At 41.2% G+C, this 61,443-nt stretch overlaps 2 protein-coding genes across 4 annotated transcripts in view; one reads left to right on the forward strand and one right to left on the reverse strand.

Annotated features, from left to right (window-relative positions):
* The window catches only part of wdr53 (WD repeat domain 53), a 13,243-nt gene extending 9,319 nt beyond the window's left edge, over positions 1-3,924 (reverse strand). Inside the window, exons 1-2 of one of the 3 annotated variants that reach the window (XM_020517888.2) lie at positions 3,804-3,924; positions 782-1,266 (exon numbers count right to left, since the gene is read on the reverse strand). In XM_020517888.2, coding sequence (XP_020373477.1) covers positions 782-1,261 — 480 coding nt within the window. In that variant the 5' untranslated portion in view covers positions 1,262-1,266; positions 3,804-3,924. Of the gene's footprint in view, positions 1-781; positions 1,267-1,445; positions 2,838-2,862; positions 3,125-3,803 lie in introns of those variants that run through there. The other 2 variants (XM_048604784.1, XM_020517887.2) reach the window with 2 other exon arrangements.
* A 16,667-nt stretch (positions 3,925-20,591) lies between these two features.
* Positions 20,592-59,558, forward strand: tfa (transferrin-a). Its single transcript, XM_048604299.1, has 17 exons — positions 20,592-20,697; positions 27,250-27,410; positions 31,359-31,461; positions 33,994-34,176; positions 36,249-36,393; positions 38,149-38,204; positions 39,754-39,926; positions 42,166-42,343; positions 46,201-46,331; positions 48,599-48,695; positions 49,487-49,528; positions 50,234-50,398; positions 52,080-52,236; positions 53,480-53,544; positions 54,502-54,686; positions 58,014-58,206; positions 59,314-59,558. The coding sequence occupies exons 1-17, from the start codon at positions 20,658-20,660 to the stop codon at positions 59,346-59,348; spliced, it is 2,109 nt and encodes a 702-aa protein (XP_048460256.1). The 5' UTR covers positions 20,592-20,657; the 3' UTR covers positions 59,349-59,558.
* Positions 59,559-61,443: the final 1,885 nt, after the last annotated feature.

Raw genomic sequence — 61,443 nt, forward strand, 5'->3', positions numbered from 1 at the left:
TGTGTGGGGGGGGGTGTGCGTGCGTATGTGAGAAGGGCGGCAGACAGAGAGTGTGTGTGTGAGTATGCTTGAGAGACTGTGTGTATATTAGAGAGCATCTGTGTCTGTGTGTATGTTTGTGTGTGGTGTGTGTTTGTGAGTGAGACAGAGCGTGTATAGTGTCGTGGGGTCACCTGCAGTGCAACATGAGCCCAAGTTCCCGGTTCAGGCTGTCCTCATGAGTGCTGAGCTTGGCTATCAGCCTCTGAGCTAAAATGTTACATTGGTAAAACCTTTAGTTCTCTCAGGGCAGTGACTTGAAAGAAATTTGGGGATTTACATACACAAAACATTGTGTATCAATTAAATCAATCAATTAAAACCTTCTAACTGATTAAAGATTTAACAGCATTTTAGGTTTGTTTAATACATCCTCATCAGTTGTGTGACCCTTTGACCTTTTACTTATAAATTCTGTGTGCTTCTTTCTCACTTCATCTGACAAGGGGGGCTACGCTCAGAAAGCTTGTGATTTCAAATAAACCTGTCAGACTATAACCTGATGTCGTGTGATTTCAGACCTTACCAGCTAGAATCACAGAGTTATCCTCCTGGACACAGAATCCACTATTTTCAACCTCTGCCATGCCAAAGAAAATTGCTTAAACCAACTGGGGAAATAATTTCTGATCCTGTTTTATGAGAACACGCTTGAAAATGACATGCTAAATGTCCAGCCAGTTCCCTTTCAAACTCCAGTTATGTGACCACACAAGCAAAAAGTTTAAGATACTATATATACCTGCATATCTAATCCACAGGAGAGTAAACTCTGTGGCCTTTGAGGTCGGAAGGTCACACAGGAACAAATATTTGAATGTCTCCGTAAAGAGCGGCTGACCTTCTTGCTTGTCAACTCTATGACTTTTATTGATCCAGAATCATCTGCAGCTGCAAGATGGCTGCCTGTTTCATTAACAGACAAGCAGTTTATCTCATCCTCGTTCACATGGAAGCAATCAGCGGGTTCCTCAAAAGCCCGAATGTCTAATACACTGACTGTTTTACTGTGAGATGCGTACAGAATGTTAGAACGATTGTGAGAGAATGACACACACGTGACATCGTCACCATCTCCTAGGTTCAAGTGGCTGATTACAGCACCTTGGCTGTTCCAGATTGTAAGGGCTCCTTTCTCTGCCCCTGATGCCACAAGGCCTTCACTGTTAACGTCCAGGCACAGCACTGGAGATAAATCCCCTGCAGTCCACTTGGTTGCCATAATTCCTAAAAGAAAAAGTGGAAACTACATGAAAAGGGCCAACATTTCCCCTTACTTTAATGTTTTTAAATTAAATATTCAGATATTTGAACATTTTTCCTTTTTCTTTTCTCAATATTAGGACACTAAGCAGCACAAGGGTCAATCTGTTGCTATTAATTAGTAACGTGCATCTGTTTCTCACCTCATCAGATCCAGCTATCTTCTAGTTATCTTCTCTCCTCAATGTGGCCCACTTCAATTCCCAGATCAAGTGCTGCCTCTACCCCCATCTACTTCCACAAACTATTCCCCTTTACTAATGCCCATTTCTAACCTTACCCATTCACTTACGATCCCTTCCTGTCCCCTGCACATGCCTCATACTCTCCGTCCAAATGAAGAGGAAAAGGCCATTCAGCCTTGAACCTGTTCCACCATTCAATTAGATCATGGTTGATCAAGATTTGAATGTAAGATCCCCAGGGTATTATCCTGCTGATCTGGATTACTAGTTTGGTGACATTCTTCTATTCCTCCCGAGGATCAGGAGAGACAGTAGAATATTTGGAGGGATGGCGTGGGCTTGTTGGGCCGAATGGTCTGTTTCCACATTGTAGGGATTCTATGATCTACGATCTACCTCAATGTCATTTTCCTGCGCACTCTCTATATATCTTGATTAGTTTCCAGAAATTTTCAAAGACTGAGTGTCCTCAGCACTTGGGGTACAGAAATAAAAAGATTTACTGCCCCGAGTTATGAAATGCCAGTCTTAAATGACCTACCCCTTATTCTGAGATGATGTCCCCTGGTTCTATCCCCACCCACCAGCCAGAAGAAAAGTCTCACCTATCTTGTCACCTACCTTGAAAGAATTTGTAAGCTTCAATGACTAAACTCTCATTCTTCAAAAGTCCAGAATACAAGCCCAGTTTCCTCAATCTCTACACGTAAAAGAACCTCACCATAACAGGGATTAAACTAGGGAAACTCCGTTGCACTCCCTGTACACTAGAATATCCTCTCTTAGATCAGGATACCAAAACTGTATGCAATAATCCAGCAGCAGTCTAAGGCTTTAAACAATTACCGCAAAACTTCTTTATTCAAATCACCTCGTGATTAAGAACAGCACACCATTTGCCTTCCTCATTGATTGTTGCACCTACATGCTACTTGTTAGTGACTCATCAGAAAGGAAGCCTAGGTTCTTTTGGGACATCAACAATTCCCAATCTCTCACCATTGACAAATACTTTGTTTTTCTGTTTTTTTTCCCCCTACCGAAATGGATAACAATACTTATTCACATATTCCATCTGCAACATTCTTGTCCATTCACTTAACCTGTCCAAGTCCACCAAGCCTCCTTTTAACTTTCTCACAGTTTAAGTTCTCACATTGTTTTGTGTCTTCAGCAAATATGGAAATATTACAAGTTCTAACCAATTCTCAGTTGATGCTAGTGTATACCCTGAATCTCTAATTTTGTTTACTAGCTTCCTGCAGGGGACCCTATCAAAAACCTTCTGAAACACATGTACACTTCCAAGGCCTTCGAACATGGAACTCCCTGCCTCTGAACTCCTGACCCCTGCGCAGACTCGACCAGGTCTCACCTCAGCCTGCCCGAGTGGCGTGGCTTTCTGGTCTCAAGGTGATTCCGGAGTGATATCCCAGCCTCGTGAACCCTGAGGTGAAGCCCAGCGCAGTCTTGAGTCAGGACGCAGTGCAGATTGGGGGGTGGGGTGTGAAGGGTGAAGGAGCTAGGTGCCAGCATGGATTGGGTTGGAAGACGTTATACTGAACTTTTTACTTCTCTGTTGTTCTAAAAACTGTAACTGAAGAAGCCGTACCACTGTATATGGTGACTTATACACATTACTCCTTTGAGTACACGTGACAATAAAGGTAATTCTAATTATTTATCTGTGCTACAAGTAAAGTCTTCAAAAATCTGCAACATGTTTGTTAAATATAACGTCCCCTTTATAAATCCATGTCTGCCCAAGCTGCAAATCTGGTTGCCTGGCATTTCTGGGAGATTTTCTATGTCCTTTTTCCATGAAGACAGGCACAAGTGGTTATTAAGCTTCTCTGCCATTTTCCTGTTCTCCGTGTTAAATTCTTCTCATTCGTAATGGGCCCACATTTGTTCACATTAATGTCTTCCTTTTCATATTCCTAAAGGAGCTTTAAAAACGCACCCTTCTGTTTTTTTTTTGGCAGCCTGTGTTCGTATTTTGTTTTAAAAATCAGTTTCTTGGTCATCCTTTGCTGGGTTCTAAGTTGCTCCCCTCACTTCCCGCTCACTCCCCTCTGCCTGTCTCATGTCCTATCCCCCCCCGTCCTCGTCCCCCATTCTTTGTTCTTCTTTTACACAAAGGCTTACCCTCTGTCCCACCCCCTTCATTGACCAACCCATACTCCGTTTTTTGTCGCCCAGACCCCGATACTACCCTACACCATCCCCCACACTCACTCCCGATAAACCCCCACCGCGACCACCACCCACCCTTATTATTCATCCTCTCCCTCGCGCGCGCGCACACACACACACTTGCTCGCTCCCCGCAGTCAGGCGCGCGCCCGTCTCGCGGCGATCACCAACGGCCCACACGCGGCCCACTAGAATCCAGACATGCGCACGCCACACGGCCCCGCTCTCCCCACCGTCCCACCTCCTGGCTCATCTCCGCGCCTTTCCCCACCCACCTACCTCCCACTTCACTCCTCCCCCCACCGCTTCACCCCTCCCCCCCACCCATCTCTCCCCTCCCCCCACCGCTTCACCCCTCTCCTCACCCATCCCTCCCCTCCCACCACTCCATCCCTCCCCTATCCCCACCAATCCATCCCTCCCCTACCCACCTCTTCCCTTCTCATGTGGTTGACTCTTAACTGTCCTCAGGACACTTATGGATGAGCAATGCGTTGTGGAGATGATTGCTTTATCACATTTTTACTCCTAAGCTGGAAGAACACAGCAGGACAGGCAGCATCTGCAGGAAAGGAGCTGTCAACATTTTGGGTATTATCCTTCTTCAGGACAGGACATGGGGGTAGGGGGAGCTGCAGAAAAAGAGAGGGGTTGAAGGGTAGAGGCAGAATGGTAGCGATAGGTGGCCATTGGTAGTAGGTACGACCTGGTTGGTCGATGGGAGGAATGAATCTGGTTGGTGGCTAGAAGGGCCGGTCAGAAGGTTGAATGGAAAGGAGGAGGTGGGGCTGGAAAGGGAACCAGGGGATGGTGGGAAGATTATTTGAAATTTGAGAACTCAATGTTTCGTCTTCTGGGCTGTAGTGTGCCCACACGGAAGATAAGGTGTTGTTCCTCAAATTTACGTTCCGAATTGCTGCGACACTGGAGGAGGCCGAGGACGGACATGTTGGAGAGTAGTGGGATGGGGAATTGAAATGGGTGGTGACTGGGAGGTTAGGTTGGCTGTTCCGGTCCAGGCGAAGATGCTCGGCGAAACGGTCACCTAGTCTACGTTTGGTCTCACCAACATAAAAAAGGTCACATTGGGAGCAGTAGATGCAATAGACTAGGTCGGAAGAGATGCAGGTGAAGCTCTGTCTCACTTGGAAGGACTATTTGGGTCCTAGGTGGAGGTGAGGGAGGTCTTGTGTGGGCAGATGTTGCATCTTTTACAGTTACAGGGGAAGGTACCAGGTGGGTTGGAGTGGTTGGTGGGGAGTGGGGCGTGAAGGCAATTGTCCTTGTGGAAGGCAGAGAGGAGTGGGGAGTGGAAGATGTTCTGGGTGGTGGGGTCTGATTGGAGTTGGCAGAAGTGTTTGAGGATGATACGTTGAATGTGGAGGCTGGTGAGTTGGAAAGTAAGGACAATGGGGACCCTATCTTTATTATATTTGGAGGGAGGGGTTGTTTAAAGCTGTGGAGTGGGGAATGGAGGAGGCGTGGTGGAGGGCTGTTTGGATGACATAGGGGGAGAAACAGCATTATTTGAAAAAGGCGGATATCCAGGATTCTTGGGAGTGGAACATCTCCTCGTTAGAGCAGATGAGATGGAGGAATTGGGAAGAAGGGATGGAGATTTTGCAGGATACAGGGTGGGAAGAGGTACAGTCTAGGTAGCTACAGAGAGGTCAAGAAAGGGGAGGGAGATGTCTGAGATAGACCAAGTGAATTTGAGGGCGGGGTGTAAGTTGTTAGCAAAGTTGATGAACTGCTCCAGTTCAGCCTGGGTGCAGGATGCAACACCAATGCTGTCATCGAAAATGGTGGAAGAGTTGAGGAACAGTACCGGTGTACGTGCTGAAGAGGGACTGTTCCAACATAACTGACAAACAGGTAGGCATAGCTGGGGCCCATGAGAGTGCCCAAGACAAACCCCTGGATTTGGAGAAAGTGGGAAGAATTGAAAGAAAGATTATTGAGGGTGAGGACTAGTTCAGAGAGGTGGAGGAGGGTATTGGTGGGGGTGACTGGATGGGTCTGTTGGAGAGGAAAATACTGAAGGCCTGTAGGCCGTCCTTGTTGGGTATGGATGTATATAGGGATTGAATGTCCACAGTAAAGATGAAGTGCTGGGGGCCAGGGAACTGTAAGTTCTTTTGCAGTTGGTTCCCCTTTGCTACATAAGAGCCTTAGCTTGAAGGATGGGTGGCAACCTAACTGTCAAACTCTGCTGATTTACTTCCCAAACTGACCACTAGTGTATGTTCAACAGTAAGTGCTGCTTACTTTCTGCCTTCAGGTTTGCTTCTGCAGATGCATATAATTTCTGGTTTACTTATCAATATCTGCACCTGTGCAGTTGAACTTGACACTGACCTCATCAAAAATAAGGCCACAAAATGCATTTCACCACTGTATTAAATGCCGTAGTGCTCTGAAATACTTGTGCCCTGCCCTCTTTAAATCTCTGCCAAGGATTGTTCTGTAATTTACATTACTATGCACTTTGCCATTTTTTTATTATTAGTCAAATAGTCCAGCTAGTTTGTCAATAGCTTTGTTATCAAACAGCAAATATTCTGTAATTGGACAGAGGGTCATTGCCACTGAGGTACGAAAAGATCATTTTGGTTACCTGCAACTAATTGTGTTTTCGGTGACATTTCTCCAGTGGGTTAGTTGTATACTTGATTTAAGTTCTCACTTCTCATGTTTCATAATGAGGTAATGTTTAGTTGTGGCAGAGATGATTTGGAAAATCATCAGTTCTATGTAACTCCAGGGAATCACATTGGAAGGAGTATGATTTACAAATTTGCTGATACCATCTTATAGGCCTAACTTTGAGCCAAGCTCTTCTTGAGTTTCGTTTGCTGGTGATAGCAGGGGAGAGCTGATTTTATCCTGACAAACCAGAGCCTAAATGATAATTTCCAAAAAGTAGGAATTGGGAGTCCAAAGTTAAAAGGTATTGTTGTTTGGCGAAAACTCTGATAATGACAGCTAATGTGTCTCTCCAAAGGCAGAAGGTGCTTGGTTAGTTTGTTGATTAGGTGTTAACTTTCGAATTCAGTGTCACTGAAGAAGATTTCCCCCATCATCATAAATTTTCTGAAGAAGGGTCTAGGCCCGAAATGTCCTGCTCCTCTGATGCTGCTTGGCCTGCTGTGTTCATCCAGCTCTACACCTTGTTATCTCTTATCATAAATTCTTGTTGTGATTAAGGAGCTTGGCTTATGTGGACTCTTCAAAAGAAAATATAGGGAAATCAACAAGAGCCATAATTACAAATTCCCTGTCCAGGCCAGTAATATAGATACTTGTAGGTACTAGATGGTCTCCCAATATTTGAAAATGGACTCTTTGGTACATGCGCACATTTTGAGGAAAGTGCACCTGCTGTTACTGTGGTAAGAAATTTGTGCTAATGCATCCAATAGGTGCCATCAGCATGGAGAGCAGGCAGTTAATAATCAGTTAATAAACGTCAGTCAGTGTGCAATGATCATTTGATGCCACCATTGCCATTTTCCAACTTCAGACTCCAGAATTACTCTGTGTGAAGAGCAAACACACCAGCACTAATTGAAGGAATCAGGAACTGCTTTGTAGATTAGTTGTTATTTCTTTTGACAGTTGGTGTAATTGTTTGTGGTTTTTGGAGATTTACTATACTCGTCTTAAATTTAAATAATCTTCTACACACAGTGGTCAGACTGGTGCTGAAATACCTTTTAGTTAATTTAGAAGATTGTGCTGAAACAAGTTACTTCCAAGGATAGTTGGCCTTTAGTACTCCCTCTGGGAATTGAGCACGAATGAAAGATAACTACATAGAAGAAGGTAAGATGCTAGAAAGGGGAGGATGATGGCTGTCTAAAGGGGTGCATTTCTGCTGAGTGTCTTATGGAGCAATGCTCTTTGCATTAGTGAGGACTAGTGCTTGAGTCATTTTGGCTTCAGAAAAGGGTCGTGACTGAAGTTTGCTAACTGCTGCAACAGGGACTATGAAAACTTATGTAGCACCTTTAGCATACTAAAGTGTCTCATGTTGCTTCATAGAAGCATTATAAAACAAAATATGGTGTTGAGCCACATAAGGAGATATTGCATAAGGTAACCAAAATCTAGGCCAAAGTCGTAGTTTTTAAGGAGTGTCTAAGAAGCAAAGTAAAATAGATATGTATAGGGAGCAAATCCTAAAATTTAAGGTCCAGGCCTTTGAAGGCTTAAAATCGGTGATTTTCAAGAGGCTAAAATTAGATGAGTGCTGATACTTCTAAGGGTTGTCGCACCAATGGAGATTATAGACGTAGCAAGCGACATATCCATGAAGTCACTTGGGAACACAAGTGAGAATTTTAGAAACAAGAGCTAATGAACTGAGCGAGCACAAGGATGATATGTGAATGGAACATTATATAATAGATATCTAAGTTTGGGTGCTCAAGTTTAGGGAGGGTAGAGTTTGGAAGTCCAGTCAGCAGTGCATTGAAAGTCTAGAGGTAATAGATGCATGTAAGAGGATTTCAGCAGCAACTGAACTGAGATAGACAAAGTTGTGCAGTATCAGCAATAATATGAACGTAGAAATTGCCAGTCTTAGTGAGGATGCAAATATGTGGTTGCAAGCTCAACTTGGGATCAAATACGACAGCAGAGTTTAAACAGACTGGTTTAATCTCAAACTTGTGCGAGGAAGAAAGATAGAACCTGTAACATGGGAACAGACTTTGCAGTGGGGATTGAATGGCTTGAGACTTCACAATTTGGAGGAGTTAGAAGAGGAACTATTGCAAACCCTGGTTACAATTAAGATAAGGAAGTTGGGACAAGTTTGTCAAGAAAGGTAGGATAAGAATATCATTACCCAACAACAAGAGTACATGAACACCAACTGGCTACAAAAAGACACGAACAGTACTCACTCATCTCAATCCACATGGACAAGGAGAACCACCATTTCCACTGGGACACCGAAATCCTGGGACAAGCTAGGCAGAGACAGGCACGAGAATTCCTAGAAACCTGGCACTCCACGAAGCATGCTATTAATAAACATATTGAACTCGACCCCATATACATTCCACTACGAAGGAAAACCGGAAGTGAGGCAATCTATCTCAATGGACCCCAGAGTTTAAAAACCAGGCAGGAGAACATACAGATACTTCATCAGAGGCTGCACTGAGGATGTTACCCAGCATGGTAATGAAACATCTGCGAAACAAGAAACCAGCTCGGTGAGCCAACCAACCTCAACATTACCCATGATTGTCAGGGTGACAGCAGTTCTTAACCTTTATACTTCTGGCTCTTCCCAGTCTACTGCTTGAAATATAAGCAGTTATTTGCTGTTTGTAGTACAGAAATCATTGAGCCTTTTTGTGCACAGAGAAACAGCTTTATCACGTTTCATCTTGCTAGAGCCATGCAGGAAGAACAAATGAGGTCTTGCACAGGTTGCAGACATCTAAATAGTGAAGGGTGCTGCTGACTACATGCACATTACTTTTTTATGCAAATTGGTCATTTTCATAACCTGAAAGTGCTTCCGCACTCGCAGTGCACAGCAGGAGTACAAGCCCAGGCAGCTCAGACATTGAATGCTGATAATCCTGGCAATAATCACATTTATCCTATGCAGTCCTTTATTCCACCTATACTGATCTACAATGACAAATAAAGGACTTGAATCAAGATTCCTCGAAAATTTTTAAGGAAGTGTAGATAGACACTTGTTAAGCAAGGGGTTGAAAGGCCATGTGCAGTCGGTATGAATGTGGATTTGAAATTACAATCAGATCAGGCATGATCTTATTCAATGATGGAACAAGCTTGAGGGACTAACTGGCCTACTGCTGCTCGTTATTCATATGTTTGTACGGCTCCGTCCTATTTAATTTTGTGTCTTGATTCCATATTAATATTACATTAACATAAAGTAGTTTCCCACTTTATTGTAGTCATTTTTCAGTGGTAGCATTCACGCTATTGAATAGGAAATAGGCTCAAATCTCCTTCCAGAGATTTGGGCTCAAACTAGACTAGTATGTTAGTGAATTACTGAGAATGCTGCCTATTTGGAGGTGCCATGTTTCAAATGAAATGGTAAGCTCACCCTCTGAGTTGGACATAAAATATTTTATAAAATTTTTGGAGGAAGAGCAGAGGAATGCTCCTCAGTGACCTGGCCAATACTGATCCCCAGTATCTCTAAAACAGATTATCTGGTTATTATTTTACAGTGGGACCTTTCTATGAGCAAATTGGTCACTATCTTTCCTACATTATAAAGGTCAAGGAAGTCAAAAACACTTTATTGGTTTTATAATGCTTTGGAAAGTGCTGAAGTATACAAGATGCTATATAAATACAAGTCTGTCTTCTTGCATAATTCCATGATACCCCAGCCATTTCTGTAACTGAGTTAAGATTCACATGTTCCCTGTTGCAATATGTGGTCTTTCCTCTATTCTGACAACCCAGTGACAGCTTTTTTTGTGTTGGCGGGCTTATGTGATACCACAGAAATGGATCCATCTCTGTGAATGTACTATGGTGCACATTTATTTTGGGACCTCACTTGACACATTAAATGAGGAACTTCTATGAAAACCATTGCTTTATACAAAACTTACGCTTTGTTGACACACAAAGCCCACAATATAGCATCATGATCATCATTGTTGTGAACTCAGGCCTATCCGCTGCTTCAGACTATGTGACCTACGCATCAACAGCTTTGAACTGATGTATCAAGTGCAGTGAAAAACACAAGGATGCTATGTCTTGCGGAATTGTAGCTAACTTCACACAGTGATGACTTTGAAGTTATATCAATACAGCACAAGAAATACCCCGTATCACATGCTTTCAAAAATTGGTTTGAGTTTGGAGATACTGATCTAATATGACAGATCTTTTCTCTTCTGCTGTCATTTCAGAACATGAAAACATTTCAAAACTGAATGTTCAAGGATCTTTCTTAAAACAGAAACCAACACTGCTGTGGCAAGTCCGAAGCTGTTCGATAAAAGATCAGTATTAAGTAGGAGTAGGTTGATAATCACAGACTGACTAAAGCATTCAACATATGATTGTTCAGTGCACTATTATCTAATTATGGTGATAAGATGCTAGGCAGACTGCAGACAAATCCAAGGTGTACGTTTTTCAGTAATGAGCCAAAAACATTATATATAGCATTAAAAGTGACAGGTTACACCTATCACACAGGTCACAAAGAGCATGTTTTAATATTTTCTCCTTGCTTTGATATCCTCATGTGTTTCATCTGATCCACTTATTCACATAACTAAGAGGCTAACCAAGCTGCATCTCCTGGTAGTTATTGGCAAGCACATAAGGGATTGGGCACAAAGTTGTAGCTAAGAGGCACCTTTTACAGTGTAAACCCTGGGCAGATAATCTTGAGATAACAAGATGTAGAGCTGGATGAACACAGCAGGCCAGGCAGCATCGGAGGAGCAGGAAAGCTGACGTTTTGGGTCCCTTCTCGACCCGAAATGTCAGCTTTCCTGCTCCTCTGATGCTGCTTGGCCTGCTGTGTTCATCCAGCTCTACACCTTGTTATCTCAGATAATCTTGGGATTAATTTGTAGAGCACTGTTTAATTGTAACAGGATTAGACAGGGTGAATGCAGGAAGGATATTCCTGATGACTGGTTAGTCCAAAATCAGGCTTTAAAGTCTAAGGATATAGGGTTTAGGACTTAGATGAGGAGAAATTTCTTCACCCAGAGAGTGGTGAGTCTGTGGAATTCACTGACTTAGAAATCTGTTGAAGCCAAAACATTGAATGTTTTCAAGAAAAAGATAGATATCGTTCTTAGGACTAAAGAGATCAAAGAGTATGGGACAAAAGTGAGAACAGGGTATGGGGTCAGATAATCTGCTATGATCATATTGAATGGTTAACTCCTGCTCTTATTTTTTATCATCATAGAAATTGGCAATAGTAATCAGGAGTAAAACTATTGATTCTCCTGTGTAATTCCAGAATTTTCTCTTCAGAGGCTAAGTGGGATGGGAAATCCAAAGAGCGGAAGGACTGGTAGTGTGAGCAGGTCAGGTTTTTCTGATCAAGTACATTCTTCTTAGCTCCTTTTATATGCATCTGTCGGATGAAGTGTCTAAGTATATAGCAGGATGATCTACCCCCACCTTGTGCCAGGATATTCTGGACTCCAACTTCTGGGCGTCATATTAAAAGACACTTGGACAGCATGTCACTCTCTGCAATGCAGGAGCATCACTCAACTTTTTCTCATCGCCCTCACCCATCCCTGAAGAAATCCGAGATCAGGCAAAAAACAGCTTCATACTTTAGCGATGCTTCCATAGAGGTTCTTCTGAAGGTTGTCCATGAGAGAAGGAGAGTGCTTTTCCCTATGGATAGCAAAAAAGGCCAACCTGACTGATAAAAACAGCCTGGACAGAGGTGGCTGCAGAGGTCAGCACCAATGAGCATCTCAAGAGAACCTGGTTGCAACGCCACAAGGGAGTGAAAGACCTGCTGCACTCTGCCAGATTATGTACCAACTCCTAGAATTAGAGTTCGATTTTATTGTCACACACTCGAGGATAGGAATACATGAGTGCAGTGAAAAGTGTATGCGAAGTCACCATTCACCGTGGTCCTGACCCGAAATGTCAATTTTCCTGCTCCTTGGATGCTGTCTGACCTGCTGTGCTCCTCCAGCTCCACATTCTATTGACTCTGACTTCCAGCATCTGCAGTCCTTGCTATCTCCCATTCTCTGGTGCCATCTTGGTTACTAAACCAGAATTTAAAAAAAGAAGAAATGAAAGAAAGCCAAATGGTAAGAAAAATGTCCAGATCTTAAAGTCTAAGTCCAATCTCCATGAAGATGTTTGGATCCACTAATGCAGGCACCCGGGCCTAGCTATAGCCTGGAGTTGCGATCAGCTTGTGGGTCTCGCATTGATCGCCAGGAGGAGCCACATTCTTGCTGTTGCTGCTGGCTGTAATTGCTGGAGGAGTTTTACTGCCACTGTGAGCCCCAAATGCTAGAAGGAGCTGCGTTCTTGTTGCCACTGCCGCTGTCACTTCCAATTGCTAGGAGGAACTGCAGTCACTGCCACGTACTCAATGCTTCATGCTCCTATGAGTATGAGTTAGCATTGTAATGTTGCCATTGCAGAGGACTGTCACACAGGAAGTTAGATGCCAGGCATCTCCATCACATGCAATCAACGTGAATTTATTTCCAATGTGGCACTACTGGCACCATGTTGATGCTGTCTCTTACACATCTTCTTTGACCTGTTCCCAAAGCTGTGGTCTTCATAGCACACTAATTCACACACTAGCACATTAGGCCACTAACATGCTCAGATCAGGGTTGGAATTTGCTTTTAACCCCAGCCCCTTCTTGAAAAGGGAAATACAAATATGTCTGTCAGCCAGGCTGTTGTCTTTTCTAAACATTGTGTTCACAATCTGAGATACTCATTGGGGATTACGGTTCAGTTTGTAATACATTTCTTCCCTTTTAAATCTATTCTTTTGCAGCTTCCTTGACAACTGATCAGGCTTGACATTTCAGGGTTTGTGCCTCCAGACCGCTATTGATTTTTACATCCACACACATTTTATTGGCTGCAGCAATCCTCTTTTAAAATGTTGGAAAGACAAATTTGATATGTTCATAGGTGATCCTTACGTGGATGCCACTAACGTCAATAAGAACCCTCCTTGAGCAGACCACTGAAGCCTTGAAGAAATGATTCAGATGCTGGACAGGTCTGGCAGTTAGCTGAAATACTGTCCAGAGACAGTATTGCATATAATGTAGTTTGTTATATGGTGTGTTCTACAATTTTAGGCTGCATTGGGCAGGCACAATTCTACAAAGATATTCCTCATGGTAAACAGAAATGCACCTGGCAGAGAAGATGGGGGAGATCCATCAGTTACTTGTAGTCAGAGCTGTTTGACAGCAATTTGCTGAAGGAAAGTTCCAAAAGCAACATTAACTGTATAGTAACAGGCAACGCTTTCTGTGACTTTTGAGTGCAAACAGAATACTCATCATCGATAAACTAAAATTATCTCCATTATTTGTGGAAGAAGATTGATATTGAAAATTATTTGGAATACATTTTGAACCATATATTTGCTGACACCAATAATCTGACAATTGCACATACTGCCAATTATTTCCCACTGCGCATGCACATAAGCACGTGCAACATAAAGGCCGTTTTGTAAAATTAAAACAGAAGTCATATTTTGTAAAACACTTTTTCTTACACAATTTTTTTTTTCATTTTTAGGTATTTGTTAGTTATTACCCATTGCATTGATATATTTATGGGATATCATTGCCACTGCATATGCTCCTTGGTATCTAGGTGCTAATTAAATTCTGCATAGTCAGATCATAGTGTGTTTATGGAACTTTGATGATCACAATTTGCTAACTCTCTATCAAAACCATGCTATCTGTGACTTGAAAATACTTGATGAGATAGTGTAAAGGAGACTTTACTCTTTACCTAACCAGTGCCATATTGATTGGTAGTGTTTTGTGCAACATTGGAACCATGTACCGTAGTGAAATAGACAAACTTTAGATAAAACTGCATGTACTCAGTCCTCCTGTAATATTCTATTCAGTCATAGGTTGTGGACTTTTTTCTAATAGCTGCATATCTTATCCAATGATTAATTCAGATAGAGCGGGAATTTATCCTGTCTGCCTCGGTTTCACCACTCTTTTATCAGAAGAATTTAGGGCAGGTTAATGTTAGTCCTTGCCTGTAAAATAACTAACGGTTATGACACATGCAAACTCCACAATCCCGTGATTATTGTGAAACTTGAAAAGAAGAGAAGATATAAGCTTCTTTGATTTTCATTCCACAAGCAATAGGAATTAAAAACCCAAAATACTGATTTTGAAACCCAGGCCAGATAAAGTCCAACTCAATGAATGCAAATCATGGAGTTAATGTTGATTCGTAAATTCTCACTGGTACGTAGAAGTTTTATGCCTTTCTAATTTTACAATATTTCAGTGAGACTATATTGACCTTGCAGCAGCTGGGAAGTTGTGAAAATCTGTGATAAAGGTTTCTGGATTTCTCTTTCTGGCTTTTGTAATCTCTTTGGAGGACTTGCTCCAACCACACATTAACCATTTGATTCTTCATTCTTGTGAATATGTTTTATTTGTTTCCTTTCTTTTCATGTGAATAATAGGAAATTTTCAACTTTGAAACTGTGTCAATATCAAGCACTCACAGATTAGGTAATGTTGGATATTGTCTGTGCTCAATTTACATTGCCACATTAAGTATTTGTATGTTGGGCATATCACTAGTTAGTTACAGACCAAAGATTCCCCCTCAAGCACTCGGATATGTTGCTTTGCTGATCGCTCCTAAAATAGTTGTAGCAATGTCTGATGTAAGTTATGTATCAGCATGATCTCAATGTGGTACTACTCTCTGTGTCAGGAGTTTCTGGGTTAAAGTCCCATTCCAGGAATTGAGCACGTACAACACTGCTGATACTCCAATCCCCTAAGAAGTGCTGCATTATTGGAGGAGCTGTCATTTGGATAAAATATTAATCTGAGACATTATCTCTCCTCACAGGTGGATGTGAATATTTCATGTCCCTGTTCTGAAGCATAACAGGGAAGCTATCATAGAATCATACAGCATGGAAACAAACCCTCTGGTGCAACTTGTCCATCCGACCAAGTTTCCCAAACTAAACTAGTTCTATTTGCCTGCATTTGGCCCACAACCCCTTAAATCTTTCCTATGCCTGTATTTACTGTGGAGAAGGATATGGAAGTTAGAGTACTTAGAGAAAGAAGTAGTGATATCTTGAAAGTGTCAATATTACAGAGGAGAAGGTGCTGGACATCTTAAAACACATAAAGGTGGATAAATCCCCAGGACCCGATCAGCTATATCCCAGAACTTTGAGGGAAGCTAGGGAAGTGATTAGTGGGCCCCTTGCTGGGATATTTGTATCATTGGTAACCATGGGTGAAGTGCTGGAAGACTGGAGGGGGGCTAATATGGTGCCATTTTTTAAGAAAAGTGGTGAGAAAAGGCTAGAGAACTATAGACCGGTGAGCCTGATGTCAAAGGAGAGTAGGTTGTTGGATGGGATTTTGAGGGACAGGATTTACATGTATTTGGAAAGGCAAAGACTTCTTAGGGCTAGTCAACATGGTTTTGTGCGTGGGAAATCATGTCTCACTAACTCGATTTTTGAAGAATTGACAAAGAAGATTGATGAAGACAGAGCGGTGAATGTTTCTGTATGTACTTTGGCGAGGTGTTCAACAGGGTTCCTCATGGTAGACTGGTTAGTAAAGTTAGATCACATAGAATCCAGGGAGAGCTAGCCTCTCAGATACAAAATTGGCTTGCAGGTAGGAGTTAGAGGATGGTGGTGGAGGGTAGCTTTTTGAACTGGAGGCCTGTGACCAATGGTATGCCGCAAGGATCAGTGCTGGGTCAACAGCTTTTTGCCATTTATATAAATGATTTGGATGTGACTGTTGGAGGAATGGTTAGTAAGTTTGCAGATGGCACCAAAATGTGTAAGGGACAGTGAAGAAGTATAACGGGACTTTGATCAGATGAGCCAAGGATTGGCAAATGGAGTCCAACCTAGACAAATCGAGGTGCTGCATCCCAGCAAGGCAAATCAGGACAAGGCCTACACACTTAACGGTAGGGTCCTGGGGAGTGCTGCTGAACAAAGAGCCCCCGAGATGCAGGTTCCCAGTTCCTCGAAAGTGGAGTCACACACAGGCAGTTAAGTGAAGAAGGTGCCCAGCACTTTCACCTTCACTGCTCAGTGCACTGATTACAGGAGTAATGTAGAAATGTGCCATTGAGTCCACACTGAACCTCCGAAAAGCATCCCCCCCGGACCCACCCCCTCCACCCTATCCCTGTAATCCTGCCTTTCCCATGAATAACCCATCTAACCTGCACATCTTTGGACGGTTGGAGGAAACTGAAGCACCTGGAGGAAATCCATGCAGACAGCCTGGGTAATAATTTATCCCAAACAGTATAATAGAAAAGATTGTCTTGTCACTGTCACATTATTATTTATGGGAATTAATTGTTTGCAGACTAGATGCCAAGTTTCCTTTATTACAACTGAGACTACACTTCAATAAAGGGGACTGGTTAGCACATTTGGCTGGACAGCTGGTTCACCATGAGGAGTGAGCCCTAAAGAAGGGTCACTGGACCTGAAACGTGAACTCTATTTTCTCTGCACAGATGTTGCCAGATCTGCTGAGATTTTCCAGAAATTTCTGTTTTTGTTTCTGATTTCCAACATCCACAGTTCTTTCGGTTTTTATTTAGAGTAAGATCAATTCCTGTTTGGGGTGAGGTCAATGTGAAGGCCCTGCCTTCTCAACCTTGTCCTTCACCTGAGAAGTGGTGACCGTTAGGTTAAACTCACCACCAGTTATCTCTCTGTAATGAGAGAGTAGACCTGTGGGACTATGGCAACTTTTCCTTTACACCTCAAAGTATTTCATTGGTTGTAAAACACTTTGAGGTGTGTGGTGATCATGCAAAACACTATATAAATGCACTGAAAACTACCAACCCCGGACTATGACCCCACAAACGAACATCAAACCATTGTTATCAGGACTGTCACTGACCCCATTACGTCCAGAGATCTCCCCCACCACCCCTGCCTCCAACCTAGAAGTCTCCCAACCCCAGACAGCCCATTTCTACCTCCTTCCCAAAATCCACAAACCAGACTGTCCCGGTAGGCCCATTGTATCAGCCTGTTCCTGTCTCACTGAGCTCATTTCCTCCTACCTTGACTCCATCCTCTCTCCTCTTGTCCAGACCCCACCCACCTACATCCGCAATTCCCTGATACCCCCCACCATATTGACAATTTCCAGTTCCCTGGCCCTAACTGCCTCCTGTTCAACTATACCTCCATTCCCCACCAGGATAATCTGAGAGCTCTCGGCTTCTTCCTCAATCACAGGCCTGAAAAATCCTCATCCACCACCACTCTCCTCCGCCTCGCTGAACTTGTTCTCTCACTGAACAAATTCTCCCTCATCTCACATCTGCCAAGTCAAATGAGTGGCTTTGTGCACCCGCATGGGTCCCAGTTATGTATGCCCCTTAATGGGGTATGTGGAATGATTCTTGTTCCAGTCCTACTCTGGCCCCCTCCCACAATTCTTTTCATAGTACAACTGCTTTGGCACCGCTTCATGCTCCCACCAGGTGCTTGAAAACTTCATTCATGTTGCCTCCAATTCCACCCCTCCATAACTTTCACATCATCCATTTTTGACACTTCCCTTCCTTTCCTTGACCTATCTGTCTCTATTTCAGGGAATTTCGTCCACTGCCATCCAAGTCAAAGCCACTGACTCCCATAGCTACCTTCACTACAGCTTGTCACACCCCACATCCTGCAAGGACTCCATTCCATTCTCCCAGTTCCTTTGCCTATGACACATTTGTTCAGATGATGCCACCTTCCAAAACAGCGCTGCTGACGTGGCTTCCTTCTTCCCACCCACTGCAGTTGACAAGGCCCTCAACTGCATCTGCCCTGTCACCTGTGGTTCCACCTTTGCCCCTTCCCATCACTCATACCTGCACGATTGGGTCGCCCTTGTCATCACTTTTCATCCCATCAGCCTCCGCATTCAAATGATCATTCTTCACCATTTCAGACTACTCCAGTAGAATGCTACCACCAGACACATCTTCCCCTCACTCCCCCTGCACTTTGCAGGGACTGTAGCCTCCGGGACACACTACTCCATTCCACAACTGACAACACCACCCCCCTTTCCACGGCATCATCCCATGTAACTGGAGAAGGTGTAACACCTGCCCCTTCACCTCCTCCCTGCTCACCATCCAAGGACCTAAACAGTCTTTCCAGGTGAAACAGCATTTCACCTGTACCTCCTCCAATCTTGTGTATTTGTATTCTGTGTAACCAGTGTGAACTACTCTTCATTGGGGAAACCAAATGCAGAATGGGTCACCGCTTTGCAGAACACCTCTGGTCTGTGTGCAAGCATGACCCCAACCTTCCCGTAGCTGGTCATTTTAACACAGCGTCCTGCTCTCATGCCCTCGGCATGCTTTAGCGTTCCAGTGAATCATAGCGCAAACTGGAAGAGCAACGTCTCATTTTCAGACTAGCACTCTACAGCCTTCTGGACTTAATATTGAACGCAACACCTTTAAACTGTGAACCATTTCTTCCCTTCCTTCTAGTTTGTTATCATGTCCTCCCCTTCCCCCATCCCAGTTAATGTCCTTTCAAGTCTGGCAGGTAAACACACCATTATTCTGCCATTCACACGTTCTGACCACTTAATCTGAACTATCAACATCTTTTCTCAACCAGCACCCTATACCCACTAACCCCACACCCTTCCCCCCCCAAAACTAAAGCATAAATGCTGTCCCCTCCACACTTTACTTCAGCTTTGATGAAGAGTCATCCAGACTTGAAATGTTAGCTTGCTCTCTCTCCATGATGCTGTCTGACCGGCTGTAATCTCCGGCATTTGTAGTTTTCAGTTCAGACTCCAACAACTGCAGTGATTGGCTCCTATATAGATCACAGAATCCCTACAGTGTGTAAATGATCGCTTCAGCCCAACAAGTCCATACTGACCCTCGGACCCGTCCCCCTATAACCCACCTAATCTACACATCCCTCAACACTATCGATAATTTAGCATAGCTAATTCACCTTGCTTGCACATCTTTGGACTGTGGGAGGAAACCGGAGCACCCGGAAAAAACCCATGCAAGCACGGGGAGAATGTGCAAACTCCACACAGACAGCCGCTCGAGGGTGGAATTAAACCGGGGTTTCCTGGCACTGTGAGGCAGCAGTGCTAACCACTGAGCCACCGTGCCGCCCAAATGCAAGTCTTTTTCAAAAGCTCTTTTTATGCTGTGCTAATCAGGTTTTCTCATTAGATATGGCACAAATTTGATAAAATCCCTCTCATTTAAGCCAGTGTGATTCCTTAATCCTAGCTGAAAAGGCCTCTTCAATACACCAATGTACAAAACACCAATGTGTTTTCTTCATTTCCAACATCAGCTGATCCACTGGTGAGTGACATTATTAATTTGGTAATAGTTTTGTGCTGTGGGTCAATACCCGGAGCAAGATCGCTCCAGACTTTAATTGGACCAAGACAGCAATAGAGAGAAGAGTGTTTCTTCTCAATTCTAGAGGAGGTGGTTGGAGCCCATGTCTCATATAGGAAAGGACACAACGCTTAATGAATTTTCTTCTGTGAGCACTAGAAGTGAGAGCACAGAAAAGAAAAACAGAGCGATGGAAATGACAAAATGAAGGAAGGAAGAAAATGTGGAAAATGAGAGAGAAATCGTATTGCAACATACTTAAATAATTTTTAAATCCATGATTAAGTGAACTTTGAACTTCACTGATTGAAGACAGACGGAAATTAGTAAACGTAACTAAAATGAGCAATTGAATAAGTTAAACAAAGAAAAGCCTTTAAGAACAAGCAACAAGTTCAGATAAAGGTAAAATCAGCCAAGTTTGAAATACAGAAAATGTGAAAAATGGAAAACAATTTATTTGAACAGTTTTACTTTTAAGGACCATCTGATTTCACTGATCTAAAGAATAGACAAATAAATGCTTGCCAGCCCCCTTCTTTTTCTGCAATCATGTTAGGTTAACAAAGTTTTACTTGAATATATCAGAAGTGGGCCGAGGTTTGGTAAGCCCTCTTGTGAAATAGAGCCCAAAAAAAACCATGTCAGTCTTATCTATCATTCTGCTCACGTAGTCATTTCTGGACATTATAAAGGAGACAGAGAACACAGAAATCCTATCACAAGCCTTCGCTGGTTTGTGACAGAAGTCCCACTCCTCTGTTCTTCAATCCACAGTTTGGCACAATGACTTCTCTGCAGGCTGCTTTACTCTTGGGAATTATTTGTGAGTATTAAACATAACTCGTCTAAGAATTTATCGGAAGTCAGATTTCCTTGCAAGTATCATTTATTTTCAAATACATCTTTTTCAAATTTTGTTCAGAATCAATCTGGGGCAGGTTCTTGTCATAGAAAAAAGATCCATGGTAAATTCTCTGGGGATTTTTAAAGTACCATCAGTTATGAAAAGATTAATCGCAACTGAGAGGTTAAGTTTAAAAATGAATGTTAAATCATTCCTGTTAAAATCAGCAGCAGAAAAGGTATAAAAAGTCTTAATTCTTTACTTATAACTATCTTGACAGTGACTTCCAGTAAATGTATTTAGGAAATAGGCTTTGTAGATTCAGACTGAAATTATGTACAATATAATTAGACTGTAAGCAACCATAATAGAGAACGAAAGTGTTCAAGATCACTTGTAGTTGTTTATTTAGTGCCAATATATTTTCACACTTAGTAAAATGCAACTGAACAAGATATCTGTGCCTTGATCTGTATAAAATATTTATAGAAAGAATGTACTTACTGAGGCATGCAGGTACAGACAGAAATGCAGACTTAGAGGCAGACAGAGATGCAGGGAAAAGAAACAAATGGAGGCTTAGACTTTCCTGCATAACACTGTTGACATAGACACGGACATGCCAAATTTACCAGGGGCATGCCTTTCTAACTTCTAGCTCCTTGCTTCTCTTTAACCTTGTGTCATGAGCTGGTTGTGAAAGTGTGGTATATGCCAATGCATCCATATGACATATTTTTTGCAATTTTTAACCTCCTGATTCTGGCTCCAAGGATTGACTTGCAAGATGTCCACTACTTTCTGATGGTAGTAAAGACCAGATTCTTTTATACTCAATACCTATGGCAATACTTGGGAAATATGTCCTAAAGAGACACTCCATAATTTATAATGGCAGTAATTTATGGCAGGCAGTATTGTTGGGATTTCCAAGCTGAATATGGCCCTCATTTTGGCAGAGTGCTTCAGGCACTGAAGCCAGAAAGCCAGCCGGAGTCATGGGTAAATCTCTATGGTGTGTGAAAGCCATGCATCTTAGAGTTAAAAACAAAGGCCATACATTTTCCACTTCTGCACTCAGCAGCTCCTACCCTTCTCCCCATTACATGATTGCATAATCATAGGTTCCAAAGTGCAGACACACAAGCCTGAGACTCATAGGGTGAAGTTTTCACATCACTGTCCTGTGGTAATAGTAATGTTTCAAGATTAACTGCACATCATAGAAGTTACCCAGCTCTCATTTCTCTGAAATTAAAAAAAAAAAAATTGGGGAATTTCTAGCATGAAAGCTAAATACATATGGTCAGTTTTATGTCTGGGAATCAATTTGTAAATCCAGCCCGTAGATTTAAAAAATGAGATGGAGAAAGTAAAGGAGAGATAATTTTTTAAGGATTGACAGTGTCACATCCATTTTTTCAATTGCTAAATAGATGGACAAATCTTGAATATAGTGGCAGGAAATGTGTTTTATTGGTAGAATCAGAAGAAAAGTATTCAAAGTTCATGCCTGTAACTTTTTTTTGGCCTGAATGTAGATTGCAATAGTTTTTTTTAGATATCTAAAAGGTAAGAGTGGATGTTAGACCACAAGAAAATGAGACTGGAGGAGAAGTAATGGGGAACAAAGAAATGGCAGAGGAACTGAATAGGTACTTTGCATCAGTTTTCACAGTGGAAGGCACCAGAACTTCAAGAGAGTCAGGGACAGAGGAGAGTGTAGTGGTCATCACTAAGGAGAAGGTGCTGTAGAAGCTGAAAAGCCAGAAAGTGGATAAATCACCTGGACCAGACTTCTGATCAATGTTCTGAAGGAAATAGCTAAGGAGATTGTAGAGGCGTTGTAGTGATCTTTCAGGAAACACTGGTGTCAGGGAGGTCACAAAGCACTGGAAAATGGCTGATGTTACACCCCTGTTTAAGAATGGAGTGAGGCAGAAGACAGGAAATTATAGACCAGTTAGCTTGACCTTGGTTGTTGGTAAGATTTTGGAGTCCATTATTAAGGATAAGATTGTGGAGTACTTGAAAATGCAGAGTGAAGTAGGGCCGAATCAGCATGGCTTCATCATGGAGATGTCGTACCTGAAAAATCTGATAGAATTCTTAGAGAAGCTAATGAGCAAGTTAGACAAAGGAGAGCTAGTGGATGTGATCTATTTGGATTTTTCCAGAAGCCTTTGACAAGTTTCCTCACTGGTTGCTGCTAAATAAGATTAGACACTGTGGTGTTAGGGGATAAATACGGGCAGGAATAGAGGATTGGCTGACTGGCAGAAGACAGAGAGTAGGGATAAAGGAATCTTTTTCATGTTGGCAGCTAGTAACTAGTCAAGTTCTGCAGGAGTCGGTGTTGGGACCAGAAATATTCACGTTTTACATTAACAATGTGGACAAAGGAACTGAGGGCATTGTTGCTAAGTTTGCAGATGACACATGGAGAGGTGGAGGGACAGGTAGTGTTGAGAATGAGGGATGCTGCAGACAGACTTGAACAGACTAGAAGAGTGGGCAAGGAAGTGGCAGATGGAATACAATGTGGAAAAGTATGAGGTTGCACATTTTGGTAGGAAGAATAGAGGCATAGATTATTTTCTAAAGGGAGAAAGACTTTGGATGTCTTATGTACAAAGGGACTTAGGAGTTGTAGTTCAGGATTTTCTTAAGGTTAACATGTAGGTTAATTAGGAAAGCAATTGCAATGTTAGCATTCATTTCAAGAGGGCTAGGATACAAAAGCAAAGATGTACTACTGAGGGTGCATGAGGCTGTGGACAGACCATATTTGGAATATCGTGAGCAGTTTTGGATCCCATATCTAAGGAAGGATGTGCTAGTGTTGGAGGGGGTCCAGAGGAGGTTAAGCAGAATGATCCCAGGGATGAATGTTTTGTCATATGAGGAGAGGTTGAGGACTCTGGGTCAGTGCTTGTTGGAGTTTAAAGGGATAAGGGGCATCTGATTGAAACTTACAAAATACTGAGAGGCCTGGATAGAGTGGATGTGAAGAAGATGTCTCCACTAGTAAGAGACACTAGGACCTGAAGGCATGGTTTCAAAGTGAAGGGACCACCTGTTAGAATTGAGATAAGGAGGAATTTCTTTTGCCAGAGGTTGGCTTATCCATGGACCTCATTGCCACAGGAGGTTGTGGAGGCCAAGTCATTCAGTGTATTTAAGACAGAGATAGATAGTATTGATTAGTAATGGGATCAGGGTTACAGGGAGAAAGCAGGAGAAACGGGTTCAGAAACATAACAGCCATGATCAAATGGTAGACCAGATTTGATGGGCCAAATGGCCTAATTCAGCTCCTATATTTATAGTTTTAAAACTTCTGGATCTTATATTGCATCCATTCCCAGTATTTACTATAAACCCCAGTTGAGCAACATCTACAAATTTTTAGACTGTAGATTCTGTAATGGATGAGCAATAAGCCCAGAATTGATTCCTGTGGAACACATTTTCTTAACCTTCCTTCAATCTAGGTAACTGCTCTTTACTTCTACTCTCTGCTTTATATTTTTTGAGCCTATACATGTTCAAAAAAAAATCTGCATTAAAAGTTAAGGATCAAACCCTATGCAATTATTGTCACTTACTTAATGTTACAATTTCTTTAACAGAATATTTTGAATGCAGTTTTCTTATTAAGCCAGGCTTTCTGAAAGTGGATAGTTAACACTTCAAATGTCTGGCTGAACATTACATTGTCAGGGTTTTATGAGCTTTCGCAATAATGATTTGTCTTTTTGTAACGCCAAGACATTTTCTAAATTCACACTAGTGGTGGTGGTAGGCTTGTAGGGAGGTGTGAGGAAAAACAATTTTATATCAATCCTTGGACAGGGGTCCTCGGTTTGTGTGATTCTAAATGGGTCACTCCCAAATTATTATGTTCCCAGATGAGGAAAATTGGATTTGGTTCCCCCACTTTAGTCAATGCCCCCTTTGCCTCAGAGTCATAGGCTGATTAACTTAACACAAGGGATCCCTTCCCTTGTAGGTACCTTTCTCAGTTCGAATGTATTTATGTTTTAAAAGGAGTCAACACAATCGGGCTTTCATAAAGAAAGAGTGAACTTTTTAGTAACATGCAAGAAAGAGTAAGAAGTAACACACATACGCAGAATAGAAATAAGAAGTGAAGAAACACAAAAAAAAATTAGTAAAGGATATATAAATCAGTCTTTGGCTTGTCCGTGAGAAGTCGATGGTGAAACATTGCAGCCATTGAACTGGTTCTGATAATGTTGACCTTAGCAGTTCAACAGTTAACCTGAGTTTTTTGTTCTGCAAGTTAGTTGAAAGGAGTTGGTCTCTTTCCTTTTAGTGGCTCTTCTCACTTGTGACTCGCTTCCACCAATCAGCAAGAGAGCGAGAGATACAGACCCTTCTTTATTCCTTTCATATACTACCTCAAAGATTCATTGCATTCTTGTTGTCCACTTTTCTAAGTCTGCACTGTTCTGGATTCTTGGAAACTGCTCTATCACTTAGACATAAGCATAGTTCCAGTTTCTTGCAAACTATGAGCTTCCCTAACCTAGCACTGCCCCTAGCTATTTCCTGAGCTCTCATCTTGCTCAGTTTCACAAAACAATGACTGCTCACATGTTTCCAATCCTCACTGTTTGTACCATTAATGGTGCACAGCTTCTTTTGAGAGCCCTGAATCCAACACTTACCTCTGGAACATGCTTCAGAGTTCTAACATCTTAGAGACATCCAGCTGCTCTAGACTTCTCAATGAATCCCTTAACTACACAACATACCTTCCTACTACCATGATGTAAAATGAAAATTATTCATAATTTGGAAAAAATTGACACCTCAGCACAGATCCCTGAGGGAGCTCCTTGTCACATCCTGCCAATCAGAAAAAGACCCATGTATGTATAAGAGATAACAAGGTGTAGAGCTGGATGAACACAGCAGGCCAAGCAGCATCAGAGGAGCAGGAAAGCTGACGTTTCGGGTCTGGACCCTTCTTCAGAAATGGGGGAGGGGAATGTATGTATAAGCTCTATTTTCGAGTAACCAGCCAAACTTATATCCATGTTTGTAATGTTTCACCACTGACTTTTCACAGACATGCCAAAGACTGATTAATGTATTTTTTTTGCACTGTTATCTGTTTCTTCACTTCTCATTTCGATTCTGTGTATGTGTGTTACATTTTCTTATTCTTCCTTGTGTTTTACTAACTAATATTAACTAATTCACTCTTTCTCTAACCCAAAAAAATCTCGTTAAATTGACTCCTATTAGAACAAAGATACATTGGAACTGGGAAGGATATCCACAAGGGAAGGGATTCCTTGTCTTAGGTTAGCCTGCTTGTGACCATCCAAGGTGAAAGGGCTTGTTAACTAAAGAGGGAGGGGCAATTTCTTCCATTCTCACCCAGGATCACAATGCTATGTTATTCCCTTATGTGATGAGCTCCTACTTTGTGCAAAAAACTTTTGCGTGACACTTTGTCAAATACCTTCTCAAAATCCAAGTGCAGTAAATCTATAAGCTCCCCTTTCTCTAATGTACATGTTACTCTTGCAAAGAAATGCAGTACAATGGCTAAACATCATTACCCTTTCAGAAAATCATGTTGACTCTTCCTGATTGCCTTGAGGTTTTCCAAGTGCCCAGTTATAACCCTTTAATAATCAATTCTAACACTTCCTCATGATAGACATCAAGCTAATAGGCCTATAACATTGTGTTTGCCTCCTTTCTTCAATAGACGAGTTATAGTTGCTATTTCCAGTCTGATGGAACCTCTTTAGAATCTAGTGAATGTTGGGAAATTAATGCCAATACATCTACTGCCTCATTTGCGACTACTTTTAATACCTAGGGTCCTGTCAGCCTGTAACTCCATCAATTTGTTCAATACTACTTCCCTATTGATTATATTTTCACCAGGTTCCTCTCTACCTTCCAACTTATAATTTATAGTGATTACCAGAATGTATTTTGTGCAGTCTCTTGTGAAGACAAGCAAAATATTTACTTATTTCATCCACCATTTTCTTAATATTTGTTATTAATTTACTTAGAATCACTGTACTCTCTTCTTTGCAATGACTGGGCTTTACTCTTTACAATCGCTGTGCTTTACCCTTTATAACCACTGTGATCTCTACAATCATTGAGCTCCATCCCCTTTGCAATCACTATTCATTCTCTCATTTATAATCATTGTACTGTTGGACCTTTAAACTCACTTTGTTCTCTTTTGTATACCATCTTTATTTACTCTTTTTCAGCCTGTAGAGGACCCCGGCTACATTCTCTCGTACCCACATAATTGCCATTCTTCCTCCTTGCAGTGATATAGCTGTGTTATCTTCCATTGCTCTAAAGTCAGTCATATCTTGCTCTCTTTTGCACCATTAAGTTTCAATTCAGTATCTATATCTCACTCCTCTCTACAATTAATGTGCCTTCTCTTCTCTTTCCTAATTGCTGTGCTTTTCCTCCACATTGTACAACTGCTGTCTGACTTTCTTTTTGATTATCAAGCTCTTTCATTCGCTGCTGAGCCAAAGATCAAGTGGTGTACAGTTTCTCCACAAGAGACAAGGAAATGCCAGGATTTGAAAACCCAAATGACAACCAAAGGCTTCAGCAACTTCCAGTGTGTGCAGAAGGATAATCCTGAAGCCTGTTTGAATGCTATCAAGGTAAGATTTAATTTTATTCAGCCCTGCACATAAGATTGCAATCTAATTACTTTATTACAGGATTCTCAGGCTGATATGAAGAATTAATTAGGTGAATATAAGTAAATAAAAACTTTATAAACCCGGAAACAAATTGCAGAATTATATTCATCAAATGTATTGTCTGGAATTTTACTATGGAACTCTATCCATTTGACAGGGTTACTGATGTAAACAAAGCTTTGTTGCTGACCCAGACCTTTACAGCATTTTATTAGAGCAAGTAAATCCAATTGATGCAGCAGCAGCAGCTGTAAAACAGGCTTTAAATGGTAACATAAAACTACATGCATTATTCACACAAGAACACAAGAAAAAGGATCAGGAGTGGAGGACATGTCCTCTCAAGCTTTCTCTGCCATTCAGTACAATCATGCTGAACATGGTCTTTATCTCCACTTTCTTATCCATTCCCCATACCCCTGAAAGACCAACAATCTTTCTGTCTCAGTCTGAAATATATTCCACTATGAAGCATCCACAAGCCCAGGGGAGAGAATTTCAAAGATTTCAAGCTGTTTGACATTTTGAACTGGCCCCTTATCCTGAGCCTCTCATCATTTGACAAACCCCCTATCCCCGGGAGCAATTGAATGGTTTTCATAATCCTCACAGGGACAATGTTTTAGTTACTCAAATTAACACCGTCATGGATAGATGCACCTATAACAGGTAGATTGATAAAGAAGAGGTCAAGTAGGTTTCTCCCCTCTTGTTACTTCTTTCAACTCCTGCAGCATCAGTCTAGCAAAAATGATCTTCAGGACTTGCATGCTTGGTCTATCATGGTGCTGCCTAAACACTCTTGATTGTAGACATTGAAGTCCCACCAGGCTGAACATGTTTTGTACCATTGCTATATACTCAATGCCTCTTTCAAGTCATTTTCAAACTGGAAGAGTACTGACTGATCAGCTGAGGGAGGGTGGTAGGTGGTAATCAGCGGGAGGATTTCTTGCCCTGAAGCCCAAAGAATTTGTTTGATCCTGGAGCCAATGTTGAGAATTGACACAGTTTTACCTCCTGAAATGAATCAATATACTAGCTTCTCCAATGGGGGTCTGTCTTGCTGAATATCTAGAACATAACAACAATGAAGGTGCCTGATCTTGACTGTGGGATGTGATTTGATGAGTTTGACTATATCAGGCTGTTACTTACCTTTCCTTTGGATTATGTGTCACAAATTTGCTACAAATTCCTGTTGCCATTGCCATTCGTGAGGAGGACTCTGCAGGGTTGACTGGTCTGAGTGTGCCTTTGATGAATCCAGTGCCTGTGCTGATGTCTGGTGCTCCATGTGGTTTTATTATTACAGTAGGTGCATGAGAACGTCATCAGTTGTTAGTTCCTCTCCAAGTTGCACCCCATCCTGCCTTGGAGTGACATTGTGATTCCTTCACTGACACTGAACCATAACCTGAAAATCCCTCCCTAATTGCACTTTGAGTGCATTCTACACTATACACACTTCAACAGTTTAACAAGGCAGCCTATGACCACCTTCTATGGGGCATATAGGGATGGCACTAAGTGTGATCTTTTTCAGCAATCCTCACATTCAATGAACAAATAATATTACTGAGTTAACAATGAATAGTTGTGCTCCTGAGAGAATCTCTGAGGTCATTAAAAAATAACTCAGCAGGTCCTAAAGAATAGCAAAGAGATGAAAGCGGGTGTCAATGTTTTGAATGTCAAGTTTAAAAAAACAAAACCAGAAGTGGGACAGCACTTTGTCCTCTGAGAATACTCTCTGCAGCATGAAGCAACTTAAAAAATGCAAATGAAAATATGGATCAGTCTGGTGGACCTTCACTGCTCTCCCTCTATGGGAAGCATTATCTTCATTAGGGTGAGGACTGCACACAATCTTCAAAGTGCAGGCAAATATCTGGCTGTATCTTACAGGGATATCTGACAGGTTAAAACATCATTGGGTGGAATTATGCCTTCCCTAGAAAGGGCAAGACAGATGTGGGGCTGTCACTGGAGAGATACCACCCCAACTTTCTGGACACCTTAGCAATTGAGTTCTGGGTGGTTGATCTTCCTAACCCACCGCCATTTAAGGCCCAGAAGTGGCCTATCATTGACCACTTAAGGGCTTCAACCTGTCACCAGCTCAATTTCCTGCCTTCCCAGTAGACAACAGAAATGACCAGCTTCTTGACTGGGAAAATGGGGATACCTGCTTGCTGCGTTGGGTAAGTGGTTGATTGATTGGCGACCGATGCATAAGCGCTTGATTCCTGCTTGATCTTGTTGGCTATCTCAGTGGTGGGATGGGACTCCCTCACCCTCACATTAGCCTGCTCCCACATTTTAACTACAACGTAGAAAGTCCCAATCATTGTTGCAGCTAGTGGCTTCTCAAAGCTGTCTCGGAAAATTTAAATCTGAAAAAGACTATGCTGACACAAGGGGTATGCTGGTGAACTGCTAGGGTCAGAAAAAGGAAGAACACCATTTTGATTTGAATAATTATTGTCATGTACCGAGATATAGTGAAAAGTATTGTTTTGCGTCCTAGCCAGACAAATCATACCTTAAAAAATACGTCAATGTAATAGAACAGAATTAAGAATAATGTGTTACAGCTAGAGAATTTGCAGAGAAAGGTCAACTCTGATGTATGAGAGGTTTATTCAGAAGTCTGATAACAGCAGGGAAGAAGCTGTCCTTGAATCTGTTGAGATGTATTTTCAAACTTTTGTATCTTCTGCCTGATGTAAGAGAGTGGAAGAGAGTACAACTGGGGTGGGAGGGGTCTTTCATTATGTTAGCTGCTTCCCCGAGGCAGCGAGAAGTATAGACTGAGTCATTGGAAGGAAGGCTGCTTTGCCTGATGGACTGGGCTGTGCGCACAGTTCTCTGTAATTTCTTGCGGTCTTGGCAGGAGCAGTTGCCATAACAAGCTGTGAAGCATCCGGTGCACCTATAAAAATTGGTGCAAGTCATTGTGGACATGCTGAATTTCCTTAGCCATCTGAGGAAGTAGAGGCTTTGATGTGCTTGCTTGATTGTAGTGTCGATGTGGATGGACCAGGATAGATTGCTTGTGATATTTACTCATAGGAATTTAAAGCTCTCAACCACCTCCACTCTACCGCCATTGATACAGACAGAGGCGCGTCCTCCACTCTGCTTCCTGAAGTCAATAACCAGCTCCTTTGTTTTGCTCACATTGAGGGAGAGATTGTTATATTGTCACTACAAAGCCACTAAGCTGTGCAGCTCTTTCCTGTACTCTGTCTCATCTTTGTTTGAGATCTGACCCACAACGGTGGTGAGATCAGCAAATTTGTAAGGTGGAATTAGAATTGAATTTGGCCACAAATTTGTACAAGAAGTATAGTATAGGCTGAGTACACAGCCTTAGGGGTCACCAGTGTTGAGGATTATCATGGAGGAAGCACTGTCACCTATCTTTATTGATTGCGGTCTACAGGTCATTGTGAGAGGCAGGATGTGTTTTGACTTGTCAATTGGAAATGATCCAGAGAATATCCAGAGAACGGATGTTGAGGTTCCCTTGCCGATTATTGACTATAGAAGAGTCATGTCAGCATAGGCAACAGTCTTTCAATGTCCCAGGACTAGGGTTGCAATTCCTACTGTTTCTGATATGCATAAACTTCAGTTCTGAGTCTGGCCTTCTTGTGCACAGTGCTTATATGTCTTCAAAGGTTGAATATTTTTACTGTCTGACTGAATTCTCAGATTCACGTGTCAAATTGGAGGATGCATATTTATTGTCTCCTTCAAACCTAGATTAGTAAATTTCATTGAAGGATTCACAAAAGAGGCGACACAATTAGATGGAAAAGCAAGCAATGTCCCTGTTAATTGCATTGGTTGAAAGTAAGGGGAATTTCTATTAATGATGTACATGTTTCTCATTCTCAGAATCGAGAAGCAGATGCTATAACTGTGGATGCTGGAGATATATACAAGGGAGGTCTCTTGCCTGAACCACGCCTGAAACCAATTGCAGCTGAGAATGTCACAGGTAATTGCTTGCTCTTCAAAAGGAAAGGGACAGCTAGTATTTTATTATTATAGGTCAGTTGCTCAATACTCATTACTATTGTGAGCCAGCCACATGGATCTGTTCCACACATCTATAATCTCTGACTGTTTAGACAAGAAATTGTGACATTTTGATGTAAATTACTTTTTCCCCATCTTTACCACTAAGAAATATTCTCATTAAAAGTAACATTTTCAATGAATGATCTACCCATCATTTGATGTGTCACATAATAATAGCATGTACAAATGATTTTGTTAAAAATATTTCACATAGACTCAGGCTCTGAAATGAAGTGCATAGTTCCTTGCCTGAGAATTAATCTTTCTCTTTATTGAAAACAACATAATATTCTAGATTGGTGGGCTTGAATTAAAGCTCCCTCAAAAATTCATATTTCTTTCAAATGTCTGACCTGCCTTAGCTCTGCCCCAGCCTTGAAATGTGCCCTAACATAGATTTCTTCAACTGAAGACAGTGCATGGGTTCCTGCCTATCTCATTCTCAGAATTTCAAGCAGTATATCAGAAAGAGCTGGCTGCAGTTTAGCAACTCAATTGCTTTGAGAATCTCTCAGAAACAATCTTTGTAAACTAAGTGGATGTCTGCATCCACAGAATATGATAAATCAAGACCGTTCAATAAGAACATTAGGCGATGGGATTGCAAAGAAGGTAGCAGAGCAAATGATTTGCAAGTTACTTTGATGCCAACCAAGTAGGCTTAAGATACTGACACATGCCAATGTGTGAATTAAAACCTTTCATGTTCCAGGCAATTATTTAAACTTGGGTGGCATGGTGGCTCAGTCGTTAGCAAAGCTGCCTCACAGCACTAGAAACATGAGTTAGATTGCAGCCTTGGGCGACTGTCTGTGTGGAGTTTGCTGCTGGGTGCTCTGGTTTCCTCTTACAATCCAAAGACGTGCAGGTTAGGTGGATTAACCATGCCATATGTCCAGGGACGTGCAGGCTAGATGGATTAGCCATGGTAAATGTGGGGCTATGGAGATAGGGTGAGGGCCTGGGTCTGGGCAGGATGCTCTTCGGAGGGTTAGTGCAGACTTGATGGGCTGAGTAGCCTCTTTCCTCACTATTTTATGATTCTAGTTTTTATAGTGTGACCCTTACTCATTCCCAAAGACTGGAAGCCATTTGTTCTCAGTGTCTAAATTATGCATTCACAGTATCATACTTCACGTACCAGAATAATGCACTTGATTAGCACCCTATCTACCACCTTAACCACTAACTCCGACTATCAGCAGCAACACACAGTGTGAGCTATTTACAACTTGCAGTAGCTCACCAAGGCTCCTTTGAAAGCACGTTCGAAAACCTCTGCCACTTGGAAGAATAAAGGAAGCAGGTTCATGTGGACACTACCACTTGCAAGCCCCTCTCCAAGCCACTCACAATCCTGACTTAGAAATATGTTGCCCACCGTTATTGGGTCAAAATCCTGGATCTCCATGACAGTGCATAATTTACAATGGTTCAAGAAGGTGGCTAACCACCACACTCTCAGGATAATTAATGATTGGAAACAAATGCCAGCCTATCCAGTGATCTCCATATCCTGTGAAAAAGTGAAAAGAAGGCAAATTAGTTACACCACCATAAAAGGGCTGCAACCAGAGAAAAAGAACAGTAACCATAATCACTGTTTCCGCAGAGACCTTTGTTTTTTCAGAATAACCTTCAAAATTGTAGCTCTGTGTGCCTAAGAATCTTTAACAACTTTGAACAAATAACTAGAACATGGTCAAACATTACTTGGAGTGATCTCAATATATGTCAAAGGCCTTTTCGACAATAAGTGCAACAACTTGAGACCCATCCCTCTCTAAAATGAGCTCTACAATCCGTATGAAAGTCCTTTTCACCGCAGCCTCATAACCTGATGTAGCCTCCTTTATATAGAATTTGGTGCACAATAATAATTCTGGAATTCTGTGATTCTCTATAGCCTATGGTATACTTCTTCCTACAACCATCCACACAATCCATGATGCACACCTCTCTTTAGCAACGCTGCTTATCTGTGATACTTCGCTCTTTACAATGATTTCAATGACCTCTCATAGATTAATGACCCTACATCCATAACAATATTCTATGATAGATATATCTCTATAGGGATCTCCATAACTGGGATAGATGTCACTTTAGAGGGATTTAAGTATCACTTGGCAACAATCTTAACATGTCAAAGACCCCTGGCCACAATTATTTCATTGCTCGTGATAGAACCTGCTCCAGAGTGCATTCAACATGTTTGTAGGAATAGACTCCACAGCTATCTTGATAACCTGTATATTTTACTATACTTTCCATTATTTGAGAAGCAATACTGCTTTAGATCGCTCTGCAGAATTTGACAGGGATTGACATTATTCCATTGCCAAAATGCCATAAAGAATTGATGTGGTTGATGGAGATACTTGGATATGAAGTGGAAATTAGATTTTTCTGTGATCGAATTATTGACAGTGTAATTTGTATTTTACAGGCGAGTCCTGCTACTATGCTGTAGCAGTGGTAAAGAAAGGCACTAACATTAATTTCAATACGTTGAGGGGCAAGAAGTCCTGCCACACTGGTTTGGGTAAATCTGCTGGTTGGAATATCCCAATTGGAACCATTCTGAGAAATTTCGGAGAAAACTGGAATACTGAGGATCCTGTTGAAAAATGTAATGTAATGTCTTGTTTTGCTTTTTTTTGTCAGGAACTTTTCAATTTTTGTATTCAAACTAAGCCAATTAACAAAACAAAGTTGACTGGAAATAGATTATTCATGATAGCCAGATTGGATGTGCTGTAAGCACTTAATGAATTGGCCAGGTCTGTCTGGTGGCTAATATGCTTGGTTTCACAAATGTCATTACAAACCCCAAAGTAATGAAACTAATTCCTCCAATGAGCCCTTTTGGATTCACGAGTTGATCTTCTGGATATGTCGATAGATGGACTCCCATTTGATGTGTGAGTATTGCCCATTTCTCTTTCAAAATGGCTGTTGGAGCCCTCCAACAGGCATGGGACTTCCAACCTTCCCAGTTGTGCTTTCAAATAGCCTGTTTTGAGCTGGAAAGTCCATGTCAAGCCTAACTTCAAGGTAATTCAGGTTGGCATCTGGGCATTAAAGGCCCACACTTGCCAATTTTACAAGTTAGAAAGGGATACCAGTGGTTCAGCCCCTCCCTTGCCATTTCTATTTCTCTGTGGATGGCAAATCTGACCTAGGAAACCACAGGCTAATGACTTCAACAGCTGTAACGTTTGGGATCATGGAAATCAGTGCTGGAAGCAGGAGTTTCAAATTGACAAATTCTCTATATTACAGTTCATTAGATTCCTCAGGAAGATTTGAAGGCTAAAATATTTACACTGGGGTTCCGGGAGTCCACTTCAACATAATTCCAGTCCTGTGTCCCTCAATCATTCTAAATTCTACGCTGCCCTAATTTTTTCATTACTTCCTGTCCTTCCCTCTTTCCCTTACACTTCCCAACCTTATTCATTCCTGTGAATGAATTAAGAAAAAAAATTCTTTTCTGCATCCTTTTTTTGCTTTCCAGTTCTGTTTTTCATGCTTTTCTTTATTTTTCTACTCCTCTCTTGCCCTTTACTTTCTCTTTTCTCTGCTCGTCAAGTCAGTCTATTTGTCTAACAGCAAGTAGAATGGAACCCAGATAGTCCCTGACATTGCTGCTCCATTTAAAACCTTCTTTTCAAAAATTCAAAACAAGTGTATTTGTGATGAGATCTTGACACTTTCAAAGCTTTGTAATGGCGTGGTAAACCTGAATTATAGTCTTTAGCTTTGATTATCATGTCACAAAAATGGAGTTGATGCAATGAAGAAGGTGCAGAAAAGACTGATGGAAAAAATTCATTATGTAAAAGGAGAACCACCAAGGAAGGATTGTAGAAACTGATGTTCCACAGTTGAGAAAGGAGACTAAAATGACATCTTGTTTACTTATATTAAGTATTACAGTGTTTAGATATCATTAACCTAGAGCATTTGATGCTAGAATTCCCAAATTTTCAGAGGCAAATTGGACCTATGCATTCTTAAAATGAGATATTTATGTGAGAAAGAGAGTGGCGTTTCAGAACTGATGGACACAGAAATTTCATCGTTTTTCCTTACTTTAAACGTTCACCTGTGTATTTCCAAAATTTTACGATTCTATTTCAGCTTTTCAGCAGCTGCAGTGTTTTATTCTTTGTCTTTGCCTGCTTTTAAATCTCATTCTATGTTACTTTCTCTGTTACTCTGACACATGCATCATCGTGTGTGCTGTTAAATGAGTAAGGATATGTTTTTTTTTAAATTAAGTAATTCCTGGTGTAACCTCAGTCCTTATTTTGCAGAAGTTACTTGCTCCTTTGTGATCCTTAACTGTTACTGAGCAGCCTGAGAGTCCTACCTTTAAACTGATAAGGGTAAATTTTGCTGAATCTTTGCCCAGGCAGACTGGATTGTTTGGGTGAAGCAAATAGTGGAAAATTGAGTAGATCAGAACCTCTTCATAAAGGAATCATTCAGTTTATCCTTCCCTTAATTTCTGTAGAAGAGACAAATCAGATCAGTCCCTGTAGAGGCACAGGCTTCCCAAAGTGGGCAGTTTTTCAAAATTCACTGCACCCCAAATAATCCTGCCATATTGGTTGTCAACTCCAGAAAGTCTTCTCCATGGATTCATACCTATTGATTGTTGCAAATTAATTTCTCTTTTTTTTTTCCCTCTGCCAGTTGTGGCACGATTCTTTTCCAGCAGCTGTGTTCCAGGTGCTCCTAAATCTTTCCCTAATCTTTGTAAACTGTGCAATGGAACAGGAACGAATTTCTGCCAGCGATCACACAATGAACCCTTTTATGATTATTCAGGAGCATTTCTGTAAGTATTCCATACTTCTCAAGTCAGAAATTATCAAACTATCATGTAGAACAACAGCATCCCTTTCAATGTGCTTCCTATTGGACAGCAAGTTCCACTCTGATTGTTGGGTTCAGTTTAGCCGTAAATAAATTGTAATCTCTCCACTCGATTTGTTGATATTTATGTGTAGAACAAAATGCATAAACCAATCCAACATATTCTTTTTCATTAACCAAATGTCACTCCAGTATTTCTGAAATAAATGATAGACTATTTCAGTGTTCTTTTTAAATAAATGAGAGACTATTCAGCTTGTATTATAGGGTATTCTTTGAACCACATTGAAAAGAAGAAATCACTGAAACTATGTGGCACCATTCATGACCTTGGAATGAGAAAACTTGCTTCACAACTGACATATGTTTGAAATGCAGTCCCAGTCATAATATAGTCAACATGAATGTAGCATATGGTCCCACAAATGACTTGATCATCTGTTTTAGTGATGTTGGGTGTAGGATTTCTCCAGACAATTTGAAAAATCAGCTTCGTAAAAGTGTCCAAGGATATTTAAAAGGATAGGAGAGGCTGAGTAGGTTGGGGCTGTTTTCCCTGTAGCATCAGAGGCTGAGGGGTGACCTTGTAAAAGTTTATAAAATCATGAGGGGCATGGATAGGGTAAATAGACAAGGTCTTTTCCCCAGGGTAGGGAAGTCCAAACTAGAGGGTATAGGTTTAAGGTGAGAGCAGGAAGATTTAAAAGGGACCTAAGGGGCAGCAGCTTTTTCATGCATTTGGGTGGTGCATGTGTGGAATGAACTGACTGGGGAAGTGGTGAAGGCTGGCACAATTACAATATTTAAAAGGCATCTGGATTAGTATATGAATAGAAAGGGTTTAGAGGGAAATGGGCCAGATGCTGGCAAATGGGACTAGATTTGTCTAGGATGTCTGGTCGGCATGGACGAGTTGGACTGAAGGGTCTGTTTCCATGCTGTACATCTCTATGACTCTATGACTCTCGGCAGAGCCTTGGTTTGATGTCTCAGCCAGCATTCACTGTGCCATCTTAGGTTATATACTGAAATCTGCAGAGTGGAACCTGAACCTGCAACCTTCTGAGTGTGGTTTAAACTGAGACTGAGATGCGTTGTCGGAACTGAATGGATGAAGTGTTCTTTTGTGGCTGTGATTATTTGTGTTGTGACACCAGGGAGAGCACTTCCTACAAATGTTCAGATGTAGTATTAGTCACAGAAAGTGACTACAAGTGCAGCTCGGGGTAGTGTGGAAACAATTTGTTCTGTTTCTAATCGCAAGGTTTGCATGACCTGCAAGCACTTATGTGGGATTTGTCTACAGTATAGTAAGTATAGTATGGTACATGAATTTGTTCAGTTATATTGGAATAGAAGCAGGGAGAAGCCATTATTTATAGTGGATTGCATGACCTTGTGCCATTAAAGTGGGGTCTATGGTTTAAGATGGTTTGTTGATGATATAGGAAGATTTGTTTTTGGTGGGATGCTGTTTGGTCTTCTGGAGGATAATGGAATCTGCTGGAGTGTTAAGTTTATAACTTTTTAATTTTGTTTTTGTATTTCTTTGGAAATAAACCTTAAAAAATGTGCAATGTTTGTCTCGATTGTAAGTTGTTCTATGCCTAACCTTGCTAAAGGCTCTTGTAAAGGGCTTACCAAGTTACACAGTCCACACTGGGGTGTCCCACTGTTTTGGTATGTTTAATTAACTAGTGTGATTATTCCTTTCTAGATGCTTGAAGAAAGGTTTTGGAGATGTGGCCTTTGTGAAACATACCACAGTGCCAGGTAGCGGTGGTTTCAATAATCTATGACTCATTAAAATCTTATGTAAACTGGTCCTGACTAAAATTGTTTCTTTTGCAATGTTTTGTCTTACTTTTGATTCAACTTCTTCCACAATTGCAATCACCCTGCAATTGCAGAACCTGTCCATAAATTTCCTGAAAGCCTGTCTGAAAAGTTTTTCAACTGAAAAATTTGAATCGCCATCTTTCTTCAGTAAATTGAGTTTCTATTGTCCAAAACAAGGATCGAAATCATTGTTTATATAAAATTCTAAAAGAGATTCTTTATTTCTCAACAATATGATTAATTTATTTACACCATTTTCCTTAACTATATTCATTTAAACTTCTATTTGAAGACTCCAGATGTTTCTTGATAACTTGAACTTGATATAGTTTTTCAGAGCTGTGACACTGTGAACTGAATTTGGATTGTTCAGATTAAATAGTGCAATGTGTATAATTTGTACCAGAGTAGAATTAACTCAGAAGGACAGATGGATCTACTTCTAGTAGATTTTTTTCCATTGGCTTTCCTTCAAATAATTTTGAAAAATATTTATAAAGGGTCAATTTTTAACAGAAATTGTCTGTGTGAGTGTGAGAATGTAGGAACACTTATAGAATTTTACTTATAGACACCAAGTCAGCTGGATTTAAACTCATAGAGTCATGCAGCAGATCCTTCGGTTCAGCTAGGTTATGCCGACCATAATCCCAAAATAAGGTAGACCCACCTGCCTGTTTTTGGCCCCTATCCCTGCAAACATTTCTTATTCATGTACTTATCTAAATTTTTAAAAAAAACTTTTTAACTGTAGCCGCATCCATCACTTTCTCTGGAAGTTCATTCCACACACGAGCCACCATTTCTCAGAAGTTTTGGGAACCTGATGTTGTCACCGAATAAGTGACCTGAGCCCGCACTTGTAACCATCCAGGAGACAGTAGTCTGCCTCAGTGTGTACTGCCTAGTTAAGGACCCTGAGCAAGTTTTCAATGTAGCAGGCCAATTCAGAAGAATGACTTTGGATTCTAGGCAAGGCCACCAGGGGAAACTGGCATACTGAGGGTGAGTTAAGAACCATGACAGCGCCCCGTTTAAGGAGATGATGCTGCTGACCTGAACAGCAATGAAGACTTGACCATGGTTTAGGCCTGTAGCCTGTTGGGGTTGAGCAGAAGCCCTTTTGCTGAGTCAATATCAACTTTGATTTCAACCTTTCCTGCTTGCAGATCTGTCAGTGGTGCTCAGAGTCTTCAGTTCTGATGGCCCTACAGCTGTTATGGCTCCCCTGCCCTAACCTGCTGGAAGCAGACCCCATGTATCTAGCTGATAGCTTCCCCAGGTGGTGAGATGGCAAAGTCCCTGCAAGGCCACAGAATCATCCCAATAACCCAGCTTAATCTTCATGGAAAGGGCAGAAGATCCTATCCTACATTCAATTTACCAATTGAACTTGTATTGCCTGAACTGGGACCAGTATTGGCAAAGTGAGCAGTGCACAGCCTCCTTGATAATGTTTATTTTTTGCATTATTGTTCTTTAGCTGCTGAGAAGGCAAACTATGAGCTCCTGTGCTTAGATGGTACCAGAAAAGCAGTCGATAAATACAAAGAATGTAACTGGGCTAAAGTGCCAGCTCATGCAGTGGTCGTAAGAAGTGGAACTGTTGAAGATGAGAAAAATAATGAGATCTGGAGATTCCTCTCGACAGCTCAGGTATTCAGGAACATGCAGAATGGGATCTTTCATTCAGTGTCAATGCCTAATACCAAACAGCTTGGAAATGATGCATGGGCCACTAACAAGATAGATTTGTAACTCTCACTGCCACATAAAGTCTCCCAAACATGCTCATTCATTTCACATGGAATTGAGTGCAATAATTGCTCATAGACGAGCAAGCATGTTTGCCAATTTGTTCATGTCCCACAAACAGCAGTTGGATCAATAATCAGGAAATCTGTCATCTGTGGTGTTGCTTAAAGGATGAATGCTGACCAGAGAGTTGGATAACTTTCTAATTCTGAACAATGGCAATATTCTTATGAAAAAGACTTTGGGTGATGTGTCTCATGATCACTGTTTTCCAGAAACTTCTTTTGATTATCTTTAGAAATTAGAATCATCATAGAATCCCTACAGAGTGGAAACAGGCCCTTCAGCCCAAGTAGTCCACACCGACCCTCAGAGCATCCCACCCAGATCCATCCCCCTAATCTAGGCATCCCTAGATCCCTACGGGCAATTTAGCATGGCCAATCCACCTAGTCTGCACATCTCTGGACTGTGGGAGGAAACTGAAGCACCCGGAGGGAACCCATGCAGACACGGGGAGAATGTGCAAACTCCACACAGACAATCGTCCGACAGTGGAACCGAACCCGGTTCCCTGGCGCTGTGAGGCAGCAGTGCTAACCACTGAGCCACCGTGTCCCTACACCTTAAGTCTGCAGCGGTTCAATTTCACCGCAGGTGCACAATAAATACTGTCTTAACCAGCAATGCCCACATCCCATGACTGAATAAAAACATCACTAAAACCAATGTTCTGATCATTGCCTCATTGCAGTTTGTGTGACCTTGCTGTGTGCAAACTGGGTGCCACTACATTGCAATACTTCCACAAAGTACCCCATTGGTTGTAGGGTGCCTCAGGATAAATATCTTGTGTTTGTGTACAAGTAAGCTTTAGGATTGCGACGAGGCAATTTTTCCCACTTATTCACTAATAACTGCTCACAAATCCTTAGTTTGAATTCCATCGGGGCCACTCAGCTCCAAATCTACAGCTTTATCATAATGTGGATAAAAGAGCTGAATTCCAAAGGCAAAGTGAAATGCTTCTGTTATTGGAAATGAATTTTCTCCCTCTGAATTGACATAGGGTTCTTTTTCTGTTTTTGTTGGTTCTTCTCCCAGACGACATAGGAGACAGTGAAGGTAATGATGTTCTGCCGCACTATGACAATATGGGATAGCCTTGATAGACAAACTAACTTTGATTTGCACCTGAGATAAAATATAACTCCAAATTCACAATTCAACTATCATTCATAACCTGCTGGGATTATGTATTAGACAGTTGTTCATAAAACTATCTTTGCAGTTTGAGGTTGTTTTCCAGGTGTTTATTTTAAGGGCAGGAGAAACAGATACATCTTGCCAAATGGGACTTGTGGACACTGATTTCAGAAACTTTAGGATAATTTATGTTATGTACATACACCTACCCATTCACCAAGAAGTGGGCTGAAAATATCTGTGCTCAATTCGTATGGTCCTCATTTAGGTTTCAGAGACAGGAGATTATTTTTGTCAACCCAAAGTGTGCCTGATCAGAACCCAGACTGGAAAACATAACTCGCTCACTCTCCAGTAAATCCAAATGCTCCCTAAGCAAGATGACTTGTGCTCAAATGAAGCTGAAACAAAATATACAGGCAGATCACCACAGGGCAATTGCTCTTATATTCTTGTAAGCGGTTTGCTAATGCCATAAGAAATAATCACATAGAATAACTTTTCTACAATAAACATACAGCTTTTTGGTGCAGGTCAGCTGCCCTTTATATTGAGCTTCAAACAGTTTCTAAAAGTTTGTTAAAAGTTTTTGCTGCTACAAAGGTTTCAGACATGAGAAAATGCTCTCCACAAAGAAGCATGAGTCAGATTTGTGTGCATTCATTCAGGGAATGTTCGACTCTTGTAACAGGGTTGGGTTTGCAATAAGGTCTTCATAGAGAATATCTATGTGCTGGTGTCAATTATAACATTGAAAATGTCAGGGTGTAGTGTTCCTACCACTGTGATGGTTGAGATTTCGTATCTAATGTTCCAGGCAAGTTAGTAACTTGGAAGATAATTGCTAGTTTCTAGTTTGGAAAGCATTGTTTAATCCTCAAGACTGACGTGGCTTCATTAACACTTCTGGGTTTCCTAATGTCATATTTTACAGAAAAGATTTGGGCCACAAAGTCGGGGAGAATTTAAACTTTTCAGTTCATCAAAGTATGGACGTAAGGACTTGCTGTTTAAAGACGCGACAGAAGAACTGATTCACCTTCCCAAAGCAACTGATTACCTTCTGTACCTCGGCACCAAATATGTAAATGCTCTGAAAACCATTACCAAAGGTAAGAAAATGTTTTGGTGAGAATTAAATGTAACTGATAACTGGCTGGCATTGAACCACCTTTGTTCCTCCTCTTGATTGAATTTCATATCAGGATTTTCTGTGTGACATTTTTGAACCTTTCTGTTGAGCACCCCTGGTTAGCTTTCTAACTCTATTGGAGATTTTTTGATGCTCATTCAGAGGAGCCAACATCAAATATTAGCCTCTAGTGACCCTTGACTGTAATTAATTTCTGTGGGGACAATTAATAGCTTTCTGATTAATTCATCCAGTGCAAAATTGTTTTGGGATTCCATCCACAACGCTGATGCAAAATTGTGATCAACAAGGAGTGGTAATAATCTTTAACGGTTATTTTTACTCCTTTATGCCAGTGGCAATAAAGTGAATAAACCACACAATAAATATTGGTTCTTCAATCTTGTTTTCAATTCTTTTTAAACTGACCAAGGAGTTAAATGGATGTCTGATTATATGAGATAATTTAAAGTAGTATCCATGAATGGCAAAATTAAGTGTGCATTTTCATTCACCATGATTAGACTATTTTACAGTCTCTCACTTGCTTCTGAGCTTCAATGACTTTCACAAAAGTAACTTTTGATTTTAAGAGCCATAGTCATAGAGTCATCGAGTCACAGCATGGAAACAAACCCTTCAGTCCAACTTGTCCACAGCAACTAATTTCCCAAACTAAACTAGTCATACCTGCCTGCATTTGGCCCATATCCTCCAAACCTTTCCCATTTATATACTTATCCAAATGACTTTTAAACATTGTAACTGTACCTGCATCTACCATTTCCTCTAGCAGTTCATTCCACGCATGAAATTTTACACACGTTTAAAAACGTTGCCCCTCATGTTCTTTTAAATTTTTCTCCTCTCGCCTTAAAAATATGCTCCCTAGTTTTATACTCCCCACCTTAGGGAAAAGACCTTTCCTATTCATCTTATCTAAGCCTGTCATGATTTTATATACCTCTATAAGGTCACCCCTCAATCTCCTACACTCCAGTGAAAAAAGTCCCAGTCTACGTTTATAACTCAAACCCTCCATTTCCAGCAACATTCTGGTAAATCTTTTCTGAACCTGCTCCAGTTTAATAATATCCTTCCTATAACAGGGCTACCGGAACAGCACACAGTACTCCAGAAGAAGCCTCACAAACATCCTGTACAACCTCAACGTGACATCTAAACTCCTATACTCAAAGATCTCGAGTAATGAAGGCAAGCATGCTAAATGCCTTCTTACCTACCCTGTCTACCTATGATGCAAATTTCAAAGAATTATGAACCTCTAGGCCTCTCTGTCTACAACACTATGCAGAGCCCTACCATTAATTGTATAAGTCCTGCCTTTGTTTTACCAAAATACAATATCTCGTATTTATCCAAATTAAACTCCATCTGCCACTCCTCGGCTCATTGATCCAGTTGATCAAGATCTCCTCGTAATTTTACATAACCTTCTTCACTGCCCATCATACTTTCAATTTTGGTGTTTTCCACAAACTTACTAACCATGCCTCCTATATTCTCATTGCAATCATTTATATAAATGACAAACAAAATTTTATTCTAATTGTTGAAAGTTTTGGAGTCCAGTTATTTTCTACTGATATTTTTTCTGCCACTTCTTTATACTGAAAATAAAAGCTGGAGATATTTTTTGGATGGGGGAACAGAACTGGATTTTTAAAACTGCCTTTAATAATCCTTATATGCACTTAACAGAGATCTGTCTTCAGTTTATAGTCATATTGTGTTCTTTAAATTGTTCCCCTTCCCTAAGTGAGATGATTGGGACAATACCATTTCTTCATTCAAATTCCGATCTCAAGCTTCACCAATGCAGGGAGAGATGGCAATATCGTGTTTGAATATAAGAAGCTGAAAAGAAGGATGTACAGTATTATCTTGTTTGAAATAGATTGCATAGAAATAAATTCTGTACTATTCTAGTTGTTATCCTGCTTATAACATGATGCAACCTTTCCCCTGTATATAAAACAAACACAAAGCTGTGTATTAGCTTGTAAATATTGCACATAAGTATATATACTTGCATATAAACTGTGGGTTGTTTGTAACACCATTGTACCATCTCTGGTCAATTCTGAACACACAAATGGTGCAAATTCTTGACAATTAGGATCTGCATTTTCATCCTCAAGACAGGCATCCCAAGTAAGGGCATTTCCCAATATCGCAGCCTGACTGCTGAAAGGCAGCCTATCCATACAGATCTTTCATCTTCCAGAGTTCGGTCAGACTGGGCACAGTCACCACCTTCTGAAAAGGCCCAACGAGGCAGGTGGATGTTGAGGCAGGCAAGTTAGAAAGCCTCCCTCTGTCTGCTAGTTCTCTACCAGGTTGTTAGGTCTCCTGGCTCTCACCACTCAACCCTCCTCACCACCCTTAACTCCAAAGCCCCCATGCATCCTCCAAATTCCCCATGTCAATGCATTCTCTAAAGCTGTCATTTCCTATATGCCCCCTTCATGGCCCCATCCATCCCTGAAGCCCTTCCTAAAGCACGCCACCCAGAATTGGTGTCAGTGCTCTAGTTGAGGCCAAAACAATGTTCAACAAAACCTTCTTACTCTATGCCCATTAGGAGGGTCTAATATGTCTTAGTATCTGCTATCAATCTGTCTTGCTACCTCCAAGGACTTATGCACATATACACCAAAGTTTCTCAGTTCCTGCATCCCCTTCAATGATCTGCCCTTCATTTTATATTAGCTCTCCGTGCTCTTCCTACCAAAATGAATCATTTTACACTTCTCCGCATCGAACTTTGTCTGCCATCTCACCATCCCTTCCACAAACTTGTGTATGTCCTTAATGAAGTTCCATACTATTCTTACACTTCACATTGCTTCCATATTTTGTATCATCTGCAAACTTTGAAATTGTACCCCACAAGCCAAGGTCTAGAATTGTTTTTGTATCAGGAAGATCAGTGACTGACCATCCCCAAGTCTGGGGAGCAACACTACACATCTTTCTAGGACTGAAAAACATCCATTAACCACTTCTCTTTACTTCCTGTCACTCAGCCAACTCTGTATCCAGGTTTTTAATGTCTCTTTTATTCCTTGAGCTGTAACATTGCCCATAAGTCTGCTGTATGATAGAATATAAAGCACCTTTTGCAAGTCCATGTACATCATATCAAGTGCAGTGCACTCAACAGCTCTCATGGCCACCTCTTCAAAATACTGCAGCATGTTAGTTAAACATGGGCTTTCCCTTAAGAAATCCATGCTGCATTTGAAGAAATCCATGTTGGAATCCATGCTGGATTTCTTCAATTAGCTCATATTTGTCCATTTGCCTATTAATTTTGACCTTAATTATTGTTTCAATAATTTCTCCACCTGTGAAAATAAATTGACTGGCTTTTTGAACAAGAGTGTAATATTTGTGATTCACCAAGTTGTGGTACCACCCCTGAGTCTCAGGAAGACTGAAAAATTATGATGATGTCTGCAATTTCCACCCTCCCTTGCCTCAGTATCCTTGGATGCATTTCCTTCAGTGCTCATGTCTTATCTACTTTAAGTGGAGACAGCATATCTAACCTTTCAGGTGTATGAATTACCTCAAGACTAAAGAGGAGCAATATTTGACTTGAAACATTAGGTCTGTTCTTCTCTTTCCACTGATGCTGCAAGATTGTGAGACAACGATAGCTCCTATTCCTTCACTGCATAGTGACTGAACTTGAGAGTTTGAGAATTTGTGCTGTATGTTGCTATAAGAACTTACAGATTGAAAGGCTGACTAGTCCACAAATTACAGTGACAGGAGGTTAACAAACAATTCAAACATTTTGTGTTGCAGAGTCCAGTAGCTTGAGTACGAAGATACGTTGGTGTACAACTGGGGACCTTGAAAAGAATAAGTGTGACATGTGGACAGCAGTAAACTGTGTCTCAGGCAACGACGCTGAGGACTGCATCAAACAGATTATGGTAAATGACAACAGTATTTCACAAAACCTTTTCTCACATTCATCAAGTTAAGGTTAACAATGGAACATGATACCATTTTCTTTTGCCCTAGTTCAAATACAACATGGAATTGCTGCATTGTAAAGATTCCTTGACACAGTTCCGCTACTCCCATGCCAGAAACTGCTTAGATACAGAGTACTGTATATTCCTTCAATGCTGAGGAACTGGTGCAGGAGCAAAAAACATAACTAAAATTTTTGTCAGAACTGATAGATTATAATTAGTGGGAAAGAAGCCCTTTCTCTACAAAGGATCACACTGAGAGGTGACCTGGTACAGCTTTATAAAATAATGAAAGATTTTGAAAGGGGTAACATAGAAAAGATGTTTCACCTTGAGTAAGACCAGAACAAGGAGTCTTGGATTTTTTATTGGTTATCTAAAATTTAAGAGTGAATTCACAGAAAGAAAACATATTTACCCAGAGGGTATGCTACAAGCATGTGGAACAAACACTTTCTGAACCATTAGGGAGGGACTTCCAGGATTTTGACCCAGCAACAGTGAAAGATTGGTGATATATTTCCACGTCAGGATGGTGAGTGGCTTGGAGGGGACCTTGAAGGTGATGGTGTTCCCATATATCTGTTGTCCTTGTCCTTCTCGATGGAAGTGACCGTGAGTTTGGAAGGTGCTGTCAGAGGATCTTTGGTGCATCTTGTAGACACTGCACACTGCTGCTACGAAGTGTCAGTGGTGGAGGGAGTGGATGCTTGTGGATGTGGAAGGTTATGGAAACTACTGGTAATCTAGGTCACCACATAGACAGGAAGTGTCACGAGCAGTTCAGAAAGGTGTTTGTGCCACAGGCTTGTAGCGTGAAAGTTGAGAGGGGACCACTAGGCAGTCCAAGAGAACGAGGTAGATTTTACAGGAGTCCCCTGAGGTCCTGCTCAATAAAGAGCTTTCTGCTTCAGATAATGACAAGGGTATTGGTTCCTCAGAGGAATGCAGTCAGAACTCTGTTTATGGCACCATGGATAACTCAGATATACAGAAGGGAGGAAGAAGAAGAGAAGATCAATATTGATGGGGTGATTTGTTAATCAGGGAACAGATAGGCATTTCTGCGGGCTGTAGGTATTGCTGTGTTACCTCCTTGGTGTCTAGGTCAAGGATGTTATGGACTAGCTCCAACACAATATTCTAGGGAATGGTGATTGGCCAGAAGTTGTGATCCATATCTATATCATCGACTTGGCTAGGAAGGAGGATAAGGTCTCTGAAGTAGATTTCAAGAAGCTAGTAATGAGTTTGAAAAGCAGGAGTTCTAAAGTAGTCATCTCAGGATTACTTACATTCCCATCTGCTAGTGAGGATTAAAATTGGACAACGATATACATGGATGGAGAATTGATATAGGAAGGACGTATCATAATTCAGAGGCATTGGTTCTGTATCTGGGTCAGGTGGAACTTGTAAAGGGAGATTTTGTGGTGCCACAGGGATGGTTTACATGAGATTGGCAGGAAGATGGGAATCTGAAAGAGATCTCAGATTCAAGGGAATCAGAACTGGTAAAAGGAGAGATACATCAGATGACAACCTATCTCACGTCCATGGTCTGTCACCTCCTTCCTGAGCTCTTGCAGGCCTGGATGATTTGGCCCATCATTTATGCATAACTGTTTTATAGATCAATCTCTCATATGACACTGTATCCAAAGCCTTGCTGAAAGCTGTGTAAAAGCACAGCTTTTCTTTTCTTTTTATCAAATCTGTGGAGAGAGAACAGAGTTAATGTTTTGAGTTTAACATGGTCTTCTTCAGAACTGTTAACTGCTTCCTCACTCCTTCAAAATCAACACCCCTCTAGTTTTGCTTCCTCATTCCCTAGGAGGCTGACATCAATTCAATTATGGTATGCTCACTGTTTCCCAGATAGACTTTCTTTTAAAACTGGTCCAATAATTTTGATACAAGCAGCTTGTAAAAGTTGTTGTAGCTTCTGTGCAGTCTTCAAATAGTTTCAATTTCTGATAACTAAGCTGAAGCAAGAGACATCTTGGCAGATCTGGACAAATCATTATTTAACTACATCTACAACGTTAACACAGGAGAAATTGGTGTAACTTTTGATGAGTGCCCACAAAAGATTGCTTCATGTACCAGGTACAAATATGAAGAGAAAGGTATATTTATGCTCTGAGGAAAAAAAAATGGACAAATTGAGTGAAAAAGAGAGCCAGAGTGACAAACACACTGTATAAATTCTCTGGTTGCAGTCTGGTGTTGCTGATGCAATAAGTCTTGATGGTGGGCAAGTGTACGTTGGAGGAAAATGTGGCCTCGTCCCAGTCATGGCAGAGTATTATGACAAAAGTAAGTGTTATGCAAAAGCTTTAAATTGCTCTGTTCCGTGCATGAATCTTAGGCTTAATTAAAATATGGCATGAATTTTTGTGTGGAAATGATATGAGTAAATTGCTTCTCCATCCCAAACAATCCAGCCAATCTCATTCCATTTGGGAACTTCGTCATGAAGAATAATAGCTTATACCATGTGTGATTGCTGAGTGAGATGGATCTCCTCTGATGTCATTGTCAGTGTGAGTCTGGGCTTATATTCAAAACATCTGGTTGGGTTTTACTCATTCTAAGCAACTTATCCATCTCATTTGTGTGTTTAAAGTTGTTAATTGAACTGGTGAGGCTCTGTGAATTATTGAATCCCACATCCCATTTACAGGACTATTATGATATAATTCAGAGTTTCAGGAGCACTGCATTAAAAAATAGACATAAAACCACAATTCATATTATAGGATATACCCAAAAATTAGGAGGCTACTAAAATATTAAGGAATTGGAAATTCTGCCACATGACTTTCTCAAGCCATATGGCTTCAGTCCATTATTCATTGCTTATGTGTATAGTGTGATTGCAGGTGAAGCTCTGTGACCTTGACTAGCTGCATACAGTGTTATCAGGATGAAGGATACTTGACTTGATATGCTTGTAGGTGTCTGGAGTTGGTGTTTTACTTTTGAGTGCACATGATATGACTGAGCTGGGAAGGATTCATTTCAGGCACAAAAGCTTATACGTGCTGCAAATTATTATCTTGTGATTGCATTGTATTAAAATTATGCCTTTTCCTTTCTCTCTGTAGAAAATCGTGGCCCGTGCACATCAGCATCAAGTACAAAAATACGTAAGTGTTAAAAGTACATATTAGCCAAACAAATCGTCCTCAATTTGTGTAATTAACACGAATAAAACACTGCTGCATTGTTACCTCAGAATGAACACCTCATGGTGGCAATGTAGCAACATCACAATTCTACAGGACCAGAATGACTGTGCAATCACTTGCATCAATTTTGAAGAAATGTTTGTTTTGAAGAGGTTTTGCCAGCAGCATAAAGGTTGTGAATGCAACCTAATCTTTCCTCACTCTTACAGATAGATTAGCTCCCCACTCTGTGATCTCCTGTTCTCTCTTCCTGAACCCAATGCTATATGAATTAGAGGTACACCAAGGTCAGACAGTAAGAAGAAATCAATGGAAATAATGGCCTCTAATTCTGCAATAACAGTTCAGCTAGTCTCTGAGTACTGTGCCAGAGAGTCAAACGAGATTACTTGACCAAGATTGGAATTGGAGTTTGGTCCGCAACCTTCTGGCTCAGAGGAAACTGATCCTGCAAGGAATTGGCTTTGATAGAATGATAAAACAAAGAAGCTCAAAGCAAAGAGAAAATCGTCCAGCCCATCAGATCTCTGACAGCTCAATACTGGAATAATCTACAACCGACACACTACTCTGCTGATCGTCCACTGTCCTGAATCCTGCTCTGCTTTAAATATTGATTCATTTTTCCACTGGGAATGTTACATTGTGTGTATTCTCTCACAGCCTCTTACTATGCCTTGGCGGTTGTAAAGGATTCTAGCCTGAACTGGATGACGCTGAAAGGGAAGAAGTCCTGTCACACAGCTGTTGGGCGAACTGCTGGCTGGAACGTTCCCATGGGATTCTTGATTAACAGAAATATAATCAAAGCTTGTGATGTTTATAATTGTAAGTATGCTTTCATGTTTCTCTGCCCTTGTGAAATATTTAATTGTGCAAGGTAATACTTCTGTTAAATTGCATAAGGGTTAAATTGTCTTCTCTCCATGTCAATGTCTGTCTCTTTCTCTTCTGTTTTCCACTTCCCCTACCTCTTTAATCTATCTGTTTTCCATCCTTTGCTCTCTATGCATCTTGCACAGTTTCTTACCTAGTATTTGTTGCATTAAATGACCTGGGAGACAGAATCTGTACTGTACTGTAGTACTGTAGAATTCTGTAGAAGATCAGTACAGTATCCTCCTACCCGGTTACAGCAGTTGAGAGAAACTTGTCAGCTAGGTTCTAGAGCAGAAAAACATGAGATCAAAGGGAAAGGCAGCACATGAGTGATACAAAATCCATGAGGCAAAAGTGTAAGAAGGGCAGAGAACTTTTCATAAGGAGCTTTAATAATGCTGACCTTCTCATTTATACAGTAAAGATCTATTCCCAGTTTACAAGCTGGAGGCATTATGCTGCTGAGCATCTAGAATGTGAGGTTTGTGAGGGTCCACAGATTCACAAAGTATTGAGACCACAGATCTGTTAATCTTTCTGCTTCCCTGCTGTCATATTTGACACAGCAGGAGAAAAACCTTGGGCAAATTGAAACTGATTCAATCTGTCAGAACAGTTGGGATGAAAGACTAGCAACTTGAATTATGGAATAGAAGGCTTGTGGAGATGTGCAGTGGAGGAAATGTAATCCAGGTAGTTGACAGAGACAATGGACTTGTAGCAAATATTATTTGACGGCCTATCCATAGAAACGGTGGCAGAGAAGCTGGGAAATGTAAAGTAAGAGTTGAAGATGGACCAAGAAAATGAGGATAGAATGGCTTTTGAAAGCAAAATTGATAAAAACAAATTCGAATTAATGGCCACGTTAGTGAATTACACCAATACAATCATTAAGATACTGCAAAGAAAGATTAGGAGGGAGAAAATTGGGGGACCTGAGTCTACGGATCTTGGGACTGAATGATATTAGTTGAAGACATTTAGAATTAGAACTGAACAAATAGTTCACATGGATGTTTTATTCACTTTGCCTAGCACACTGTCTCTCTGCTACATATGTGTGTGGGAGCCCCAGGATCACAAAATGTACCATGAAATTTTCAATACACCTGACTGAGGAGGACTGTTCCAAATATCCCATGAAAAGGCAGGTGTCACTAAAATCTATACTAAATAGGATTCCGACGGCAACATCTTTTATTTGGTTTTATTAGTTAGACTGACTGTCCCAGTCCTCATGTAGCATGATAAAGAAGTTACTTTGATGAAAAAGTGAAACTCAGAATGGTCCCTTGCTTTTCTGGGAAAGATAGCTAAGAAGCTTAAACAATCTGGGTGAATTACCTGGGTAATCCAACCACACAACCCTGCAATAAGGCCAAATTCAATTGCAACATAACAGGAGGTGAAGACTGATTAATCTGGATTCCTCCACAAATTTCTGTTCCCACCCTGATGACCCCTTTTGCTCTGTAATCTTATACCTCACTTTGGGCCCTCATTCCCTCCTCAGCTGAGTACAGCTGGCTAATTTTAGACCACAGTCTGGATTCAGACTGCAACTGAGAGGCAGATATTAATTTTCTTAGAAAAAGCATAATTTATATGTTTTCTTTTTTGAACAAAGCAACCTATTTCGGTTCAAGCTGTGCTCCTGGGGCAGATAAGACTACTTACCCCAACCTGTGCTCCCTGTGTGTTGGTACTGGAAAGGCCCTGGATGCAGAAAGCAAATGTGTGGCTAACAACAACGAACGATACTTCAGCTACAGTGGAGCCTTCAGGTACAATATGGAATCCTAATCTGGTTTGAGCTGTACTGTGCAATATCAGTGAGAACATGTTACTTTGTTTGCTCGAAACTTTTCACTTTGTTGCTTAAATTATTCGATTGCTATAATCCAACAACTAAAACAACTGTTTTTAGTTTTGATTTATTTACTCTTCGAGGAGTGCCCTTGTTTCTTGGCATCTCAAATATTCCACCTGAACTCTCCTTGTTCGGCCAATTTCAATTCCTTTATACCTCACCTTTTTATGCCCTGTCCTGCTCTTATATGGTCAGAAGTCTCACAACACCAGATTATTTCCAACAGGTTTATGTGAAATCACAAGCCTTCGGAGCGCTGCTCCTTCACTGCTCACTTCGCCTGACGAAGGAGCAGTGCTTCTGACCTTGTCAACCCCAGTCTGACGCTGGAATCTCCACATCATTACTCTTACATGCAAGAGTGCTGAACATTCATATTCAAAGAGATTAACTTGGAGTTATTGTATTTCTTCCATTTTCCTGCCTTTTTCTCGATCAGCTTGGTCTTGACATTTGGCCGAATAAGCCCATAACTTCCTCCATTGTACATGCTCTTTGCATTTGTATGAATTTTAGCTGCAGGCTTCTTTAAGTACGAGCCCATTGACTTGACCTGTAAAACTATCAGAAAACCAGCAAGGCTATCTGTGATAAGTTTTTAAAAAGAACTTTGCTTTTGGGGGTTGGAAGGAGCAGGACTCGGCAGTACAAGTCTGGACTTTTGTTCTCAAAAGCATTTTCTCTCAGCCCCAAGACCTGTGCATCACATGTCCTCCTGAACCACTTTGCCGTCAGATATCTTTTTCTTGGAACCAGCATGAAATCCACACTCTCCCTCCCAAGCCAACAAATTGGGCAGACATCTGATTTCCGATAGTTAAGTGACTGCTCCCGTTGGAAGTTCAGTGGCTGTCTCACATTAGGAGAGTTGATGGTGAGGAAGGCAAAATTTCAGTCAGACTTTCTACTTCTGATCAGTGGTCAGCACCTTTTGCTGAGTGAACAGGGCTAAAGATAAGTTTCGATTCAACTGTGACTAATCACATGGACGAATAGTCTTCTGATACTTGACACCTTAGCTTAAGTACATGGGCAGTGTGCCAGTAATCGTGGATCAATAGTCAATGCTTTGCTGGCGAACAGAGAAAATTGGAGGAAATTGAATGTAGCTATTTTTTGTCATTGTGCTTTCTGAATTTAACTTAAATCTTCTTCAGGTGCTTGACAGAAGTAGGTGACATTGCTTTCATCAAACATACCACCGTACCTGAGAACACTGATGGTATGTGTAACTTTCTCCATAAATTTGAATTGTGTTGGACTGGACTGTGAAAATCTGATGCTTTCAACTTCTGTAACTGCCGAGTGTTGCATCTGCTGATGACATGAGGAGTAGCACTCCCTGAACACAATATAACTTGAAGTGGGCTTGCTCTGTTTTAGAACATGGGATTTGAAGGAGATTGAGAGAATCTTTAGCCTTTGGGGCAGCAACACGTCTCTGGAGCCAAGGTTCGTTGAAAGAGGCATATGTCTTTGTGAAAGCTGGAATGACAGAGATATTCTTACCTCGAGTCCAAAGCAAGCACGTTTTGCCTTCAGCTTGACTGCTGATCTAAACGGAAGACCCATCTAGCAATGCATTTCGATTTGAAATCCAGTCTGATGGTTTCATATGTGGTGGGGGTCTATATAAAATAGTTACATCTCCTTTTCTAAAGGAACATTAAAGTACATCCATCTGGTGTTGAAATTTCCTTGTATCATCATACATGCTTCACTCACCAATTGTAAATGCTTAAGTCAACAAGAAAAGCTACCAGAGATAGTAGGAACTGCAGATGCTGGAGAATCTGAGATAACAAGGTGTAGAGCTGGATGAACACAGCAGGCCAAGCAGCATCAGAGGAGCAGGGAGGCTGATGTTTCGGGCCTAGGCCCCTCTTCAGAAATTTCTGATGAAGGGTCTAGGCCGGAAACGTCAGCCTTCCTGCTCCTCTGATGCTGCTTGGCCTGCTGTGTTCATCCAGCTCTACACCTTGTTATCTAAGAAAAGCTACCATCCTCTTGTCAGTTAGTTTTGTCAATGTCGCAATGTGTGTTCACCAATAAGTTGTCACCTGTTGTCCAGATTAGGGTAATAATGCCTTGCCATGTCTCAAAAACCAGAAGACAGGCCTGGTTGAATTGTGGGAGACAAGTTGGCAATAATAATGATTGGAATCATTTTCACTCGCAGGGAACGGACAACTCGATTGGAATCAGAATCTGCAATCTCGGAACTATCATCTCCTGTGCAAGGATGGCGCAATAGCACCTGTCACTGATTACTTGACCTGTAACCTGGCTGAAGTGCCAGCACATGCTGTTATGACACGACCAGGCATGGAAAATAAAGTTGTCAGTCTGCTGAAAGCTGAACAGGTCAGTGTGTTGATGCTTTTTTATTGCTTGGCCCTGCAAAATACAAATCTTCGCCGGTGAATAGTGACCGATGATAAAGGACCTTGTCCAAAATTGCAGGTCTGCAGCATGACTTGGCCATCATTCTTTTCTTCAGAACACCGACCAACTGTTAATTCAAACCACTATCTGCTGATGATTTGATTTTATGCTCAGGCTATTGGAGACTGACTTATATGGAAAGAAAGGAAAAGTGAGAGCTGTTCTATGATCCCTTCTTTAGGATTTTGTACCTCCAGTTGGTTCACTGTGTCAGCAATCTTTAACCAAGAACCACCACCCGACTTCTTAAAGTGGGAGCACATCACAAATTTTTTTTTGTCTGTTTAACCCAACCTGTCTGGTGATAGTGTTGAGTCAAAATTCAATTTAATCCCAGAATGTGAACTGCACTGGGGTACATTCCATTTGCTTTCAATGTCTCTATTTTATGGCTCTTCCCGTTGTTAACATATTTATTATTTTAGGGCAGGGGAATAATCTGTTTTTTTCTAACATACCTAGTTACAGTATAGTCTCGATGTGCTTTCATTAATCACGGATGTGTTTGCTGAAATCTAGTTCCTCCGTCACATCCTTGTTCTATCAGCTATCTGCAGATAATTAATTTCACATACCACCTATAAAGTAAAACAAAATCCCCTTTTATTTTCTGTTTAATTCAATTGTCATTGATTTGCATCTGTGGCCCCTTTTCTTCATAGACTTTGCCAAGCAGAAAAGCTTACTTGCATCCAGTGTATAATCCAACCTTTTAGAAGTTGGTTATCTCAGTTGGCTTGCAATTCAAAGTGACACCAACAGCACAAGGTTCAGTTCTTGCATTGACTGAGGTTCACATGAAGGTTCCTCCTTCTCAACCTCTCCTCTCACCTGAGCCCTGGTGACCCGCACGTTAATGCCCACCAATTGTCTGTCTCTGATGGGAAAGCAGCTGTATGATCCTCATAGAATCCCTACATTGTGGAAACAGACCCTTTGGCCCAACAAGTCCACACCAACCCACAGAGCATCCCACCCAGACCCTGAACACTACAGGCAATTTAGCATGGCCAATCCACCTAGCTTGCACAGTTTTGGACTGTGGGAGGAAACCGGAGCACCCGGAGGAAACCCGTGCGGACACGGGGAGAATGTGCAAACTCCACACAGACAGTTGCCCGAGGGTGGAATCGAACCTGGATCCCTGGCGCTGTGAGGCAGCAGTGCTAACCACTGAGCCACCGTGCCGCTCCATAGTCCTCTGGGACTATGGCAACTTATAAACTAACCTTTTAGAACGTCATCTCATATTTGCTCCTGGGGTCTTCTTTTAACTGAGATGTTAAACACACATCCAGTATGCTCACTCAGATGCATATCAAATAGCGCCTTCGCAATTTTTAAAGCTATGATGTTTCATTTGCTGAATATTTCCATCATTTCTGTTCCTGTTCCATCTGTGTATTCATTGTTTACTGCTGCATGCTGAACAAATACTTTTTTTTGTTCTGTAACATGAGTTACAATTCTCAGTTGTCTGAAAAGTTGGTTTGGAAAGCAGAGTGAGTCCAACAGCATGGGTTCAATTCCTGCACCAGCTGAAGTCACTGTAGAGGACTCTCCTTCTCAACATCTCCCCTAACCTGAGGTATGGTGACCCACACCTCTTTCTTTAATGAGAAAGCAGCCCAATGGTCTGGTAAGACTAAGGTGACTTTATCTTTACCTTTAGTCAATCTCATCTCATCCCCTGAATTCATGTCCATGTTTGAACCATGGCTGTAATGAGGCCAAGAGTTGGGAAGCCCTGGGAGAATTCAAACTGAGCATCAGTGAGCAGTTTGTTGCTAAGCAAGCTTTATTTGATAGCACTGTTGATGATAACTTTCATCATTTTATTGAAGAATGAGAATAGACTGGTGGGGCAATAATTGGACAGGTTGGATTTGTCCTGCTTTATGTGTACAGCAATATTCTGCATTGCTGGGTTGATGCCGGTGTTGTAGCTGCACAGGTACAGCTTGGGTATGTGTGAGGCAGGATCTGGAGCACAAGTCTTCAGGGCTTTCTGCCAGAATATTGACAGGACCCATAGCCTTTGCAATATCCAGCACCTTCTCAATATTACGTAGGGTGCATCAAATTGGCTGAAGACCGGCATTCTGTTTCTGGTGACCTTAGCAGAAGGCTAAACTGAATTGTCCACTCACCACTTCTGGCTAAAGATTGCTGCAAATATTTCAGCCTTATCTTTTGCACTACTGAGCTTTCCTCCCTCATCATTGACAATTGGGATTTTTTTGGAACCTTCCCCTCCTATTAGTTGTCCATCATTCACAACTGGATGTGGTAGGGTTGGAGAGTTTACGTCTGATCCATTATTTGTAGGATCGCTTAGCTCTGTCTATCGCTAGTTGTTTATGCTGTTTAAAATGTATGTAGTTCTATGTTGTGACTTCACCAGGTTGACACCTTAATTTTAAGTATGCTAGGTATTGCTCTTGGCATGCCCTCTTACACTCTTCACTGTACCTCGGTTTGATGGTAATGGTAGAGTGGGAAAGATGCCAGGCTATGAGGTTATAGACTGTGATTAAATACAATTCTACTCTGCCTGATGTCCCACAATGCTTCATGGATGCCCAATCTCAAGTTGCTAAATCTGCTTGAAACATATCTAATTGAACACAGCAACATGGAGTTGTATCCTCAAGGCGAAGATGGGACTTCATCTCCACAAGGATTGTACGGTAGTTATTCTAAATTGATACAGTCATGGACAAATTCATCTGCGACTAGTAGATTAATGACGATGAGGTCAAATACATTTTCTTTCCTGTTGGTTCCACGACCAGTTTCCGCAGACCCAATTGAGCAGTTATGTCCTTTAGGACTTGGCCAGCTTGGTCAGTAGTGGTGCCACCAAGCCACTCTTGTTGATTTCCTACCCAGAATACATTCTCCACCCTCAGTGCTTCCTCTCAATGATGATCACCATGTAGCAGTACAGATTCATTAGCTGAGGGAGGGCAATACGTAGTAATCAGCATGGGGATTCCTTGCTTATGTTTGACCTGAAACCGTAACAATACATTCTGCAGTGTGCATTCTGCAATACATAATGCAGTGTGCTGTCCATAACTCTTCCTTCACATGGTCTTGGGTGGTGGTAATGCTGGAAAGGCAATATTTATTGTCAGGCCTTGGTTGCCTTCAGCAGGTGATTCAGTTCTAAATATAGTTAATGTACAGACCTTTGGAGTGTGCTAAGTTTCATCACATTATGAGATTTCTTTCGTATTACAGGTGAAATACATCAATGATGGACCCTCAAAAAACAATTTCAACCTGTTCAGCTCGGATTTATTTTCGGGAAAGGACCTTCTTTTCAAGGACTCTACTCAGTGCCTCATTGAAGTCCCCAAAAAAGACTACAAGAGCTTCCTGGGTAGTGATTATATTGCCTCATTGAAAGGGCTCCATGCCTGCAAAAGTCCTGGTAAATATCATTTGTGAGCAGTGGACATCATTAATGTGTTTTTCTTTAAATGGTTTTGGAATTCTTTTATTGGTTGCATTGAAATGGAGAATGTCAAGGTTTGGATCAAGCTCTTCTGTTCAGTAAGGGTAGGTTTGGAACTCAGGACAAGCAGATGCTCTCACTGAGTGAGTAATCCTGAGGTCCAGGTGAAATATCTGGGGACATAGGTTCAAATCCTCGATGCAGCTTTGTACTAGGTCTCTGAGTTATCTAAATAGTCCCATTTCACTGCTATTCCTCTGTCGTTTGTCAATCGTTCCTTTATAAGCAACCACATTTCACTTTTGGAAGTTACAATTATGTATCCTTCGGCTGCCTTTACAGGTGATGTACAGCAATTTAAGAATAAAGTGCATCTTGTCCATTGACCAGTTACTTCACACTGTTGATTTAGTTCTTCCTTTCTCTTTTTCTCATTCTCTTCCCTTTTCTTCTGACCATTCAAGTTTGCTTTCATCCCCTTTTGCCCTTGCTCCTTTCTTTTCCAAACTGCCCCAAACTCTTGGTGTTATTGATTGTAACGGTGTCCTCCGTTAATATTCAAGCTCCAGCCTGACAATTTCCCTGTCCTTTAATTCTCTCTCCCCAGCTCTCAACTTTTCTTGCTCTCATTATTTTCAACTTCTCTTAACTTTCCGTCACTTCTGTTCTAATCCCATTCTCCCTCCATCTCTGACTGAGTTCTAAGTTTTTCTTACTTCAGGCCTCCAAACTCTGATTTGCTCATATTTCTATTCTGCATTCCTCTTCCCAAGTCTTTAATCTGTTTCTTGTGTCTAATTTTGCTCTTTATTTCCTTTGCTCTCCAATCTTACTTTAACATTTGCTACAACTAGCCTCTACATTCTTTAGACTGTCCTGTTGACCTCTTCTAGTGTTTACAGTCACTGTCCTGTCTCAGCCCTGTTCCATGCATTCCCCATTGTCTTGCTCCACTTTTGACTATTTTTTGGTTTTGACTGCCTGTGTGGCAGACACATTGAAAAACCCATAGCTAAAGAGAGATGTCTTTGCAGTAAGAATCATTACAGTCATATTCTAAACATCTATTCCTCTCTATTTCAGAGTTATTGGAAGCTTGTTCCTTTGTCAGTTGCTAAACCCAACTGTGGTGTCTGGATAAAGGTTCATTCACGAGGTGATCTTCCATTCTCTCCATCCAATATGAATCTGACTGCAATAATATCCATACTTTGCCTGCCTGAATTCTTTTGCATTGATCAGTTTACAAAAGATACCTCACTGCAGTGGAAACAGAGGAGTTGGGACTTGATTGTACTTATATAACACAATAAATTTTTCATTACTGATTTCAGGTCTCTGGAGTTTTATTATTGACAAAGGCAGTACCTCAATGATGAGTAATTCAGCAATTGTGACAGATTTAATCAAGGATTTAATAAAAGTTTTTTTGCTTTGTTGAATAGGGAGAAAAAAGTTGCCCTGAATCTCATTTAGGGTGATGGGTTATCAATTTAATGTGCTTGTTAAGAGAATGAAACAAGGCAGTTGGGATAAAAACATATAGGGATTTAGAGTCATAGTGATGTACAGCATGGAAACAGACCCTTTGGTCCAACTTGTCCATGTGGACCAGATATTCTAAGTAAATCTAGTTTCATTTGCCAACATTTGGCCCGTATTCCTCTAAACCCTTGCTATTCACATACCTATCCAGATTCCTTTTAAATCTTGTAATTGTACCAGCCTTCACCACTTCCTCTGCCACCTCATTCCACACACGCACCACACTCTGAGTGAAAAAGTTGCCTTTTAGGGCAACTCCCATGTAACACTTTGCCCTCTTACTTTAAATCCATGCCCTCTAGTTTTGGACTCCTCACCAGGGGAAAGGACCTTGTCTATTTACCTTATCCATGCCTTCATGATTTTATAAACCTCTATAAGATCAGCCCTCAGCCTCTGATGCTGCAAGGAAAATAGCCCCAGCTTATTTAACCTCTCCCCAATCTCAAACCCTCCAACCCTGGCAACATGCTTGTAAATCTTTTCTGAATCCTTTCAAGTTTCACAACATCTTTCCTATAGCAGGGAGACCAGAAATGAATGCAGTGTTCCGGACTTGGCCTAACCAATGTCCTGTACAGCCGCTACATGACCTCCCAACTCCTGTACTCAATACACAGACCAATAAAGGCAAACATATCAAATGCCTTCTTCACCGTCTACCTGGGTCTCCACTTTCAATGAACTATGAACCTGTACTCCAAGGTGTCTTTCCTCAGTAATACTCCCCAGGACCTTACCATTAACTATGTAAGTCCTGCTGTGATTTGTCTTTCCAAAATGCAGCACTTCACATTTATCTAAATTAAACTCCATTTATCACTCCTTGGCCCATTAGCCCATCTGATCAAGATCCTGTTGTACTCTGAGGTAACCTTCTTTGCTGTCCACTACACCTCCAATTTTGATGTCATCTGCAAACTTACTAACCATACCTCCTATGTTCACATCCCAATCATTTACATAAATGACGAAACACAGTGGACCCAGCACTGATCCTTGTGGCACACCGCTGGTCACAGGTCTCCAGTCTGAAAAGCAACCCTCCTCCACTGTCTTCTACCTTTGAGCCAGTTCTGTATCCAAATGGCTCGTTCTCCTTGTATTCCATGTGATTTAACCCTGCTAACCAGTCTCCCATGAGGAACCTTGCTGAACGCCTTATTGAAGTCCATATAAATCATGTCCACCACTCTGCCCTCATCAATCCTCTTCATTACTTCTTTAAAAAAGTCAATCAGTTTAGTGAGACACGATTTCCCATCCACAAAGCCATGTTGACTATCCCTAATCAGTCCTTGCCTTTCCAAATACATGTAAATCTTGTCCCTCAGGATTCCCTCCAACAACTTTCTCACCACTGATGTCAGATTCACCAGTCTATAGTTCCTTGACTTTTCCTCACCACCTTTCTTGTGGCACCACATTAGCCAACCTCCAATCTTCCGGCACCTCACCTGTGTCTTTCGATGACACTAATATCTCAGCAAGGGGCCCAGCAATCTCTTCCCTTGCTTCCCATAGAGTTCTAGGGTATACCTGATCAGGTCCCGGGGATTTATCCACCTTTATGTGTTTTAAGCCATCCAGCACCTCCTCCTCTGTAATATGGACATTTTGTCCGAAGTGCTTCCCCCACCGACACCTCAGTCACCTGCCCTGCCTTAT

Source organism: Rhincodon typus, chromosome 13, assembly GCF_021869965.1.
Source record: "Rhincodon typus isolate 14 chromosome 13, sRhiTyp1.1, whole genome shotgun sequence".
Lineage (NCBI taxonomy): Eukaryota > Metazoa > Chordata > Chondrichthyes > Orectolobiformes > Rhincodontidae > Rhincodon > Rhincodon typus.

Coding starts and splice junctions, on each gene's coding strand:
- tfa (XM_048604299.1), top strand. CDS start 20,658: ATGACTTCTCTGCAGGCTGCTTTACTCTTGGGAATTATTT. Junction 49,529..50,233: donor AGCATCAAGTACAAAAATAC/GTAAGTGTTAAA, acceptor ATTCTCTCACAG/CCTCTTACTATGCCTTGGCG. Junction 54,687..58,013: donor GTCTGCTGAAAGCTGAACAG/GTCAGTGTGTTG, acceptor TTCGTATTACAG/GTGAAATACATCAATGATGG.